The sequence below is a fragment of the Sciurus vulgaris genome (assembly GCF_902686455.1).
Source record: "Sciurus vulgaris genome assembly, chromosome: 4".
In the NCBI taxonomy this organism is placed as follows: domain Eukaryota; kingdom Metazoa; phylum Chordata; class Mammalia; order Rodentia; family Sciuridae; genus Sciurus; species Sciurus vulgaris.
Window position 1 is genome coordinate 55,346,236 of NC_136464.1, and position 71,128 is coordinate 55,417,363.

Below are 71,128 nucleotides of genomic sequence, written 5' to 3' on the forward strand. Positions count from 1 at the left end.
GCAAACGCTCTATCACTGAGGTGTATCTCCAGCCCCTTACATTTTTGAGACAGGGTCTAAGTTGCCAGAGCTGGCCTTGAACTTTGGGATCCTCCTGCTTCAGCCTCCTGAGTTTTTGGATTACAGGCCTGCAGTCACTGCTCCTGCCAAACTTTTCTCTTTATAAGAAGAATAAAATTATGGCATTTGCAGATAAATGGATGGAGTTGGAGAACATCATACTAAGTGAAATAAGCCAATCCCCCCCAAAACCAAAGGCCGAATGTTTTCCCTGATAAGTGGATGACGGTATATAATGGGGGTGGAGGGACAGGGGTGAGAGAAGAATGGAGGAACTTTAAATTATGTAGAAGGAAATGAGAGGGGGAGGGGCGGGGGTATGAAAGATGGTGGAATGAGACAGACATCATTACTGGATGTACGTGTATGATTACACAAATGGTGTGAATCTACATCGTGTACAACCATAGAAATGAAAAGTTGTACTCCATTTGTGTACAATGAATCAAAATGCAGTCCGTAAAAATTAAAAAAAAAAACCCTAAATTTTAAAAAGTTATCTATGTAAAAAATTAAAAAATAAATAATAATTTAAAAAGTTATCTGGGGTATTTGTTAGGGAAAGTGACAGAAAGCTAAGACAGGGCTGCAGTCTAATTCACACTAAAGTTGTGACAACTGATAGAGTGAAGTCACTGCAATTTGAAAGGACTCCATTCTATTTCTTAGCAGAAAGGGTTTTGTTGAAGGCCGAGTGAAATCTTAAGCAACCGTTGAGGCTCATCAACAGACACCCACATTTCTGTTCCACAGGGTGCTGCTTGTCTTTTCAGTTGACCTTGATTTATAAAGGGCCGTTTTTGGAAAATGGTTGTAAGTCACTTATTCCCTTCATTCCAAAAGGAACCTGGGACCCAGCCAGGGAAAGCTTTCATGGTCAGGTAATAGCAAAACCGGGGCCCCTGATGGCTGGCCTAATTTTCCTATTCCTATACCATAATACCTGGGTGTTGTACTCTCAGACCTTGTCCTTGCAGCTGGCTCCTCTGAGCCTGGTCACTACCAGCTCTGCCATCCTGGGATCATGAGCATTCACCATGCCCCCTGTTCTTACTCACGCTTCCCTGTGCCTGTCACCCTGTAGGAGTGGGCGGCAGGTGTTCCCGTCCTGCTTCGTGCTGGAAGTCATGTCTGACCTACTGCTTCATGTTTTCTTCTGTTGTTATGATTCAGTTGCTGCTGAGAGCAAATGTGAAAGAAACGCTGCAGAATCTGCTCATTGCATCTTTTCATTTTTAATTAAATAAGTCAAGTAAGCCATCAGGAGATGGGTTCACATTCCATTCCGCAAAGCAGACCCTGAGCGCCAGTGACCACCAGCTGTCTGAAGGGCAGCCCCAGCCTTTCCAGAAGATGGCAGGTTGTCTGTGGCCACAGCAAGGACATCTGGGACAATGACAGCAAAGGGGCTGGGAACTATGTGGGGTGGCCCCAGAGGTGGAACAAGATGTACTACACAAGCACATGAGCATGTAGGAACATGCCACCATACAGGGCCCAGATTTTGGCAAAAAAGACAAGAGTTTGTTGGATCCTGGAAGGAAGAGGGGAGTCAAGCAAAATGGGCCCAGAATATACAGATAAGATGGAGACTTCACAGGTGCCCAGTTTCAGCCCAAGAACTGGAAAGGCTACACAAGTCACTTATTCCCCCAATAAACGGGTCTACAACATGAGCTAGGCCATGAGGGTGGTGCCATGTCTATATTCTTAGAAAGACAAATAGGTGTTTGTCCTCCACGTGGTCATGGGATACCGGAGGACATACGGTCAAAAGGCCTTAGCTCTCAAGATGTTGAAGTTGCCAATTCTGCCTCGTGCTTTTGAGGTAAAGAGTAGCTTCCACTATTTCTGAAACCAGGCAGTAGAGAGAAGATGCGGTGGCATTCAGGAAACCCTGGGCCTTCTCCCTCCCGTCCAGCTGGACCGCATCTCAAGGACCTTCACAAACAAACCCACCCTCTCGGGGCTCCTGATTCCTGTGGATGCTCCTTTGTCCAGTTTGTGTGGATCAGTAAGAGCCCCTGGCTTCTTTAGGCATCTGTTCTCCACTGCCACACCCCCTCGAGAATGTGTCCAGCTTGTCTTCTGGGCCAGTCCTTCAAAATCCAGGCTCTCTCATGGGACAGTCCCCTAAAATAGGCTTGGAAGAGACTGTTGGGGTTTGGATCAGACTTCTGATGCTTCTATTTCCTTTCCTATCACTCAGGCCACGCCCACCCTCTGGGACAGGGATCCTGTCATCTCTTCTGGAGCTCCTTCCATTGTTGACAGACAGTAGAGAGTGGGAAAAGATGCCATTGTGGTGGGCTTCCTGGGTACCCTCTGCTCTTTGGGGTGTGGGCGGTAGCTGTTCCATTACACCTGTTGGACCACTTTCCGTCTCCCTGTTCTGGACTAAAGACCCCAAATGTATGACTCTAGCCATGTCCAGAGTGGAAAGCGAATAGTTAACCCCACAGTCTGGACCCCAAACCAGAAGTGTTACCATGGCATCACTAAGCCCCACGGGGATCAGTGTCCAGGCCACACCACCCACTAGAGTTGTATCAGATTCCTGGGGAAAGGCACTCAACACAGCAGAAATGGTCCTCATGTGGCATCTTCAAATCTCTAAGAGAAAAACCAAGGAACCTCCTTAATCAGTACATTGGGGCCACCATATGCTGGCATGCTGGTTTATTTCCCTTGTGCCTTCAGAACTGTCTTCAGGTATCCTTGTGTATACAGGGTGTGGGTGGTTTCTATTATTGCTGTTACTATTATTATTTGTCTGTCTGTCTTGATTTGGGTTTAGCTTTGAGTCCCTGCAAATAATATTTTCTGTTTCTTCTTTTCACATAATAAATAAATTAAGTCAACTTGCAGTGTACACATTGTCAATGTCCTGAGAATCCTAAAGGTCCGTTCTTGGTACTGTCTTCAGAAAGCTGAGATGGAGGCCTTAGCCTTGCTGCAGGAGGAAGGAAAAGTCTGCTGTCCAACCAGGAGGACCCCTAGGAAGAGTCCCCACATAAAGGTGTTCCTCCCCACCACCCATTCAAGGAACAGAATGGGGGCTGGGAAGAACGGCTGGCCCTCTTGGGCCTGCCAGAAACCTCCTGGCCCCACAGAGCCCGGTGATTAAGTTTCCAGAGCTGGTGTCCCTTTGGACTCCAAATAAGAGCCAGCTCCCTACCCAACTTGTTCGGGACCAAATCTAAAGCAGAGGGGAAAAAAAAAAATTAAAAACTAAATCAAAGGGTCACTCAAATGACAGAAGTCCATGGTGCCGGGGACTCAGCAGCTCAAAGAGGTGGATTATAATGAGTTCCACGAGATGGTCAGTGTCCTCACCTTCACACATTAGCTTCCTGCCAGGTCACTCTGCCCTTCCCCAAGGCAGCTCCAGCTGGACTCTGATGCTGTGCTTTTCTGGCGACTGGGCTGCGTTACTCACACCAGCTCGGCCCTTGGGTTTAATAGCGGCTGTGTCTAAGGAGAGGCCGTCCAGGAAGTCTGGAAGAGCAGGGCGGCCCTCGTGAACCGCTGCAGCTTCCGCAAGCTCCGAGGCTCTCCTGGCTTCTGCTCCTGGGTTTTGGAGTGGGAGTGGGGCAGGGTTTTTGCTTGGAAGGCACTAGCTTCTCCATTATGAGTCCTTGTCCCCCCAGGGAAACATGTTAGAACTTGGGATAAGATCTGGCTTCTTCTCTAGGAGGGAGTGAGGGCTGTCATTCCACACTGCCCTGGATACCAGCAAGGTACACGGGCAGCTTCTGAGATTTGTTCTATGTAGGGTTTACACAGAAAAGCCCATGAGGGCTGCCGTGTGGCCACCTAGTCTCCAGTCCCCCTGGGGGAAGGCACCCTCTGCCCAGAGATATGTGCTCCCTGATGGTTTTTCCAGCCACTCCCAAAAGGCCCTTAAGTCCAGACAGCTTCTCAGCAGCAAAAACAAAACCAAAAACAGCCACAAAATAAGAAAGACACCAAGCCATAAATAACTTAAAAAGCCCGAAGTAAAACACCCAGCCCATCCTGGGTTGAGCAAGACTCTTCTCAGAACCCTAAAGGAGGAATTCCTTTAGTACTAGCTGTAACCAAGGCAACCAGCTGGCTGACCTCCCTCCGCCCAGGGAGCAGGCAGGCTTCTCAGGGGAGGCGTGTGTCCTGATGGGACTTCTCCCCCCAGAGCACTCCCAACTCCTCGGCCCTGCTCCAGATGAGGTCTGGCTGGAGATGGCAGGAACTATCAGTTGTCTTTTGTCTCCAGGGACCAAAGTTGCTTCTGCCAGTCAAGCCCAAGGCAGCCTTCAAATATGGACATGCTCCCAGGGAGCCAGGCAAGAGCTGGGGCTTTGGGCTGCAGTCACATGAGGACCAGCCACGTCATCTCAAAACGTCTTGCCTGCCAGCCATAGGACTTGGACAGGTCAGAGGAGGTAGGCACGAGACTCCCAGGCAGGCAGGGGTGGCAGGCTTGGCAGTTCTTGGTCCATGGTTCAGTCCTCTTCCTGGTCAGGGAATGATCATTGCCCTAGAACATGTTTCCTTCCTGGGTCCCTCCAAGTAATCCTAAAAATGTCATTAAAGTGTTCTCTTTAGATACAACACAGAAGAATTCTGTGGGCATAAAGGAATGGGGAAACTTTCCTGTACACACACGTGTGAACTTGTTTTATGGTGGTTTTCTGTCTCTGCATGGTGCGCAGGTACGTGTGCGCCTCGTAGTCTGTGCAGGGCTGACATTCATGAGGAACCAGCACTGCTTACTGTTTATTAAAATATGGAATCATTTTGTACTGGCTGGTAAACTGCCATGGTCACTTGATGAGCTTCAAATGTCCAGCCCCTGGGCTCTTCTATTCCCTCCACAAGGACTCACCCAGATTCCAGGCTTCCCCACAATCCAGAAAGGAAAGGTTAACACTGAGTGTGTAACAGGAGGTCTGAGCAACTGGCCAGGCCCATGACCCTGGCACAAAGAGCTTCCAGGCCCTAATGTGTTTCTCCTGTATGTTTCTGTGTGTTGGGGGGAGAGGAGGGCGGGGGACCTGTCTATACCCTGGGTCTGCTAAGGAGATTGCAGGCCCTCGAGGGAAGGTACTGTCCTGTTCCCAGCAGGAGACCCCAGGGCCCTGGGGTTGAGCAAACTGGCTGGCTGGGGGCCTACTGCTACAGCAGAGGCTGCCTGCTTCCAGGGCAGCTTTCCACTGCCCTTTGCCAGGGATTCGTCTCCCCGCTGACCTGGGTGTGAGGAAGGCGGGCAGACCTTTCAAGAGGAGGGGTACATGGGGCACAAGTCTCCCTACGTGACCCAGAAGGTGCCCCGCTCCTCCAGCAGGCTGACTGAGCGGTTGGTGAGGGAGGCAGCATCCCGGGCCAGCTTGTACCCAAAGAGGTGCATGGCGGGGCCGCAGGCGGCCTGCACCACCTGGGCCAGCTTGAAGGGCATGCTGAACCGCCACTTCTCGAACTGCTCTGAGGAGTTCTTCCGTGTGGAGTAGATGCCGTTGCCATCAAGGGCCGCCTGGGTGTTCTTCTGGATCCAGTCCTCCACCTGAGGGGTCAGCGGGATGCCGGCGAAGCGGTACATCTCGCGGGCCTTCTGCAGCGGCTGTTGTGCCACGTCCTCGTAGCGCACCAGCATATAGCGTCCCCGCAGCCAGGCGGGCTGCCGCAGGCCCAGCTCCGCAGACAGGCGGATGCTCTCGCAGTTGCCCCGCAGCCGCTGTACCTCCTCCTCTTTCAGCCGGTCCTGTCCCTCGGAGAGCCACTTCTTCCAGGTCTCGTACTTGCCTGCAAAAGCCACCATGCGGGAGGCCAGAACTGCCCGCGGATCGCGCACCAGCTGGATGACGCGCAGGTCCAGCCGTGGGTCTTCTGCCAGCGGCTGCAGGAACTCCAGCTGCCGGATGCGGACCGCCTTGAGGGCCATGTGCTCCTTGCGGCGGCAGGCCTCTGCGGCCAGCGTCACGTTGAGGGGCCCGCAGCGGCGGTTCTTGCAGTGGTACTTCTCAAAGACCTTCTTGACAAAGGGCGTGCAGACGGGGTCTTCACAGAGCGAGCGGCTCGAGCCCCGGCGGAACATGAACTGCGTCAGGTGGTCCTCGGGCAGGGGGCTGATGAAGTGCTCCAAGACGTACAGGTCGCACAGGAAGAGCTGCTTCAGCACGTCGCGGTAGACCAGGGCCGAGCCTGCGGCGTTGGCACCTCCGGGCTCGAAGGACACGGTGCGCTCAATGTGCCACAGCGGCTCGAAGAGGTAGAAGATGTTGCCCTGCTGGTTGAAGAACTCGCCCACGAAGGAGGAGCCGGTGCGGGTGGTGGCCATGAGGAGCACGTGGCGACGGTGTCCAGCCCTGGCAGGCTGGGATGGCTCCGCCTCCTGCTCCCCAACTGCCTCGGCCGCTGACCCCACGCCCAGCTGCAGGCTGAGGTTGTGCAGGCGGCCCTGCAGCTGCGAGAAGGCTGAGTCGAGCTCACTCAGGGACATGAGGGACGCGTTCTCGGCCAAGACCAGGGCTGGGTCGGTGCTGTTGGCATCTGCCAGGGATTGAGGGATCTGCTTCAGCTTGTCCGAGACTCTGTTGAGATCACAGGGGGAACAGGATCAGTGCCTGATCTGGGGGAGGGCAAGTCCCCTGTGCTACTCTAGGCAGCCTTCCCACCTCCTAACCAATAAATAGCCTGTCTTAGCAGGCTCTCCCCAGAAGCAGATTTTGAGGCACAGATTTGAGTGTAAGAAGTTTATCTGGGACAGGGCCAGAGAAGAACTGAGGCAGGGGAGGAGGTGTCTGTGAAGGGTCTGCTGCTATGGAGCAGGATACCCCATGCAAATATGAGGTTCATTCTGACCAGGGAGCTCTGAGACATGTACTTCCTGGTACTTCTGGCTTGCCTGTGCAGATGGCCAGGTATAGTTTTTTAGTAGGACTGTAAACATGAACTGGAACCATCCATGATGAGCGACCCAGGAGGGGCACTGATGGTGTGTGCTACATGGCCCAGTCCTTACCCTATCCATCTGCTCTGCAGTTTTCATGCAGGGCTTGTGCCTGGAGGGGAACAGGTCCCAGAAAGCCTTGTGTGTCTAGCAGGCCCTCTGCACACAGTAATGCTCTACCAACTTGGGGCGGGCATGGGATTCCCAGAGGAGCCTGTTTAAGGGACCCTTCTCTGGAGTTGAACAGTACACAATCTGGCAGCCCTACCAGAGTATCCACACCAGGACCCTGCCTTCCCATGAGCTCAGCCTCACCCATAACACCAAGGTTTCACAGGGGCTGTGCTGCTAATGTGAGCCATCATCTAGGTCTGGGAATCAATTAGTAACAATACGTAGTCACAGCTGGCAAATACCAGACATGGACCATATGCCAGGCTGAGAGCCAAATGCTTACACGTTTCCTCATTTACTTTATTCCAACAAGGCAGGTCCCAGTCACATTTTACAGAAGGATTCCAAGACTCAGAAAAGTGAAATATCTCACTTATGCTCTCACCGCTGGGAAGTGCCTTCATGGGCATGCCAACCCAGCTGCCCGAGGCCAGAGCCCAGATCTCACTACTATGCCTGGGACTCTGCCTGGACCACAGGAGGGGCCTGGTGATCACATGTTGGAGGGATGCACTTGCAGGTTCCCAAAGAGCCCTCCCGTCACCTGTCCTTAGCTGTCCCACCTTGAGAAAGGAGACTTGCCCTTGATCATATCCCTCACCTTGATATGATTTTATTTTCCTTTTCAATGAAGACAAAAACCACCACCACAAAAGCCAGGAAAAGGGCATATTTGCTCCTCATCCTCAGGCTCTGCACGAAGTCCCGGCAGTCCTGGGGCAAAGTGTGTCCTTTCTCCATGGGGGCAGGCTGGCCGCAGGTACTCAGCTCAGGGGCAGCACTCAGGACCTGGCTGGCGGCCTTCAGGTGGGGAACACCCTAGTCCTGCGGAGAGACAGGTGGTCAGGACTCAAGGATGCTTCTCCATCAGACTTGAGGATTCTGGCAGACTCACTCTTGAACCCCAGACTCACTCTTTTTTTAAAAAAAATTCTTTTATTTTTTTCAGACCCACTCTTTAAACAGACTTAAGGAGTCTTAAGGAGTCTTTTACAGGTCATTGAAAATGCTAGTAAGTGGGATAGGAACATGGCTCCAGGGCCCTGGTTTCAATCACCAGTACCAAAAAAAAAAAAAAAAAAAAAAAAAAAAGAAAAGCTAAGAAGCCCGTTCATCCACCCCACCCCTCTCCCTTGATCTCACGGGTCAAAGGCATGTACAGCCACCTACAGCATATGATATTTAGATAAAGGACAGGCTGGCTATGCAATGGGGGTCCTATAAGATTATAATGGAGCCAAAATATCCCTATTGCTGAGTGACGTTGTAGCTGTGGTTGGCGATGTGGATGCATCACTCAGGTATGTGTGTTGATGCAAGCTGTGCTGTGCATGCCATTGTGTATGCTACATCACACTTGATAATGAATAGTCATGTGATCATATTCTACTATACAATACTTTTAAATCATTTTAGAGTGTACTCCAATTATTAAAAAAAAAAAAAGTTAATTTTCAGACAGTATGCTTCTGGGCACTGTGGCACATGCCTATAATCCCAATGACTCAGGAGGCTGAGGCAGAAGGATTGCAAGTTCAGTGTCAGCCTTGGCAGCTTATTGAGACTGTTTCAAAAAAGGTTGGGGGGGGGGGGCTGGGGATGTAACTTAGTAGCAATGTGTCCCTGGGCTCAATCCTTAGTGTGTGGAGGCGGGAAGCACAGTGTGCCGTGCTACATGGGCAGTAGCCTCACATCTCATTTTTACCAGATCTCTGGATTGCATCAAGAGGCAGCTGGGAATATAGCTCAGGGGCAGAGTGCCCGTCTGGCATGCACAGGCTCTGGGTTTGATTCTTAGTTCACATGCACGTGCACATGTACACACATGCAAACACATACAGGCCAAGTTCAGTGTTATGGTTTGGTCTGGAATGTCCCCTAAAGGCTCACATGTTGAGGGCTTGGTCCCCGATGCACCAGTATTCAGAGGTGGCACTTTAGGGGGTGATTGGATTACAGGGGCTCTGACCTCATCAACAGATTGATCCGTTGATCAGTTTGTAGCTGATGGCATTTTGGGAGTGATGGAAACTGGAGGAGGTGGGTCATGGGGGGGTTGCCCTAAACGGATAAGTCCTGTCCCCAGCCCCTTTCTTCTTCTCTCCTTCCCAGCCACCATGAGGTGAGTGGCTTTGCTCTCTCCACTTTCCACCATAGTGCTCTGCCCCACCACAGGCCCAGAAACAATGAAGCTGACCTTGGACTGAGACCTCTGAAATCAGGAGCCAAAATAGATCTTTCCTCCTTTAAGTTGTTCTTCTCAGGCATTTTGTCACAGCATTGAAAGGCTGACTTAACACACTGACGCTTGCCATCTGGTTTGTATAAGTACACCCTAGGATGTTCATACAACGAAATCACCTGGTAGCATATATCTCAGAACATATCCCCACCTTTAGGTGACACATGATTGCATATGGAAGAGATCATCACTCACAGTACAAATGTTTACAATGGCAAAGGATTAGAAATGCCTGAATAAAAATGGGGGGTATGCTTGCACTGGTTTATTATGTGGCCACAAAGAATAGTGATGTGGATTTGTAAATGTTGAGGTGATGAACCCACAAAATATATTTAAAGAACAAAGGAAGGTGCAGACACAGTGTTTATGTAGGAGATGTAGGTCAGGGTTATTCCAGCTGAGCACTGTTGATATTTGGGGCTAGATAACGCTTTGTCATGGTGGGTGGTCCTGAGCATTGTGGGATGCCTAATAGACCCTCGGCCTCCAACCGTCAGATGCCAGTAGCACAGCCCTGTTCAGTTGTGTCAATCAAAATGTCTCAAGGCATTGTCATATGTTCCCTGAGGTGAGGAGGTATAAACATTCCAAATGAGACCCTCTGATGCCTCAGGATTCTATTTGAGAAAATAAAATAGAAGTTGGAGTCTGGAGATGCTGGATGCAGGGATGGCTACACCAGGGGAGTGGCACCTTCCAGACAGAAAATCTGTTTGGGGAAAGCAGTGAGGCTCATGGGAACTGACCGTGTCTCCCATGTCCAGGTCTTCAAGCCTCTTGGTGCCCAGGGACCCCATTATAGCACACACGATAGGGCTTTCCTGCCCCGTCTCCCCTTCCCAGGTCGTGAGCTTCCGGAAGGCAGGACCAGTGGCAGGACCCACATGCTCTGGGCCCAAGTGTGTAGAACAATCGGTGGGCCACATTCCCCACCAGCCTGCCGAGCCTGTGCTGAGGCTGCCTGTCCCCTTGAGAAGGCCAGACTCAGGACCACGTGTGTGGGGAGCAGTGTGCTGACATCCCGACGCTCTGCTTCTCAGCTCTCGAGTGAGGGTTGCCTGCATGGGATGATGTGGGGAAGCAGAAGGAGCTGGCATCAAAAGTCCTGGGGCTGGGCTGGGGCTCAGTGGTAGAGCACTTGCCAGCATGAGTGAAGCCCTGAGTTCAACCCCCAGTACTGCAAACAACCGCACAGAAGTGCTGGGTTCTAGTCTTTCCTGACTCCACCATATTGTGCAACCTCGTATAAGTGTCTTAATGTCTCTGGGCCTCAGTCTCTTCCCCGGTAAAGGGCAGCCCCTACTGCATATGGTTTCTGTGATGAACACTCTGGTGCATAGTGAGTGTTCATTAAATAGGAGAGGGAAGGAAAGGTAGGGTGGGGTGGGAGGAAGGGCCTCGCTTTGGGTCTAGTATCTTTGGCAAGACTTAGGAGTCAGGTTGCCCTTCTCCTCCCCTCCCTTCCAGAGACTTTCTATTTTTAAGTTGTGGTAACAGCCTCTTCACCCCAGAACAATACTGGGTTCCTAAGATCTTTCACAGCATTGCCCTAAAAGGAAGTGGCAAGTCTGAAAATTCTGGCCTGCGGCATGAGGCAGGCTGGTGGTCCCATTGCCCTGCCCCTGGCAGGCTGCCCCTCTGTTTAGCTTTGGGAGTCCAAGGGGCAGAAGGTTGGGGAGGGAGGTTACAGGATGCAGGAGGTCTCCAGAGCTAGAAGGTGGGAGAGACACAGGTGCCAAGTGGTCACAGGTCATGGGGAAGGGGACAGGACCCAGATTAGGATCCCTTGGCAAAGGCCTAGGCAGAACTTGCCCGCAGGAGGCCCTCTGCAAGAAGTGGGCAGGGATATTCATGACATTGAAGGAAACTTTGTCCACCTCCCTCCCAGTCTCTTGGTGCAAGGGCTAGTCCTGCATCCCCTGCTTGGCTCACAGGAAGAACTGAAAAGTCTCTCCCTCTTCCTCCTGGCAGATGCCCCTCCTCGCCCCTCATACCCTACGGTTTTCATCTCCTCAGTGGCCCCAGCAAGGACATGACAGCTGAAGGGAGAGGTGGCATCCCCTGCCAGGGTACCAGTGGGCACCACGCTTGCACAGTACCAGGGCTAGTGGTGAAGAACACTGCAACAAATGCCAGCCCAGCTCTGCCTGGGTACAGCAGGCAGTGGGACAGTTCTCTGGGCCCAGCTGGACCCTGTGCTCTGCATGTAGGCAGCAAATACCAGAGACAGGAAGAGGAGCCCAAGTGCTGAGTTCTCTCATGGAAACCACCATCTGGTGGGTGTGCACCGTGTACCAGGTCCTGGAAGATGCCAGGGGTCCCTTGAGGGAGCAGTGTCCAGCCCGGCCCTCCAGGAGCCAGAAGTTGCCTGGGAAACATTCTCACTCACCACCTATAACTGACACCTTCTCACGTCCCCTCCTGTCCCTCACCTCTCAGCCCTCATGCATGGGCCCCTCTTCTCTGACTCTGTGCTCTCCCTAGGCAATGGCAGCCCCCACCTTACCCCAGGCGATCCCACTCATCTTCCCTCCTCCTCCGTCAGCGCGTTTCTATCTTTCCACTCAATCCTCACCCCCTTCCTCTCCCTCTCTTCCCACCTCATCACACAGCACCTGACCACAGCCATGTAGACACCTGCTCCTCTGCCTCACAGAAGTTTCTCGAATGTCCAGCCCCATACTGCATCACTCAGAGTAGAACACAAGCCCTCCAGGCCCCCAGATGGAGTCTGCCCACCTCTCCTCACTCCCAGCTCTCGGCTCGCCCTGCCCACCACAGGCCCTGCCTGCCACTCCCCACCTGGGACTCTGCATACCTGGATGCTGCACCGGAAGCTCTTCTAGACCTTCTCTGGCAGGATCCTAACCTTCAGGACTCACTCAGCTCCAATGTCCCTTCCTTCCAGTCCTTTCCCAGAGACTGGCATAATGTCAACCACCACCTGTCACTTTCCCTTTCCACATCCTTGTTTGTTTTCCTGGATGGAAATGTGGTTCTCGGTCGCCTCTTTCACCCACGGGAATGTCAGCCCACAGAGGACAGCATCACTGTCCACCCCACCTTTGTGTTCCCAGGGCCCGGAACTGTGCTCCACACAGAGGGGGTGCTCATGAATGAACGAACAACGGAAAGCCCTTCCCAAAGCACTCAGAGCAAGACGCTTAATCGCTCTGGTGTGGTGGAAAAGAAGAGGAAGATGGAATGGCAGTTGCTGCACAGGTGAGGGAACCCAGTGCCACAACCTGAGCATACGCCGGGGCCTGCGCTGGGCACCTGTGCTGGGAACATGCCGTGGGTGTATACGGGCGGGAGGTGACACTGAGGGCACACACACATCTCTCCGGTGCTCCTATCAACCCAGGGCCTTCGGTTGGAGGCTCAGGCAGCTGTGTGCTAGTGAGGAGGAGGAGGCTGAAGAAGAGCTAAGCAAAGGGAAGTGAGGGGAAGGAGTAGAAAGGAGGCTGGGAGCCAGGCCCAGGCCCAGCAAGCCGAGCCTTCCCTGCGCTCCCCTGGGGTCCTCCTGCTCAGGCCTCCCTCATGACTTGGCAAGGCGCCTTGCTGGAGGAGCTTTCTCCTTGGATGGCCTCCAGCCAGGCCCTTCCACTGCGGCCCCAAATGGACTGCAGCCCAGCCCTGCCTCCCTTGGGGAAGCTGGGGTCCCAGCAAGGAGGCTGGGAATGGAACTCTGATAAGAGACTGGGCCTTGCCAGACATTGCGTCAGGCGAAAGACTCCTCTCCCCTGGCTCACTGGCCGCTGGCTCACAGGGGCCAAGAGCGCAGCGAGCCTTTCCCTGTGGGAGGAGGAGCTGGTGCAAGAGGAGCAGGCAGGAGGGCAGCACGAGCCGGGAGGAGGCGGCTCTCAGGGCAGACTGGGAGCAGCGAAGCCCACCTGGGAAAGCGCTGGGCCCACCCACAGTGCCAGGAGGCTGCCCCTGCCGTGCCACCCAAAACCTGGGTGGGGGCTCCTGTGTGGTCTGGAATCCCTGGAGAGTGGAGAGGGGACCAAAGGCAGAGCGGGGAAGTCCCCAGGCCACTGGCACATTAGTGCAGACGGATGGAGCACAGGCCGTGGCTTGTGTACCTGGTGCCTGTCAGGCTAGGTTCTGTCTCACACAGGGACATCCAGAGATGGCTGGGGAAGACCACGGCTCCTTGGTTTGGATGGAGCTGTTGAGTGGCCCATGAATGGAATGAAAGGAAGATGTGAGTGAAGACTTAGTGGCATATGAGCACCCCGTGGGCTTTCGTTCCCTCTCTCAAGAATGAACCCATCCCCAAACTTCCTTGTATCCACCTCCAGCAGAGACAGACAGAGCAGAAGCAGCTTCAGCTAAGGCATGTGTCACCTGAGTGTCGGTGGACACTCACGTGCCGTGGGCCAGTGCCCTGTGCTGGAGGGCTGCCGCAGGCCCCCAGGGAGCCAGCCCTGCCAGAACGGCCCTCAACCCTATCGCGCCCTGGGAGGGTGTGGGAGCACACTCTTCCCCCACCCCCACCAGACAGTCGCTTCCACAGCTGCATGAAGTGCAGAGCCCCAGAGAACAGCTGCAGGCCCCCTCTCCATGAAGGCACATCTGGTGCCTCTCAAGCTAAGCCCCAGGCCCAGCTTCCTGTCCTTGTCCAGGCAGGGGTTGACGTGCAGGCTGGTATCTACCTGCATAGCAGGCAATCTGGGAAGGAGCCCAACGGCCCATACGAGCTGACTTGGGTGTGGACCAAGGTTCATGGCCACCGATGTGCACCCATCCCTGAAATTCCAACAAGTGTGAGAAGCAACTGGAATGTCTCACAGAGAGGGTGGGATGCCACGCAGGGGTTCAAAAGGCTGACGCAGAGCCTCAAAAATGTGACAGTAGGTGACAAATCTTTTCACTTCATACCCTTTCTTGTTGCTTGAATTTTTGACATCCCTGCACCTTTATCACTTTAACCATTTTAAAAACTTAATCTGGTGTTCCAGAAGAGGAACAGAAGATCATCCATCTCGGGATTGGTGGGTAAAATGCATGGGACACTGGGTGTGGGGATGCACCCCTGGGGTCCCAGGTACTCGGGAGGCTGAGCAGGAGAAGCACTTGTGAGGGGCAGAGAGTTTCAGTTTTGGAAGATGAAAGGCGTCTGGAGATGGACGGTGGTGACGGCGGCATGACATGTGAATACAGTTAGTGCCACCGAATCGTGCATATAAAGCGATAAAGTCTATGCTGTTTCCACCACCCCAAAAATAAACGAATAAACAATGATGCCGGTGGGCAGTGGGTAGGGGAACCGAGGAACCTGGGAGGGCCACTGGTTCTTGCCTTGGATGGCAGTCGTGTTCTCTACTGTGTTCGCAGCCCTTGGCACAGCGCCTGGCATATGGCAGGGCTTGATAAGCACCTGATGCAATGAATGCCGGGCACACTGTCTGGAAGGGACAGAGGTTGCCCTCGGTCCACAAAGTTAAGATTCTCTCCAGAGCTCGAGGCGCTCTTGGCTTCCTTGCTTTCACTTACTGTCTTTGAAACCCTGTGAACTGAAACCTGAGCATGTTTTTTCTCATCTGTGACAGGGGGACACTGACAGTGTCTGCTGTAGGCCCAGTGGCCATGGGGAATCTGGTCCCACGGAGGAACTGCAGCCCTGATTAGGTGGTGAGTGGTGGAAAGGTGGGGGCGGTCTCAGATCCCCAGAACACCACAATGAGGGGACAGTACAGCCTGAGCTGACCACCAGCTGGAAATGTCCCTCAGGCAGAGCCACCACCCAGTCACACACTGAATGGCATTTGACCCTGGGCATCTCAGCTAGGGATAAACCTACTGCTTTTGCAGCCCTCTGTGGCCCTGAGGTGGCAGGGTGGCTACGGAGAGATGCAGGAAAACCCCATCAAGACCTGTAAACAGCCCTCCCACAGCTGCCCTGAAGGCCAGAGCTGCTTGCACGTTCCACGTGGTTGCTTGTGGCCAGGAAGGGTGGAGCAGGAGTGGAAGGACAGGAGGCGAGGATGACGGGCCCTGGCAGAGCCGCCTTCTCTGCTGGACTGTTGGGAAGGCATGCCTGTGGGTGGTGGGTTCGAGGTCCTGACCCAGAGGCCTTAGAGCTGTTGTGCTGAGAGCAATCTGAAGGCCAGGGGATTTTGTTCCCAGGACAGATCACATGTCAGCAGCGGCTCAGGTCATCAGCCTCAGGCAAAGCAGCTTGGCTTTCCAATTTTAGTTGTACCAAGCTGAGTGCCCCTCACCTGAAATGCTTGAGATCAGAAGTGCTTGGGAATTTTTTTTTTTTTTTTTAACATTTGAATGTACATGATCAGATCGGAGACAGGATCCAAGTCTAAACACAATAGTTATTTCTGTTCCATATATACATAGCTTAAGGGTCATTTTATACAATATTTTTAATATGCATGTGAGACAAGCTTGGAGACTCCATGCCACTCAGCCTGTGATCCCAGCACAGGGGAGGGCAAGGAAGAAGAAACTTAGCGAGACCTTGTCTCCAAATCAAATAACAACAGCTGTGGATACAACTTAGTGGTAAAGTGCTCACAGCATGCATGAGACCCTGGGTTTGATACCTAGCTCTCCACCCCCTCAAAAAAAGAATAAAAAAAACCCAATAATTTTGTTCATGAGACAAAGTTTCAGAGTATGGGATTTTCCATTTATGTTATGTCAGTGCTCAAAAAGTTTCAGATTTGGGAACATTTCAGATTTTCAGATTACGTATGCTCGGCCTGTATTTTCCTTCCACTGTTCAAGTCTGAAGGGATGTTTTCTTTCTGAGAAGTTCAAGAGAAATCTGTCCTGTGCACCACCCCATCAATCACGAAGAAACATGGCTCTCTTCCTAAAATGGCAGAACTTTGGGACTGGGAAGGGCTTAGGACTTTTCTTATCCATGTTTCCTTACTTTTCACCTGTAGAAACTCAGGCTCAGAGAAGCTTGACCAAAATTTTGGTGCTGACAAAACCAGAACCATATTCTAGGTCTCCTGTCTCACAAGTTAATGATCAGTGACCAGTGCTATCACCCAGACACTCATGGTTTCACTCACTCAGGAACCCTTAGCATAAATGGCAAATATAAGGCACATCTACTCCGCAGTCCTGTGCCTGGAGCAGACATCACTAATCAATCATGGTCTTTTCAGCTGAGGCTGGATGGAACCTCATAAGCCTTTTCAATACAGGGCCAATTCATTAGAGTTGGCAAGGAAGACAAAACCCATTTGCCCTCCCAACCATAGAGGATCTCCTCTGGCTACAAAACCATCCTTTAGTTTGGCAATCTACTATATGACATCACGCTTAAACACCAGCTCAAATGCCAACTCTCCTTCTACTTACATAAACCCTCCATTCAAGCACATGTTCCTTGTATGTCCAGCTTGCAAGATTTTAACCCAGAAATCACTTTGTGGCACAAACACCACAGGTCACATTAATGGTGAGGTTCAGAGTAGTTAAATCATCAAAGTTTGCAAAAATTTTGCCTTCTGCAAAGAACGGCAGTGGATGCAAGGTTCTCCTTATCCCTTCTGCACCTCTGTCCCTCGTGTGGCTTGTTTCATGAACCAGTGAGGAGGTGGAGCTAGAGCGAGCCTAGGAAAACTGCAGAGAAAACTGCTGCCAATCCCCGCCACACCACAGCTGGCGCAGCTCTTGACGCGGCTAATTTTATATTATTACTCACATACCTTTATATGTTTTTATGAATAACAGCCAAAATGAAAAAAAACAAAAACAAAAAAAAGTCATGAGGCTTCCCCACCAAAGGTTTTTGGGTTTGGGGAAATTTTGGGCAAGACACCGGGGTGTGTTTTGAGTGTGAACATAATCTGCCATGGGTATTACAGCAGAAAAAGATGGGAAAGCAACTGCTAAAGAAAACATAGGAGTGCAGATTGGAACCATACACGCTGTCATTGTGTTCACGTATTTGACAAAGAACAAAATGTCCTAGAGTATTCTGTGTGGGTGCAGTTTTGGGGGAACTGACAGAGATATGGCCCTCATTGAGTACCCATGTGTTCCTCCACATTGCCCGGCCTCTCCTGCAGTCTCTGTGACTGGTTCTGGTCAGTGGGATGTGGGTGAAAGTGATGTAAGCCACTTCAAGGTTTGCTCCTTGAAATGATTCCACACATTCCTCAAGGGCTCTCTTCCCTGGCTGGCCACATGTTCCCAAAATTTAGTTCCAAATGGAAGCAGCTGGATCCCTGATGCTGCTTGGAGAGCCACCCAGTCTGTATTAGACGTGATTTAAGAGAATAATAAGCCTTTGCTGTGTTATGCCATTGAGAATTGGGGGTCTAATTGTTCTTCTGCAGCAGAGCCTGTCCTATCCTGACTAATACATAAACTTCTCCCATAATGCTGACAGGGGTATCCTTTTAAAGGCCATTTTGGCCTCAATTTTACAATTAAATATGCATACTCTTTGCTGTGGTCTGAATGTTTATGTTCCTCCAAAATCCTTAATTTGAAATCTAGCCCCAATGTGCTAGTATTTAGGGGTAGGGCCTTTGGAAAGTGACTGACATGAAGCGGGAGCCTTCATGAATGGGATTAAGGTCCTTGTAAAAGAAGCCTGTGGGAGCCTGTTTGCCCTTTCCACCAAATGAGCACGCAGCAAGAAGACACCATCTTTAAAATACAGAATGAACCCTCATCAGACCCTGAATCTTCTAGTGCCTTGATTCTGGACTTTCCAGACCCCATAACTATGTACGGTAAGTTTCTGTAATGTATAAATCTCCCAATCTTTGGTAGTTTGTTATAGCAGCCCCAACAGCCTATGATAGATTCTCTTTGACCTAGCAATTAATCTTGCAGGTGGGCTTGCATAGGTAACAATAAGGACACACACTGTTTCTAACAGCAAAAGCCTGACAGTGACCTTAATGCATGTTAATAGGGGGGAAAAACCCACTTGTTAGATAAATGTTAGGTACATTTGATAATGTGATACTCTGTAATGATTAAAAAGAAGAGGTGGTAGAGCACTTGACTAGTATGTGTAAGGCTCTGGGTTGAATTCTCAGCACCGCATATAAACAAAGGTCCATCACCAAACAACTAAAAAAATATATTAAATAGAAAGAAAGAAGTAGATCTGCAGAGGCCGATATGAAATGCTGTTCAAGATATAAGTGATAAAAGCAAGGAGCAGGGCCTTTGTGGCATGCCACCAGCTGTGCAAGGCAGGACTGGAGACACAAGCGCAGGCTCGGCTTAGATCCCTCCAGAGAGGGAAGCAAGAAGTTGACGAGAGAGGTTGAGGGGCCTGAGAACACGGCTGAGAACCTGAGAACTGGGACCCATTTTAACTCGTACTTTCTTCTACTGTTTGAATTTATTATCATGTTTATTTATTACCCTTTTCAAAATAAAAGGAAATGGTGCTAAAAATAAATTGGAATTAAAAGAGCATATGGGGGGGAGAAGAATAGAAGTGCATTGGATTAGACCAAGGGGAATGGGGGAGGGGGGTGGGAAAGACAGTGGAACGAATCAGACATGACTTTCCCGTGTTCATATAGGAACACACGGCCAGTGAAATTCCACATCGTGTCCAACCACAAGAATGGCAAGTGACACTCCATGTGTGTATGATGTGTCAAAACACACTCTACTGTCATGTATGACTACAAAGAACAAATTAAAAAATAAAGTATTAGAAAAGTTACAGAAAGAAATAATTAAAAAATACAGCTCCTTAGGTGATTTTAATCTAGAATCAGGAGACAGAGAGGCTCTATTTCAGAGCACCTACTTCACTACCCAGGGCATCTCAGAGATGGAGGAGCTTCTGCCTGATGGCACACTGGCTCCTCAGCACCCCCCACGGCAGGGGAGGGGCACCTGACTCTCGCTGAGCGGGCATGGGCGGCAGGAGGATGGTCTGTGGTCCTGGTTTTATTCAGGACACAAGTGCTTAAGGAGCTTCCAGGACTGTGTGTAAGTGCTCCATTTAAAACCAGTTCCCGGGCTGGGGAGATAGCTCAGCTGGTAGAGTGCTCGCACTACGGCCCTGAGTTCAATCCCCAGCACCGCAAAAAAAAAAAAAAAAAAAAAAAAAAAATAAAACCAGCTCCCCTAAGTGTTGCAAAATAACAGCAAAACAAAAAATCAGTTTGTCTGTCTATCTATCTATCTATCCATCCATCCACACACACCATGGACTCTCCTAGACCATGGACTCCTCCTTAGCAACAAAAAGGTCCATTGATATAACTACTGATACACATGACTTGGATGAGCTGATACACATGACTTGGATGAGTTTTTTTATAAATATTTTTTGGTTGTAGATAGACATAATATCTTATTTATCTATTTTTATGTGGTGCCGAGGATCGAACCCAGTGCCTCACATACACAAGGCAAGTACTCTACCACTGAGCAGCAACTACAGCCCCTTGGATGAGCTTTGAGGGAATTAGGTTGAGGGAAAAAAAAAAAAAGCCAATCCCAAAGGACTCCATACTACATGACTCCACTTACATAAAATTCTTGACATGGCAACACTATAAGGATGGAGAACAGATAAGTACTGCCAAGAGTTAAAGGGGCAGGCGCTGGAGAGGAGAGAGTTTATCTATAAAAGGGCAATACCAGGGATCCTTGAGGTGGTGACACTGTAGCTCCACCTTAACAAGGTCAATGTTCTCATTGGACTGAAGTTCTGTAAGAGTTACCACCAGGGGAAATTGGGTAATGAATTCTTTCTTCCCCCCAAGTACTAGGGATTGAACCCAGGGGCGCACTGCCACTGAGATACATCTCCAGCCCTTTTTATTTTGAGACAGGGTCTCATTAAATTGCTCAGGCCATCCTTGAACTTGCGATCCTCCTGCCTCAGCCTCCTGAGTTGCTGGGATTAGGAGCGTGCAGCACGGCACCTGGCTTTGCCGTATTATTTCTTAAAGCTGCAGATGAGGCTGGGGGTGAAGCTCAGTGGAAGCGTGCTTTCCTGGGCCCTGTGTCTGATCCCCAGCATCACAGGAAAAAAAAAAAAAAAAAAAAAAAAGTACAATTAAAGGGGAAAACCAAAACTGGCTTACACAACAGTAGGCAGGCTTTAAAGAGCTCTTTGCAAAATGGAGCTGGAGGTGGGGCAATGGATGGAACCGGAACAGCCTTCCTGGCACAGAAAATGAACGAGTCCAGTCTGGCTTTTTGGGACTGAGTCTCCTAGGGTCTGTTTGTGTGTAAAAAGCTTGGGGGCTTTTGGAGAAGAAAGTCGAATGAGAAAAGAACTTGACGAGGAAGCTCCATCCTTGTGGTAGGGGACAGAGAAAGAGGGGCTTCCATGCCTCCAAAATCAAGCCCAACTCCTCCCCCAGGGACAACCTGACCCACCCCATCTTTCCAACAGGACTCCTCTCCCTCTGGCGAAACAGGCTCCACCATTAGCAGAGGACACAGACACAGAAGAGAACAGTGCTGGGATCAGCACTTCACATTCTGTGAAGAATGCGGCGAGGGCTGGGGTGTAGCTCAGTGGCAGAGTGCTTGCCTGGGGTGTGTGAGGCCCTGGGTTTGATCCCAGCACTGCTAAACAGAAGAAGAAAATGAAGAACGTGGTGGGCAGAGGAAGCCCCTGAATGGGTCAGACGTGCCTGGCTTCCTCCAGCTCCCTAACTCATTCCTGGGTGACCCAGGGGTCTGCCTGGCTGCTCTGCACTCATTTGTGACATGGGGTTAGTCAGTGTGGGATTAGTTTCCTGCATTTATGACCTTATAGTTCTGAATGTCAGAAGTTCACAGTCAGCTTTGCACCCCGAAGATCTGCCTCCCTCCGCCTGGACGCTCCAGGGAGAGCAGCTTTCCAGCCTCCAGAGGCTGCCAGCTTTCCCTGGGCCCTGGCCGCTCCTCCATCTCCAAAGCCAGCCATGGCAGACAGGGCCTTTCTCATGCCACTTTCTTCTGACTCTCCTTTCTGTCGTCAAATCTCTGCCTCCTTCTTGAGAAGGGTCCTGGTGATTCTAGCAAGGGCGTCCCGGGAAAATCCGGAGGAGATGTCCATCTCAAAATCCTTAACTTCATAACATCTGCAAAATCCCTTGCACCACAGAGACACACTTGTGTGCGGGCATATACAGTGCTGGAGAGTCACAGGTGGACATCTTTGGGGGCCACGCTTGGCCTCCCATAGGCGCCCACCTCACTGAATGGGTCCTATAAGTTAAATGTTTAGCAGCATCTGATAGGAGGCCAGGATGCGGAATTCTGCTGGGCATGAGAATCATTTGACAGCTTTTAAAAAATATCAGTGACAATGAAAAATACAAAACATTGAAGAAAGAAATTGAGGAAGACCTTAGAAGATGGAAAGATCTCCCATGTTCTGGGATAGGCAGAATTAATATTGTCAAAATGGCCATACTACCAAAAGTGCTATACAGATTCAATGCAATTCCAATTAAAATCCCAATGACGTACCTTACAGAAATAGAGCAAACAATCATGAAATTCATCTGGAAGAATAAGAAACCCAGAATAGCTAAAGCAATCCTTAGCAGGAAGAGTGAAACAGGGGGTATCACAATACCAGAACTTCAACTATACTACAAAGCAATAGTAACAAAAACAGCTTGGTATTGGCACAAAAATAGACAGGTAGATCAATGGTACAGAATAGAGGACACGGACACAAACCCAAATAAATACAATTTTCTCATACTAGACAAAAAGGTGCCAAAAATATGCAATGGAGAAAAGATAGCCTCTTCAACAAATGGTGCTGGGAAAACTGGAAATCCATATGCAACAGAATGAAACTAAACCCCTATCTCTCACCCTGCACAAAAATCAACTCAGAATGGATCAAGGACCTTGAAATCAGACCAGAGACCCTGCATCTTACAGAAGAAAAAGTAGGTCCAAATCTTCACCTTGTTGGCTTAGGATCAGACTTCCTTAACAGGACTCCCATAGCATAAGAAATAAAAGCAAGAATCAATAACTGGGATAGATTCAAACTAAATAGCTTTCTCTCAGCAAAGGAAACTATCAGCAATGCAAAGAGAGAGCCTACAGAGTGGGAGAATATCTTTGCCACTCATACTTCAGATAGAGCACTAATTTCCAGAATATATAAAGAACTCAAAAAACTCTACACGAAGAATACAAATAACCCAATCAACAAATGGGCTAAGGATATGAACAGATACTTTACAGAAGAAGATCTACAAGCAATCAACAAACATATGAAAAAATGTTCACCATCTTTAGTAATAAGAGAAATGCAAATGAAAACTACACTAAGATTCCATCTCACCCCAATTAGAATGGCGATTATCAAGAATACAAGCAACGATAGGTGTTGGAGAGGATGTGGGGAAAAAGGTACACTCATACATTGCTGGTGGGGATGCAAATTAGTGCAGCCACTCTGGAAAGCTGTGTGGAGATTCCTTAGAAAACTTGGAATGGACCCTCCATTTGACCCAGCTATTCCACTCCTTGGCCTATACCCAAAGGACTTAAAATCAGCATACTACAGAGATACAGCCACATCAATGTTCATAGCTGCTCAATTCACAATAGCCAGACTGTGGAACCAACCTAGATGCCCTTCAATTGATGAATGGATAAAGAAACTGTGGTATATATATACAATGGAATATTACTCAGCTATAAAGAATAATGAAATTATGGCATTTGCAGGCAAATGGATGAAATTGGAGAATATCATGTTAAGTGAGATAAGCCAATCTCAAAAATCCAAAAGGCGAATGATCTCACTGATAAGCGGATGATGACACATAATGGGGGGGGGTGGGAGCGGGGCAAGATTGGAGGAAGGAGGGACTGTGTAGAGGGAAAAGAGAGGTGGGAGGGGTGGGGGGAAAGGAAAAAATAGCGGAATGAATCAAACATCATTACCCTATGTAATGTATGATTATGCAAATGGTATGCTGTTACTCCATGTAGAAACAGAAACAACATGTATCCCATTTGTTTACAATAAAAATAAATTAAAATATATATATATATATATCAGTGTCCGGAGTCACCCCTGAGGATTCTGAGGAGGTGTGGTGTGTGCATGGGAGTGTTTATAAGCTCCCTGACGGCGGCCAGGCAGCCAGGGCCGGGGCTGAAGTCCGTGTGAGCAGTTATCCTTATTCCCCACAGCTACTTAGCACCGACCTCAGGGCCTGGGAGCTGTTGAACAAGTGTTTGTTGAACTGGACTGAACTGAACCACTCCTGGGCTCCACGGGGCCCCTGAGCTGGGGTGGGAAGGTTGAGGGAAAGGGGTTTCTCACTGCTGCATCAGGCCCCGAAGAAAGGGGAAGAATGAGGCTCTGTGGACGGACAGAGACTGAGGCCTCCAAGCCAACCTCACACCCAGCAATGGCGGTCTGGGAGGCTGGAGTCCTTTCTCTCTCCAAAGTACAGTCCAGGGGGCCAGCCAGGGCAGAATCCAGTCATCAACGGGCCATTGTCACTGGAACAGAGGGGCTCTGTGCCCACTGAACACTCCCCTCCCTAGCAAAGCTGCTCCCAGCTGAGCTGGCTTCTGGAGGTCTGTGATGCTAGGAGGGGACTGTGGGGCCCCAAGGCTACGGTGGAGGATTAGGGGCGGGGGCTGAGAGTCCTCTGCTCATTTATACAGTCTCCAAAGTCAGCAGGCTGCGATGCCAGGAAATGTTCTGGTCAAAGTTGGGAAGCCAGAGACAGCCAGTAAAATCCCCGGACCCCAACCAGAGCCCATAGGGACCACCTTCCCCATGGGATGGTCACACTTTTTCTTCCTTTAAAAAAACCCAGAAAGGTGAAATCCACAGGTAAATGGAGGCTTTCATTGCCAGTGTTTTTGAGAGGGCCGGGAGGGTTTTATGTTCTCTGGGTATGGGATTTGCGAGGCAAGTAATTCAACCAGGGCGGCGCATGAATGTCTCTTTGCTTAGCAGAACTTTCTGTGTTCAGCATCTGACATGAATAGTGTGAGCTGGGTTTTAGGAGGGTGGTGTTAAAGATCTCAAAGACAGGGCCTGGCCAGCATCCTGGAAAAACCCCAGAGATCCACACTTCTTTTCTTTTTTAACTTTGGTACCAGGGATTGAACCTAGGGGCACTTTACATCTGAGTCACATCCCCAGCCCTTTTTTGTATTTTATTTAGAGACAGGGTCTCACTGAGTTGCTTAGCAACTTGCTTTTGCTGAGGCTGGCTTCGAACTTGTGATCCTCTTGCCTCAGCCTCCTGAGCTGCTCGATGGACAGGCAGGTGCCACTGCACCTGGCAGAGATGCACACTTCTTGTGGTAACCATCATCCATTCTCATCTCTTCAGTAAGCAAAGCCCCAGTGGGCTCTGCAAGAGAGCACACTGCCCTAAAAATATGCTAGGAGGGCTGATCTCAAAGGGGGGCTGCTGGCCAGCGGTGGTTGGAGAGGCCGATCCTCAGGTCACACCAGATCCACTGAGTCAGCATCTTAGGTCCGAAGCAGCAAACTGCTTCCACAGCCCTGCCCGTGGGCCTGATGCACACTTCTGACTGCAAGCCACTGTGCCAGAAGGGTCGTTTCCAAACTGAAGGTAGGGCAACCAATTTGGGAGGTCAGGCACACTTTTATTTATTTCTTTCTTTTTTAATAGAACTGTATTGTGTAGAATAGAAAATATCAGAGTGCCTCAGACATAATAAGGATAAATACAGGTTTCATAGGCTTTTATTTCAGTTGTGTGTATTTGTGTCTGAGGTTTGGGCAAAGAGCTTAGAAAGCCAGTGTTTAGAGCTGAATGTACTCATTGACACTAGCTCCCCTTTCCTGAGGGGACTGAATGGGGAGGCTGTCAAGATGGTGGCGGAGAGTTCCCTGCAGTCCCCTGGGGGGGGGGGGTTGGGCAGGTAGTCATTAACCCAGGGTGGGTGCTGCCCAAATTCCACTCAGCTCCTACAGGCTGGGCCCAAGCCCCACACGTCCCCAGAGCCGCCCGTGGTCCTGCGCACAGCCATAGTCAGTCTCTCCGGGCATGGCACCCCCACCTCCTTCCCTTCCCTGCAAGCCCTCGGCGCCCCCAGTTCTCAGGAGCTCACTGGGCAAGCTGGGTCCTCCCGCCACCCTCAACTTCCATCTAAAGGAGAAACAGGTTCGGAGAAGCCCAATGACCTGCCCAAGGTCACCCCGCTGGAGGCTCAGGGTCAGGCTAGGAAGGTCCCCGTGGCCACTGCTTCCCCAGCACCACCGATCTCCACCTCCATCGTGTTGGGGCTAGTGTGCACCCGCAGTCACTGCTCAGCACTGGATAAGGACGTGGGGAGCAGGAAGGGAAAAGGAAGGGAGGGAATATGTTCCAGGGCCAAGGACAAAACAGTATGTCATTGACCTTCCCCCTGACACTGGGCTCCCAGGTTCAGATCTGGGGGCGCAGCCGGGGGAGGGGTCCAGACATCACCTCGCTGTGCCTCGAATACTGACTTTGGTCCACCAAGCTGTGCTGGACAGGGGCCCCTTGGAGGGAGGCCATCTCCAATGGCTGGACAGGAGTGGCCGGACAGAAGTCACCTGGTATGGGAGGAACCTCTCCGGCATTCCCTATAGGATGCTCCCTCCCTGGTGCCTCAACCTGGGCTGCTCAGCACAGCAGCTCCTGGCCTCTGCCTTCTCATCTGCAAAAGGGTGTGACAGACAGCAGGATCTACCACACAGAAGCACCGGAGGCTGTGCCTGAGTCCCTCAAGCAACGTTTCACGTACAGCGGAGGCTGCGGCAACCCTCTGTGCAGGTCCTGTGCTCGGACAAGCTGTAAGGAATGAGAGGTCACCTCGCCAAGGAAGTGAGCTGATCTCTGATCCTGGACACCCTCTGGGAAGCCTGGAGGAGCAGGGTCAGAACCTGTGGCTGGAGCCTGAAGCCTGCTGAGGTTCCGAGCCCAGCTGAGCACTCTCTACTGAGTGACGCAGGCGCACACTGGCTTCTCTGGCTTCATTTCTCCTTGGTCAAACGGACAGCAGTGCTACCTCATGGGGTTGCCATGAAGACAGGACTAGGACAATGGCTGTTCCTGGGTGGCAGGTGCCTGACAGAGGCAGGGCTCCACTAGAGGCAGGGGTGGTGTTACTATGACCAAAGGCTCTACAGCCAGCTTCTCTCAACAAGTGGCCCCGAGCCAGCCAAGCTTACAAGACTCTGAATATACGGATTAAGAGACAGCCTGGACGAGTCTGATCACCCTTGCCACCCCCTGCACCCAAGCTGTGGCCTCCTGCCTTGCAAGACAAGAGCAGGCAAAGGAGAAGGGGCAGCTGGGAGCACAGGTGAGCGGGCAACCTGGAGGAAGCTGAGCTTGCCAGCTGAGTGGACAGGCTGTGGCTGGCTCCCAGGCGCCACGGGGATGGATGGAGGAGGTGGGGGCCCGTTTGTCTGTGTGGGTGGAGACAAAGGTGACTTCTGATGGTGGACAGTCACTTAGCAATGGACCATAGCAATTATCATAAGAGTCCTCAGGCAGAGTTGGACTGTGCAGGGGGTCCTGGCGCTATTTCCAGCCCGGTTATATTCCAGGTTGTGCCTTGGTTTACCTATTCACAGGGAGCCCAGAGGAGTCAGATATTAGTTGCTTTAAAACCAGACAGGGTGGTTCATGCCTGTAATCCCAGCCACCTGGGAGGCTGAAGCAAGAGGATCGCAAGTTCAGAGGCCGGCTCAGTAACTCAGCAAGACCTTTTCTCAAAATATAATAAAAAGGGCTGGGCGCTCATTCGGAGAGTGCTGGCTTAGTGAGGCCCTGGGTTCAATCTGCAGTCCTGGGGGAGAAAAACACCGCTGGGGTAGGGATTAGCTCAGTGGCAGGGCCATTGCCTAGCATGGCGCAATGGCACTGGGTTTGATCCTCAGATCCTCAGCACCGTGAAAACAAACGGGACAATTTAAGAGCAGCTCACACAGACAAAATCAATACTACTGGTTGCCTCTGTGAAGGGTCCTGGGTTCCTGAGGCACAAGAAAGAAACTTCACCGTGTATCTTCACGTACCTTTTCAGTTTTGTACCATGGACATGTATTACTTATAAAATTTAATAAAATTAATAATGAAAGAAAAGTAGGTACCAGTTTGCTACCCGTAGAAGTAGCAGCAAAGCTCGTATGAGGTTAGACTCTTGTTTTAGAAAAGCCTTTTTAATAGGTCTTTAAATTTAAGCAGCAACAGAGGCAAAATCTCACACCAGCGAGGAAAATGGGGCAAGAAGTAAAACTGCTCCTGAACTCTAGAGAGACCCTGAGTTGGCGGGCGCTGCTTGGTGGGCGGAAGGCTAGCCCTGCCTCCTTCAGAAAGAGACGGTCCCTCTGTCCTCTCTGCAGAAAGGCGACTTGAGCCTTGATTCCTCCTCCTTCCAGTGGAGGGAGCTCAGGCAGCCAGAAGGCCGCTCGGAGCCTCAGTGTCCCCCCTGGAAAATGGGGCTGATCGCGCCTCTCTGGGGAGGGTGGTGGGCAAGGAACCATCCTACACAGGCCTGAGGACTGGAGCTCTTCCCAGCTGCCTGTGGAGGGCGGCAGCAGCTGCCAGCAGCCTGGCATCCTGCACCCACAGACGGGCCGAGGAGGCTGGCACTCAGCCGGTTTGACTCAGCTCCTTCACAGGTCTGGCCCGCCAGCCCAGGACAAGGCAAGCTTTGCCTGTCCCCCGATGCTCCTTCCCCAAACGGAGAGTCAGCAGGGGTTTACAGAAACCTCTCGGCCCGAGGTGAGTGAGGGCCAAGGCACTCTCTGGCACCTCCGATGTGGATCCACAGCCTCGCTGCAGCTCTGGGCAGCGGCCCACACCCTGAGAGAACGCTGCCTGGCACTTCCTGTCTGCACTGCACACTGTACCCGGCATAGGTGGACTGCACCCCCTTGCTATGGTTCTCTGGTTGGCTTCACTTGGGGCTTGATGGCAGAGTGGCTAAAAGCACCTCTGGAGTCGGGTGGCCATCATGTGCATCCTGGCCATGTGCCCACGGACCAGTCACCGGCTCTCTCTCAGGCTTATCACAGGCACTTGCAAAATAGGACACACCTCGTGCAATCAGTTGGATGCAAATAAAGGACCCTCTGCCCAAGGATGCTTCAACCAAAGAGCTCCCAGATGCGCCACTGTCCTGTGGCAGGCAGAGCCGTTCGTTCACCCGAGTCCCCTCTAAGGCATGGCATGGTGCTGGACACCCAGCTCAACCAGACTCTGTTTTTCCAAAATCTGATCCCCACAGAAGAGCACTGTGCTCAAAGGAGAAGCAAGCTGACCCTAGCAGACCCTAGAGCTGTCCCCTCCCAGTCTAGTGAGAACTTCTAAAAGTGGAGACTTTCTGTGTCCATCACCATTTCCAGAAGCTTCTGCTTCAGCAGTGTGTGCTAGTGGGTCCGGGTGGGGGCCCCAGGCGGAGAGTGGGGAGGTGGGAGACAGCAGCTGGGAAGGAGAACCCAGGGCAGGAGGAAGGGGAGCTGACTGGCCTGGCCACCTGGCAGGGGGACTTTGGGCTCCGTCACCAGGAGAAGCACAGAGGGCAGACTGGCAGGTGGGCGGCAGACAAGTGAGACTCGGTGATGTCATGTTTTCCCCCGAATGACTCAATGGCTTGCCCTGGGGCAATGAATGGTGAGCTGTGTGCTGTGCCTCCAGATGACCCTGCATCCCCCACGTCACCCCGTCACCTCCTGTCCTCCCTGCCCCAGGACCCCAGGCCCCGGTATCCATGCTGTTTCTGGCTACAGCCCCAGCCCTGGCAAGGTCCCATGCTGCTTCTGCCACGTCTCTCGAATCTCCACTTTGAGGGAGGACCGAATGTCAGAAAGACCTGGGTTCACTGCTGCCTCTGAGTCCCTCTGGCTGAGTCGCCTTGAGCAGGTTACCCTGCCTCTCTGGGTTTCTGTTTCCTTATATATAAAATGGAGCCACTGCTAACGACCTGGCTGGTTTTTATGGGGCTTAGTAAGAATGTCTACAAAGCACTTGGCAGCCAGTGGGTACTTAGGAAATGGTCAGTATGACATTCAGGGGCCTCTGTGATCTGACCTCAGTTTACTTTTCTACCTGAACTTAAAAATCTATACTATTTTCAATCTCTAGCATAAAAAATAACATACATACACACATCCCCTCCAAGATTATGTAAAATGGTTTGTGTTTTTAATGCTGTATATAATGCGCTACTCCAAGCACTTGTATGGAAATGTGTTTTATACTCATACCACCATCATGTGTGGTGAGTACCATTGGTGAGAAAACTGAGGCACAGAGAAGTTAAGCAACTTGGCCATGATCACACAGCTAGTAAGCAGGGAGTACACAGCCTGGCACAGAGCCTGCATATGTAACCACAACTTGGGCCTCCTTCATCTTTCTCTCTCTCCTCTTCTTCATGCAGCCTACAAATTACAAGACAGTCCAATTGGATTCCTCACTATTCTTGCCTTTGTTTGTTTCTTTTCCTTTCTTTCCTTCCTTCCTTCTCTCTCTCTCTCTCCCTCTTTAACCATATTGGGGATTATACTTAGGGGCCTTTACCACTGAGCTACATCTCCAGTTCTTTTTATTTTTTTATTTTGAGGAAAGGATCTCACTAAGTTGCTGAGGCTGGCCTTGGACTTGTGGATCCTCCTGCCTCAGCCTCCTGAGTCACTGGGATTACAGGTGTGCACCACCGTGCCTGGCTCGACTTTCTTATCTTGTGTCTTTGGCCCACATCCTTTCATGAAGCCTTCCTCAAGGCCACAGGTTCATCCCGGTCTGTCATCACAGCTGGACTCAAGGTGTCACTGGTGACAGAGTCTCCTTGGCTTTCTGCAGGGGAGGACCTGTTAGCCCCAGCCTGCCTTGCACAATGTGGGGCAGGACCAGGTATGTAGCACCTGGGCAGGCGATCCCTAAGAACCCAGCCCCAGGCGGGGGCGGATGGGATGCTTCTGGGAGGATAAACTGAGGCCTGGAGCTGGGACCACAAGGCGGCTCCCCCCACCTCAGGGACAGAGCCTGCCGGCGGGCCTCCTTCTCCCTGCTCAAGGGAAATCACTCAGTCATGGCAGCCTGCGTTGCTTGTCAGGACTGGACCCTGGAGCAGCTACACCCATGTTTGGGGCCAGGGACTAAATGGCCCATTAGAGGTGTCCATGGGCAGGCGGCGCAGGCAGGGGCAGAACAGAGAGTGACTCTTCCTCAGGATCCCACCCAGCCCACAGGGTAATGGCCTTGTGAGACCATGTGCCTGGGGTCCCACTTTCCTGTCCCGGGTCCATGTCAGCTGCTCCTCCAGTCACCACCTCTGCAGGCAAGGACCACTACCTTACCATGTCCTAAAGGGGACCATCCCACCCGCCAGCCAGCAGCTCATCAGGTCCCCGTCCTGCATGGATAGCCCCCTCGCACACTAGGACCCGACAATCGCGGCACAGCTGAGGCTGCGCGAACTAGCACAGGGAACACAACGTGAACAAGGCAGACGCCCTCCTGCCTCACGCATGCTCACTCCCGGCAGAGACCACAGACCCACTGAGCCGCCACTCAGACAGCGGGTAACACCACCAGGGGACCAGGCAGCCACGAGGAGGGGCATCGCCCTGGCTCGGGTGAGAGGATACGTCCAGGCCCAGGGAAACAGGAGGATCCTTCTGGACAGCTAGAGAGGCCTCCAGGACAAGCTGTGTGTCACTGGGAAATGGGGACAGTGGGGAGCTTGGGACAACCGTGTCCCAGTGAGGGCCAGGGGCGCTGGGGTCAGACGGGGGCAGGTCAGGGCTGCGCTTCCACCGGCAGTGTCCTCAGCGGGCTGCAAGGGCCACCTCCGGGGGCTTCCCTGTCAGAGCCCCCGGCACGCCCTTGCCACAGGTGGAAGACGAGTGTCCCTTGGTGGGGCCATTTCTTGTCGCAGTGCAGCCACGCGGGACAGACACAGGTGCTGCGGGAGGGAAGAAGCCCAGGTGCCAGGCCTCTGGGCTCAGGCACGCTCACACTGGACATGGGCAGCTCCCTCAGCCTCTGGCTGTTTTCCTCCCTGTAAATGGCAACAACGAATGTCACCCTCGGGAGCTTCCTGTGGGAGCTCAGGCGGGGACGCCCAGACGGGGCGCTCAGGGGCGGCCTGGCTGTTGTCACTGTTTCCTGTGTGCCCTGCCCCCAGACACCTGCGCCAGGTGCAAACCCTACGGAGAAAGAGCATCTCTCAGACTGAAACCTGTCAGGGTCCCTAACCTTGGTGGCCGTGGGGTGGGCTGGGTTCTGACCTCAGTGCCTCTTCAGACGACACAACTGTCGCTCGACCCTGAGAGCCAAGGCTGGCTTCTCCTCACCGAGGAGCCGCTGGCGGTCCCCAGAGCAGAGCCAGGTGCCCATGCCCGCCCATGCGGTCCAGTTGTGAAATTCCTCGCTGCAATCAGCGCAGTCACATCCAGGGGTGACCTGCTTGTTTTTGAAAAGTATTCCTCAGATAGCACTGCTTTGGGCTCGACTGGGCACGTTAGCACTTTCCAGAGTCCCGCAGATGCGAGGCAGCTGGAGAGGAAGGGAGGACAGCCCAAGCGGGGAGAGGCAGCGGAGGACGGGAGCCAACTCTCAGGTAGCGGGCGTCTGGCCCAGGTGCCACTGGTGTGGTGTGTGTGTGAGCGTGGGCGTGCACAGGCAGGACGGAAGGCCACCGAGCTGTGGACACAGACAGGCACACCGTCTTCCGCTGTGGAGACTCTTACGAACCAAGAGCTTTCCTCGTCAGTCCAAGGGGAGAACAGAAAAAGGGAGAGGGGACCTGCCACCCGCTCTGTCAGGCCCCGCTGAACCCTGGGGTTCCATGAACCTAGTTTGAAAACCCCTGCAGCTGAAGGTGTTATTCTAACTCTCAGGGGGAATCAGCACACTGTGCCTAAATAATGAACTTCCTGTGGGGAAGAGGAGATTTCTTGCTAGTAAATTCTAATGAGAGTCTAGCATAGGGAATACCACACATCTTGGAGAACTGGGCTCCAAGCAGGTAAGGTATTGATCTCATTCACTGACAGGCTTGCGGGATCCCCACAATGCCCTGCGTGTGCGCACTCAAGACTGATTAGCAACACCAACATACACCTAGCTGTCACTGTGTGCACTTCTAGACTCCTCACATCAACTGCTGTTACAACTACCCCGTCTTACAGACTGGGAAACTGGAGGCCCGGAGAGTTTGAGGTGCTTGCCCAAGGTCACACAGCATTTTGTCCACGATGATATATGCACTGTTCTGTGAGTATGTGGTTGTGCCCTTCTCCCGCCAAGACTACAGGATGTGGGGCTCACCCCACAACCCCAGTCTCTGGCAGCCCGGCAGCAGCAGGACAGTACAAGACCCAAAGCCTTAGACAGTGCCCTCCCAGACCCCAGAGGTTTCAGGGTTTGCCGACCCACCTTGACAAGGCCCATACAATGGGAGGCCCCCTGGCCATTCACCGGCTATGAGTGTGGGCCCTGAGCTTCCAACCCACCAGGGAACTGCCCCACCCAGAGCTCCTGTTTCCCACTTCTCGCTGTGTGCTAAGTTTAGAGTCAGCCACCAAATAAACCGCAATTATGAAGTCAGGGAGAATCTGCTTCCTATCTCAAAGACACAAAAATGTACAACAGTGCTTGAGCTTCAGGAAGCCATCAGTGCCCAAGGCCACCACCCCTCCCTGAACTGATGGGACTTACAGTTAAAAACCTATGTCAAAATAAAAGTAAAAAATAAAAAGGGCTGGGGATGTAGCATGCCTAGGTTCAATTCCATTACCAGAAAAAAGAAAGAAAGAAATTTGACATTCTGCTAGCCTACCTACTTATTTGATACCAGAGATTGAACCCAGGGGCACTAAGTCACATTCCCAGCCCTTTTATTTAATTTTTATAATTTTGACACAGGGTATTGCTAAATTGTTGAGGCTGGTCTTAAACTTGCAATCCTCCCGCCTCAGCCTCTGAGCCCCTGGGATTACAGGCCCGTGTAGTGGACACATGGCTTTTGAGGGTTTCTTCACAGGTAGATGTAACCCAGACAACAGGGTAAATCCACCCTAAAGCAACATTTAAGACACAAAGCTTCCTCAGATGTCACAAAACTGGAGAAAGTTCCCAAGATCAAAGTCAAACTCACCAACCAACCTGCTTTCCCCCCGCAGGGGCTGGGGCTGGGACTTACCCAGAAGAAGCAGGGCTGAGCTAGAGCCCCAGGGAGGTCTTTTCTCCCCCGGTCTTCCTTGCTGCAGCCACGGCAGCCACCAGCACAAGGACTGGCAGCAGCGGTGTGTGTGAACTGACTTTTGAGGCTCCCCAAGTCCAGGGGGAGGGACTGCCCAGGGAGGGGGAAGGTGTAACCACAAGATGCCAAATAAGAACATCCTGGGCTGGGAGGGCGTGGTGTTTACTCGAGGGTGTGTGTGCAGCAGAGGCTGCACAGGGAAGCGGTATGTTGACGGTCCCCTCCTCGTCCTCCCAGTCCTCTGCAGAGTCCTCCCCAGCCCGTGATTTCCAGGACCCAGAGAAAACCCACAGTCCCCCCAACACAGAGATATCTTTGTGAGGAGGTGGGGGGCATAAAGGAGGAGGACTTGGGGGCTGAAGACATGAAGTTGCCTGTGCTCAGGGCTCCCACGGCCGCCCCTTCCCTCCACACTGGCAGGGGACCACAAGCAACCAGGCTAGGTTTGGGCCCATGGAGGCTGAGGGCTGAAAGAAACTGTCATGGCCTGCTAGGGGCCTCCCCTGGCGTGGAGTCTGCCTGCTCAGGGCAGAGCAAGCAGCATCCTGTGGCCTTTGGGCCTCCAAGAACAAAGGTGACAAATTCCATTTCTGTTTAAGGAAGAAGACCAGCGCTAGTTCTCCTGCTGTGTGGGCTTCATCAAAGCCGAGATGTCTCTGAGCATCCTTCTCAAGCTAAGATGCCCTTGAGCCCCCTGAAATACCCACTTCCCACAGACACAGCCCCTCCCTGGTTTCACCCACCACCTGACAAAAGTTTTAAGTCCCTTCCAGGGGTAGGACAACAGATGAATAGCTGTTGCCCCTCAGCTGGCGCAGCTTCGTCCCTGTACCTAGTGTCCCAAATTCCGTTCTGGACGGCGTGTCCCCTCTCTGTGGAGGAGGAGAGTGCTCCAGGACCTCTGCAGCTCAGCACTGCAAAGGTCTTGGAACCGGCCAGGTGGAAGGGGCAGGGGCCGGCTGGGTTGTGCTCATCCAGTTCCTTACTTCCTCTTAAGGTGTCGGTTTTTCTTAACTGTGGACACCTGCATCGAGAAGCTCTGGGGTGGCTGAGCTGGGGGGAGGCAGGGCAGTGAGGACCTTTGCCCCAGCAGGGATAACCCCTCTCAGACCTGGGGGAAGAACACCAGCCAGACTGAAAAACCCAGCTGGGGCCCTGAGGGCAGCACAGCGGCGGTCGCTCCTTCTGACCCCCGGTGCCCACCACCCCTCTCGAGCCTCGTTTCTGCATGTGTACAATGTGTCCAACAGATAAGTGCTGTCCCTCTGTGGGGCGACTGGGTGATTGCACGGCCAGGGACCAGGGGGTCCCTGTGGCTATCACATCCCCGTCTGCCTGGCCCTGCCCACCCATCTCTTCAGACACCGTGGAGGAGTCTAGCTCTCCAGAGTCATGCAGAAGTGGACAGTCAGCTGTGACACGGTCCCAAGTAGTGACAAGGGGAACCGCAGGTGAGGGCTGACTTCCCAGGTGACAGATGAATACCGGTGAGGGTCCAAGAGGGGAAAAGAAAGTCATAATCTATCTGAGGATGAATTCCTGGCATGCCTCTCTACCTGACGTAGGGTTATGAGTGACCACTGTGTCACCACTTCTCAGGTAAGCAGTGGACCATCTCTCATCGGAATTGCTACACCATCTCCCATGTTCACCCTCAAACTCCACTGTTTCCTGACTCCAGAGCCACACGAGAAGGTTCTAGAAATCTTTTCTTTTTTGTTTTGTTTTGGCAGTACTGGGGAATTGAACCCTGGGGTGCTCTACCACTGAGCTACGTCCCCAGGGCCTTTTAATTTTAGCTTTTTTACTTTGAAGCAGTCGTACTAAATTGCCCTGGCTGGCTTCAAACTTGTGATCCCTCCTGCTTCAGGCTCCTGAGTAGCTGGGATTCGGTGTTGTGCCACCACCCCTGGTTAGCACCAGCCTCTGATCCCAAGGTTATGGTAAACCCAGGCTGGGCATGAGGGGAAAAAAAGGGACACTTGTCAAGAGGCTCCAGACCATGTTAGTAAGTAGCACCAGTGTTGTTTCCTTGTTGCCATGGAGAATTAGTAGGGACCTGACAGACAGCCTGGCATGATGGAGACAGCATATTTGGGAGACAGACTCCCCAGGTTCAATTCCTGACCTTGTCTCTCATCAGTTTTGTGACTTTTATAAGAAGTGATTTAACTTCTCTGAGCCTCAGTTTCCTAATCTGTAAAAGGGAGATGAAGTACTAACCTTGCAGGGATGTAATGGCTTCACGAGATAATGACTACAGCTCCTGGCTCCCAGAAGGCACAAAGACTGGCAAAGGTGGGGAAGTGACTGGCTGTGTGCAGCATTCTGCTTCAATTTGGGGGTGGCCAAGGCCAGAGGCCAGAGCACTCCTTCTCTCACCTGGGGCCACGTCCTCAGCCCTTCCCACATGGTGTGCTATTTCAGTATTTGGAAGCTTAATTGCACCCTGCACCGAGTCAGAGATCTCCATGAGGGGGCAGCGTGGGGAGAGAGCCATTTTCCATGACATTCCTAGGTTGCCCCCACATCTTTGTGTGCTCCCAATCCCAGTTCCAGGAACAGGGGCTGCTTCTGCTCCTCTGGGAAACTCATGCCAAATGGCAGAGAAGAATCCACACCAACACTTAGTACAGGGACTGTGACCTCCCCTCCACCTGCTGCCACCACCACCCAAAGCCCTGGCTGGAAGATACAGCTCAGAGACCCTTCCTGAGACTCATCTCGCCAGACTAGCAGGAGCCAGGAAGAAAAGCAGGTGCCCCCCCAATTCCACAAGTCCCATGGTCTCTCTGCCCTGGTACTTGTCACTAGCCTGGCCCAAGTCTTTCTCCTACTTACACAGCCCTCTCCCCTAAAGTCAGGATGTTGGAGGGCTGCTGTAATCTACTCTTACTTTCTGCTGCCCATCTAAGTAATTTTCTGAGACCCCACTGAGTCAGCCAATCAGCAGACATCTCCCACTCCACCCCCAGCTACCGGGGATGCTGTCCTGGGAGAGGGAGATAAGACACTAAAAGTTCAATGCTAGCCCACAGGCACAGTGGAACACACAGCTGGGCTACTTCCTCAAACTTATGAGGCAGGGTTCCCTCAGGCCACCCAGGGACCCTACCTTTACAGGAAGACCAATTCTAACCTGGCTGAAGTCCAATGGGCTCAGCTCAGAGCGACTGCATAAGACATTAATTATTGGTGTTAACTCATCAAGCAACTACTTACTGAATACCCACTGTGCCCAGAACTGCACCAGGCCCAGAATGCCAAGCATCAGAAACCAAACACGACTTAAGGTGCAAAGAAAATAAATGTCTTCCTAACACCCCTGGAGTCTCCCTCCTCCCCGGGCACATACACAGCTGGAATCTCCTCACCCCGACCCCTTGGAAGTCCCTCTGAGGAAGTACATCCGCTAGGGGGAAGGGTCTCTGCTTCCTTCCAAGGCCCTGTCACCGTCAACACTCAGCTGTCCAGCGCAGCACCACCCGCATGCCTTCTCCACCCTGCTCAGACCCCAGCACACCGATGTGAGTTTATGAATCAGTCCCTCCAGTCTCCTGGCCTCGCCTCCGGAAGGGCTGCTCACACATCACCCAGACGCCGAGTTTCCGCACCAAACCCGCTTCCACCTAATCCTCTCCTGCCGAACCCGCAAAACCGACCGCAAGGTCTGCTTTCTCCTCCCCACTCCGCGGCCTCGGGATCTCAGTCACGACTTTCCAAAGTCCAGGCAGTCTGTCCCCTGCCCCTGGCACTTTGGGGGCTCCCTCTCACTGAGGGATTGCGGGGGCCGTAGACAAAGACCATGCATTCAATTGGGAGAGATGGGGACGAGCCTGGGTTCAAAGCCAAAGTCCGGAAGCCCGCAGGAGTGTGCACTTCAGTTTGCGGCATGTGCCTGGTCGGGGCGGCGTGTGCTAACATGCGTACGCGCCGTGCGTGGGGCTGCAGCGGCGAGGGGGCGCGTGTACCTGGCAGATGCAGATCTGGGTGCAGCGGGTTGAGGCGCCTGCGCGGGGGTTTCCCCGAGCCGGGAACCCCTCTCCCACCCTCCGTCTGCCCCTGCTTCCAAAGTTTGGCGCGAGCGGCGGGACGCGAAAGGCACCGCTGGGCGGCCTCCGCCGAGCCCGGCAGGCGGTTCCGGGACTCTGGGGCCCCACTTACCCCGCGGCCGAGCCTCCTCGGGCGAGGGCGGATCCGACTCTCCCGGGTCGGCGTCCAGCGCGGGCAGCATCCACTCGAAACTTCGCCCTCGTAGCTGGAGCTCCCGGCAGAAGCGGCTCCGCGGCCGGGGCTCAGCGCCCTCCCTCGGGCGGCAGGGAGGGAGGGAGGAGGAGGAGGCGCGGCCCGGCCGGTCCGCTCGCCCGGCAGGAAGCGGCGCCAGGCGGGCGCAGTCTAGCGCCGCAAGCCGGCGAGCGAGCGGTCCTGCCTGGTGCCTTCCCCGCTCGGCCCGACGTGGGCGAGCGGCCCGCGCCCCGCCGCGGGTTCCGGAACCGGGTCCTAGGAGCCCCGGCAGCCCTCCTCCTCCCTCTCCTCTCCCTCCTCCGCCCTCCTCTTCCCTCGGCTCTCCCTCCCGCTCCTCCCTCCGGCTCCTCTCTCACCCCACCCAGCTCCCACCCGGGCGCGCCCGGCAACTTGGGAACGGTTGGCGAAGTTGGCGATGATGGGGCTGCGCGCCCGCCGGGCCTCTGGGGCGGGAGGGAGGAGGGAGAGCAGGGGAGGAGCTGCGGGGGATGGGACCCGCCCCCGGGGGGGGCGCGCTCTCCGGGACCCTTCGGTGGGCCTTTGTTCCGGGCGCTGCCCCTCGACCCGCGCGTCCCCGGGGACTTGCTGGGGACCGCTCGGATCTCTACCTCTCCGGGAGAGGCTGGGAGCAGTTGCCTGCCCTGGGCTGGGTAGATGACGAGAGAGCCTGCATGGAGATCCTGTGGCTTCACCCTGCCATAGTCCCTGGTGCCATTACCTTCGCGTCCCAGGGAGACCCCTCGGCTGCGCGCATTCTCCGCCAGCTCCTCCCAGGGGAGGGTCTTCCCGTCCCCCTGGTGCAGCGGGAGCTGAACTATGGGATGGTCCGGCGGGTTTCCAAAGACCACGCACCCCCCTTCCTGGGGGGCAACAGGTCACCCACCCTCTCTTCTGTGCTTTCTTGCGCAAGCAGCCTGTCCAGGACTCCGCGAATTCGACCACATCCAGGAAGGGTCCTCGCTGGCTGACAGAGCCAGGGCTGCTTGGCATTATCTTCGGACCCTTCCTGACAGTTGGCGCCTCTGACTGGAGACTGGAAGGGAAGGGGGATCCGGGTCGCCTCCTGGCGTAGCGCAGTGACCAGCTGGGCAGTGTCTAGTTTGGGGTAGAAAGGCCAGTTTCTCCAGGAGCTCAATATGGGAACCCAAACCGAACTTCCCTGTTTCTCTCTGGCATCCTGGTGAAGGCCATGTCAGGAGGGTGTCTTTGATTGGAACTTGCCCTGGGTTTTCCTCCTGGGACTTCCTCGTAGGACCTAGCATCATGAGCTCTTTCAGGCCTAAGACAGCTGTCCCGACGTTTAGTGGGAGTGTGTAGGGTTTAAACACAAGGAACAAATTATTTCCTATAAAGGCGAAGTAGAAAAATTAAAAAAGGGAAAACCTGGACATGGGTACTTGGCTTCCCTCTTTTTCTCAACGTTCACAGAAAGGAGATAACAGACGTTTCTTAGGCAGCAGATACAAAACCAGTTAGAACTGACCACTGGCGGCCTACTCAGGACCCCTCCCAGATGACAACAGTCAGAGGGCTCCTGTTCATTACTTGGGTCTAGAACAGCTATGGCTTCTGCCAAAGCAGACTGGAGGGGCCTGGGCAGAGTGCTCCAGATTCTGATGTGAGACACTGGATGCTTTTTAGTAGAAAGTCCTCATTGGGTGCTTTGTTTCCACTACTTACAACTCTGGCCTGTTAAAGAGACCTGAGGTTTGGTGAAAATTCAGACTCCAGATCACCTTTTGGGTAACCTTTCTGAATCCCTCTCTCTGCATCTTCCACTGCCCTTCCCAATCTTCTCTGTAGGGGCTTCTGCCTGGGAATCAGCGCACATGCTCTCCAAGAGGTTTGGAGCTGACCATGGAAAGTAACAGCTCTGCTTTGAGGAAATCAAAAGTTGATTCTGAGTCAAACATGAGTGACCATTCCCTGGGAACTCAAACAAGTGACCTGGAAAAGACTTTTTTTTTTTTTTTTTTTGTAAAGAAGATTACTTAAGCTCATATAGTCCCCAAAGAAAGTAGGTGTGGTCATCAAATGGACTACAAAAAGGGGAAATCCATAAGACACATGTTGTTTTCAGTAAAACTGGGAAGTCTACAGGTTCATTCAAGTGCTGACTCATTTCCAGCTTTAAGGTTGGGAGAGGCCAGAAGTCTGTCAAGCAGAGCTTTATCCATTTATCCAGTGGTCACAGAAATGCTGGATCAGACACAGAGGTGGACAGAACTATAGGAAAGGTAACCAAAGATAGCCCAGTACGACCCTATTTACTCCACCTCTCCACAAGGTCTCTGATCACCAATCAGCCCTGTTCAAACAGCCAGGAAGCTCCCAAATACAAACTCCGTGTCTATGGAGAAATTCAGTTTGCAGATGCCCCTGTTGGTTGGCCAGACCACACATTCTGTGCACGCTGAGGCCAAATGTTGTTTTAGGACCCATGGAGTTAGGAGGGCTCATTCCTGAGATCTGTTAAGGACAAACCTGAATAACCTGACTATCTTTAGAACAGACATAGTTGTTAAAACCATAGAGAAAGAAATCCCTGGGTCATGTTACTGTTATTAGGCATCAGGATCTGGTCTGGATTTTCCTCTTTTTCCATCCTGTGCATCTGATGCAACATTTACATGCAATATCCAATAGAAATGTTATGACCAATGATAAAACAATCAAAAACATAGTCTGACCTGCAGAAGAAAAGGTAACAGATGAGGGAAATAGGTGTCCTAACCAATCATACAATCCTCCGCACGAGTCACATACTCTTTAGTCAGATTATAATGTCACCCCCTATATATGCAGTCATCTGGACTCTGTGATATGTTTTGTTTGATGTAGTGGGTATTTAAAATAATCCATTATCTTCCAATTCTAATTTTAGTCAATTGGACTCTGTAGCTATTACCTCAGATAGAACCACTAATTTTACTTCTAAGAAAAAATTGATCTTCAGAGTCCAAATTATTATAACTCTCATTGTCACTAATCATTTGATTTGTCCTGTTATTAGATTATTAAGCCAGATTCCAGTTTGGGGATGTAAATGAATAAACACATTACAGAAAAAGTCAATCACACAATATCATTTTTAATTCCCTTACAACAAAATTATCCCTTCCTCATGTACCCAAATGTTATTAGCAGTAGTGACAAGGACCAGAAGCCAGCCTTGTGAGTATCAGGGTAACTTTGTACCTGGGCCGCCCAGGCTCTGCTACCTCTTTTTAGATGGGGGCGGGGGGATGGGGAGTATTTCCATCTCATGAATCTGAGAAGTCACATTGAACTGCACCTGTTGGCCTGGTCTGGAGGGTTTTCCCGCTGGGATATAGGGAGTCTTGGATTTTATTGTGGAAGTTTGTGATGCACCTCAGGAGATGCAAAGATCAAGAGTTAGAATTGCGTCACCAGCAGTCATAGAGAATGGGACTCTGTGCTGCAGATGGGGACAGGGAAACTGAGCGGGACTGAGAAGTCCCTGATTGAGCACAGAGTGGAAACTGGGACCCAGAAGGTAACCAAGTCTTGGTCCTAGCCTCTGTCTACAGAAGACAGACGTGTCTAAACAAATGCCAGTGACACATGTACTACCTGGGGCAAGCCTGGGTCAGGGATTCCAGAACAGGACCGATTGCAGGCTTGCACAACTTCAGGGGGCACCAGGCACACAGAACACCATGCGACAGCTGACCCTTGGGCCTGTGGTGCCCTGTTTCCAGGGCTGAAGACCCCAGCCTGGGCTTGGAGGCGAGATCGAGGTCCGTAGGTGGGGAAGGAGGCAGAGGTGTGCAAGGACATAGCCTCCCCAGGCCTCCAGTAAGGGCATCTTGAGTGCCGGTGGGTAGAGGTAACTATCTGAGCCAGGACCTTGGAAGTGTTTATCCTAAAGTAGTCTCCAGGCTCAACTTCTTGACATAATTGCTTGGTCAAGAGAATTGATCTTAATTTTTCACTGTTTGAAAAAATGGAGAGAACTTTCCAGATCTTTGGAGACCACTGCAGCGTGCTTAGGATGTGGACACTCAAGCACCCCCTTAACCAAGCAATCCACTGGTCATGGGGCAAAGCCCCTGATGGGATGCAGTGAGAACACAACAGTGTGGATGTCCCCGCCCCAATCAGCCCATTTGCAACCCCTGAGTCTAGTCACGGGGATCAGCAGAGACATTTACGCAACTACTGGCCTGTAACTTTAAAATGCTAATGATAGGGAAGACAAAAGAAGGCCAAGCACTGGGGCCAGATGACAAGAGACTAAAGAGACGTGAGCCACTGTGTTAAGCAGATTTCAGTGACAGGCTTCTGAGATTAGGTGACAAAAGACAGAGACTGTTGTCTTGTTAGAATTCTCTCTCTGACTCCTCTCAATTTGCTTCCTCTCCATGAAGAAATTTGCCAAATTGTGAGCCACCCTATGAAGACACCGCATTTCAAGGAGCTAACAGGCCTCTGAGTCAACAGTCAGCTTGGACCTGAGGTCCCAAGTCCACCTGGCTGCTGAATCCTGCCCATAATCACAGCATAAGGGTCGAAGCAGAGGTGGGCCCCCTGAAGTCTGAGAAGACTGTGACCAGCGCCTCGATTGTTGCATTGAGAGAGACCCTGAGTTAAAGAACCTGCTGAGCGGGGTCCAGATTCCCATTCACAGAAACTGAGACGGTAAATATTGTTTTGAGCCACCTTAACTTCAGGGCAACTTGCTCTACAGCTATCTATAACTAATATTACCACTAAATATTACCACTAAATGCCTTGTGTCACCCTGAACCAGATGCTGGAACTAAAAAAAAAAAAAAAAAAAAAAAACACAATGAAACACATTATTTAGATAATTGGCAAAATATGAATAGGAACTGAATAAATCATGATATTGTAACAATGTCAAATTTCCTGAGCAATAACTGTGGCTGTGACTTTGTGAAATGAGGTTTTGTTCATCAGAGATACCAAAGATTTAGAGGGGTAGTTTCTGCCCACTTCCCCTGAAAGGGTTCAGAAATAAAAATAAAATAATAACGATGATGCATGTGTTGTATGTTATTTATAACATATACAATTGTAAACTTTCATTTTATGCATTAATTTATCTGTTGCATAAAAAAATCATCCCCAAACATAATGATGTAACAAAAATGTGCTATTTCTCGTGATTTTGTGGTGGGCCAGATGGCGCTGGGAGAGGCCTCCACTGCATGGCCTCAACCGTCACCACTCGGCTGGCAACTGGGCAGGGTGGGGCTGGGCTGCGAAATTCCAAGACTTTACTCATAGGAGGGGCACTTGGGTGCCTCTCAGCGTGACCTCTGCCTGCACATGAGTAGCTTGCTCACATGGCAGTTCGGAGAGACAGCTGGGGAAGACTTCTTACTTAGCATCTGGCTTCCAGGAGGGAGCCTGTGCGTGCCGCCTGTCCTCTTAAGGCAGCCTGGACCAGGAAGCCACTGAGCCGTCCCAGGAACCAGGAAAAATCCTCTTCCTGGGCTAGGAAAAACTAGAAACTATCGGGACAGTGATTCAGGGAAGAATTCCCTGGGACAAAGGAGAAGAAAGAAGAGCAGGAATATAAAGAGGCCAACTCAACCCAAGGTTAAGGGTCCAGAGCGCCACAGCCTAGAGTAAGCTCTTCTCTCTTCCCATTCCTCCCCCGTCTCAGCCTCCTTTGCCCCCTAAAAACTCACTTAAGACTATCAAGGATCAGAGAAGGAGGGAGAAAAACATCACTTATTTAGCAAAAAGTACTGGGTGTTATTTACCCATTTTAAGTCAAGTAGTCTTCACAGCAACCCTGCAAAGAAGCTGTGGGAACCTTTGAAAAGAAAAGGTAGCAAACGTCCCGAGAGGTTCAGTGACTTGAACAGACTCACACTGTCCACTCTGTTTTGTGTGTGTACAAAAATCTCTTCCAGGGCTGGGATGTAACTCAGGGGTAGAGCACTTGCCTGTCACGTGAGAAGCCATAGGTTCAATCCTTAGATGGGGGAGGAGTAAAGTAAATAAATAGCCACACAGTGTGGTGCACACCTGTCATCCCAGTGGCCCTGGAGGCTGAGGCAGGAGGATTGTGAGTTCAAAGCCAGCCTCTGCAAAGCAGTGAGGTCCTAAGCAACTTAGGAAGACCCTGTCTCTAAATAAAACATAAGAACAGGCTGTGGATGTGGGTCAGTGATTAAGTGTCCCTCAGTTCAATCCCTGGTACCTAAGTAAGTAAGTAAATAAATAATAAAATGATAAATAGGGCCAGGGATGTTGCTCAGTGGTGGAACCATAGAGCATCCTGCATTCAGTCACCAGCACTTCGATAAGTACATAAAAGCTCCTTAAATAAGACTTAGACTAAGGACTGAAGACTGCCTCAGCCTTTCTTCCTTTCTTTCTTTCAAGGGAATTGAATCCCAAATTCACACTATCACTGAGCTACATCCCCAGCCCTTTTTTAAATTTTATTTTAAGACAGGGTCTCCCTAAATTGCCCAGGCTGGCCTCAGATTTGCAATCCTCCTGCCTCAGCTTCCTGAGCAGCTAGGATTATAGGTGTGCACCATTATCCCAGCCTGTTTCTGCTAACACTCGGTGTCAGCGATGAAGAGGGGAGTGAGGCATGCTGGGAGATTCCAGGTAGAGGCAGCAGTTGCTGGGTAGCAGAGGAGGGGGCAGGATTGCAACCTGGTGTAAGGAGCCCGGGGACAGAAGGGTTTGAGGCAGAGCAGGGGCACAGCAGGTTTGCACTCTGGCAGCTCGCTGTGAGAAGGGCTAGGCCAGGTCCAGGGCAGGAGCTGGGTGCCTGGGCCAGGTAGTGGCCATGGGAAAGGAGAGAGGCAAGGTGAGTTCAGCTTCATCAGGACAGAGACTGGCAGAATGTGGGGAACAGGGAGGGGGGAACCCAGAGGGGAGGAGACAGCCAGCCCTGAGCTAGGTCCCTTCTGCTAATAAGCTTAATTCACTTCTCACAAACCCTAAGAGGAAGATAATGTCTGTCTTAGCCTGGATCTCCAAGAAAGCAATGCTTGAGGCCAAGGGCTTATGTTCAGTCCTTTGTTAGGAAGCAGATCTCAAGGAGCAGCAGTAGGGGGTGGGGGACCAGGGGAGTGAAGCAGGGGTGTGTCCCCAACAGCCACTGCTTTTGAATGAATGTTCTGTCCCACGAGAGTCTCCTTCAAGAAGTCACACAAAATGCACCCCAGGCTAGAGGGACCAAGGTGGGAAAGGGAAAGAACACACCCACCAGCTCCTGTCTCTCATGGGTCAATGCTTACCCAAGGGGCTTTAACCCAGACGTTGTGGTTAAATAGAGATGGACGCCAAGCAGAATCCAGTGGCATCTCATGCTTCGATTTCAGAGAGGATCCAGGACTAGGGGCCTGAGCATGCTGTGGGAACATCAGGCCAGGTGCCAGCAGGCTGCACCCTGGCGAAGCTGATCACGTTCCGTGCAGAACTGGTCACCACGGCTGCGTGAAGGAAGGAGAGGGTGAGAGCAGCCACGTCTAAGGGGGTCTGTGACTTCGGCTTCATCAATATCACCACTGCCACTGACCCCATCGTGTGCTAGCTAGTCTGCCTCTAAAGAGCATATTCTTAGTCACTAGGCTGTGGCTTGGGAGCAGGGGCCCTGCACCCCCACCCTTAGTGGGCCTAGGGATCCCCAGAGACTTTTGGGATATAGGGGAAATAGAGTCCACGGGACAGTCTTTGTTATTGAGCGGGGATCAAGGGTAGTACTATGGTTTGATCTTATATGTCCCCCAAATGCCCATGTTAAAGGATTGGTTCCCCAGTTCAGATGCTGTTGGGAGATAGTGGAACATTCAGGAGGAGGGGCATGGCTGGGGGAAGTTAGGTCATTGGGAAAATGTCCTGAAGGGGTGATAACCCATTCCTTCCTGTCGGTTCTCCCTCATTTCCCAGCAGCCTTGAACTGGAAATGCCTCTTCTTCCTTGCATTCCCGATATGAGGTTCTGCCTCACCACAGGCCCAAAGGGACCATGGACTGAAACAGCTGAAACTGTGAGTCAAAGGAAATCTTTTCTCCTTTCAAGTTGATTGTCTCTGGTATTTTGTCATACTGTTAGAAAGTGGACTAACAGGTAGGGAAAAAAGAAGAGAGAAGAAATAATCATTGTATGTTATGGTTTGGATGTGAGGTGCCCCCCAAAACTCATGTGTGAGACAATGCAAGACTTAGAGGAGAAATGATCAGGTTATGAGAGCCTTAATGCAATTGGTGGATTAATTCCCTGATGGGATTAATTGAGTGGAAACTGATGGCAGGTAGGGTGTGGCTGGAGGAGGTGGGTCATTGAGGCCGTGGCTTTGGGGTATATATTTGTATCTAGAGAGTGGAGACCTCTCTTTTTGCTTTCTGATCATCCCGAGGGCTGCTTCCCTCTGCCACACTCTTCTGCCATGACGTTCTGCCTCACCTTGAGCCCTGAGGAATGGAGCCTGCTATCTATGGACTGAGACCTCTGAAACTGTGAGTCCCCAAATAAACTTTTCCTCCTCTCATTATTCTTGTCAGAGCAGCGAAAAAGCTGACTAAAACATAATATTTTGGAAAATGTCTGCAGTGTATACTCTTTTATCCATTCATTCAACAAATATTTACCAAGTAGTCATTCCATGTGCTGGGTTCTGGAGAGACACTGGAGTGCCACATGTCCCTGTGCTGGGGAGCTTGCAGAGCGGGGCAGAGACAGACACGGTGAGTATTGCAGAGTCAGGCAACCAGGACCAGAGCTCACAGCACAGGAGGAAGGTCAGGCAACCCTGGGCTCAGATGCTAGCTCTCCCCACTGCTGGCTGTGACTTTTCTGTACTTCCATTTCCTCATCTATAATACGGGCAATAGTAAACTCACTGTGGAGGAGCTCGCCATAGTGCCTGGCAGGCCATGTGGCAGCGGTCACCACTACCATCATGTGAGAGGCACAGGAGAGGGGACACTTCTTATCCCCAGGGATGCCTCCAAAGGTTTGCAGGGTAAAGATGCCTAACAAGTTTCCCGAGTCCATTCCCAGCCCTTCTCAGCCATTCTATTTCCAGAGGGTGGACCCCAAAGACTGCATTCCTTGGGCCCCTGTGCTCTGGCATCCTGTGGGGCTCAGCCTATGGGAGGCACTGACAGGAGGTGGCAGGGCAGTAGTGAGAGGTGGGATGTTCACTCCTCTGTTCCCCCAACAGTCCCCCTCCCAGGTTCCAGCTCTCTGTAGAGCAGGCCAGCAGCACAGCCTCCTCTACTTGCCCCACAGGTCTCGGAACTTCCTGCTGTGGCAAGTCCCTGACTCCTTCCCAGTCCAGGTTGCCTCTGATCCTCCCAACATCTCTGTCCTCTGTGCTTTATAAGAGTCTTTTAAGCCAGGCACGGTGGCACACACCTGCAATCCCAGAGGCCCAGGAGGCTGAGGCAGGAGGATTGTGAGTTCAAAGCCAGCCTCAGCAAAAGTGAGGCGGTAAGCAACTCAGCAAGACCCTGTCTCTAAATAAAATACAAAAAAGGGTTGGGGAGGTGGCTCAGGGGTTAAGCACCCCTGGATTAAAAAAACAAAACGAAAACAAAATCTCTGAAGCGTGTCAGGACCTTGGTGGAATAAGGTTTGGGTAAGCACCCCTGGTGAAGAGGGAGGAGACATTTGGACAGAGGAAGCAGCATGTGCTAAGACTCAGAGGCGTTCATTCATTCATCCAGGACTGGCTACCCAATTTAAGTGTCGGCAAAAAATAAGAACGTGGGACACTCATTCACAAATTAGTAGGAACTTCAAGACAGCGGCAGCGGAATGTCAAACTAAGTACAGGCCTCTCCCAGGCCTGGGGCCCTGCACAGCTGCACCGGGCGGGGTGGGGGGGAGGGGGGGTTGCTCAGGGCCCTGCGAGGTCTGGAAGAGAGGCGAAGAAGGCGGAGCCTCAGCACAGCCAGGCAGATGGAGAGGCGGGGACGTGTGTTAATTTGGAAAGTACCCTTCCCTCCCAGTATCAGGAGCCTGAGGTCAAGGGCAAAGCTGACTGCTCTGGGCTCCAGCATCTCCTCTGCCCCTCTGGCTTCTGCACACACGCCGGGCAGTGCACTTGGAGGAGCCCCACGTCTCTCGAGTTCTGCAGCCTTTAGAATGCCTCCCTTGTGCAAGCCGGTCTGTCAGGTGGAGTCATACCTGCCAGGGGCTCGCCCTGGCACTGCCCACCCCCTCTGGGCTTCTGAGTCTCCCCATGCACCTCCCTGATTGGGTACCTCCATTCCAGCGGCTTGAAGGTGGAAACATTCGAGTACCCTGGAAAAGCCGTTGGTGTTGGAAAAATCCCAGCCCTGGCCCTCTTGTGACCTAGCTGTGAAGCCCTGCACAAATCACTTGCCCTCTCTGGGCATTGGTTTCCTTCTTCGCACAATGAGGAGTTGATTGGATGACCTCTGATGCAGATGAGGTGACTTTCCACATCCCCCCACGTCCCTCGCCCTGGCTCTGCCTTCTGGGCACACCCCTCCCAGTGTGCTGGCTCCCGCGGCCAGCGCTGGCATCCCTTTGTTGGAGGACAGCCTTGAGCTGCCAGCACTTGCCTGGCTTGTGCTATGAGGGAGCCCTGGATGTGCCTGGAATTTCCATCCTCTGGGGCAGCCCTTCATGTGGAGCCATAGAATCTCCAGCCCTGGACTGGGAATGGTTGAAGGGTGCCCCAGACTGCCCCCAGAGCAGACCTCCCATGCCTGCGCTACTTGGCCTGCCCCCACCCCTTCCTCTGCCGCCCCTGTTTCCCATGCCCATTTCCCGACTCCCTGCTGGCTTTTTGGGCTAATAATCCCAAACAATCACTTCCACATGATCTGCACTCAGGACCTGCTCCAGAGAATCCAACCCCAGACCATGCCATCCTGATATGCGAATCCTGTGTGGCTTCCCCTCTCTGACTTCCGTCTCCTCATCTGGACAACAAGGACATGGGATTAGTCTGACACTGAAGATCCCTTGCAGTTATGGATCAGCAGCCTGCAGCCCTTTATTCTCTAGCCTTGAGCACAGGGTCCAGCCACCCCAGCTTCCCTGCCCAATGAGCTGATCCTGGTGTTTTCCCACTTCCTGGTATCCTGGCCAGAAACTGGGTCAACAGGTCAGCCCTGCAGCCCTGGAGACCCCAAACTGCCCTACGCCTCTCTCTTGGATCAGCAGGGGCTTATGAACTGGTGGGATGCTGTCCGAAGATGTCATTAGGAGAATGGCCAGGGGTTTGGTTTCCACGGTGACGGGAATGCCACCAGGGGTTGGTGAGGAACCCAAGGGCCCACCTGACTGCAACGGTAGTCCTGGCAGCTGGATACCTGCCCTCATTCAAGCTGGTGGGACAGAGCTCACTCAGGGGGTGGCCACGTTAGTAACCCCCGCCCCACTGAAGCACTGTGAGTGGGTTTCGCCACCACGTCTGAAATAAGTCAGGCGCCACCACTCCCGCTAACCCCTGTGCTTGAACCTCCCACCCTGGAGACAGAAGGGAGGAAGGCCTGTGAGTGGCTGGGAAGCTCTTCTACAGCTCCTCCCACCAGGGACACCACCAGGACAGCCTGGGACGGGAGGACCTGGGTTCAAATCCCGAGCTCAGCCCTGTCGTCTGAGTGTCTGCTGGGAATTGCAGTATAGGGGCGGCCAGGATCCCAAATGACAGGGCTGCCAGGCTAACCAGTGATTGGGACGGATAAAAATAACCCGGGCCAGGGCAGGAGGTGAGGGGCAGTATCTCCTTTTAGAATGCTGGGGTGGCTAGAGATGTGACTTTGGCTAGTTACTGGTGGCAAGATCCCCTCTGCATGGAGCTCCGGCCAGACAGACTTCTGCAAAGTCACTCCCTCTGCCCGAGTCCCCGTCATCCAAAAGCCACTTACCCAGAGACAATCTGGACAAGACAGAGGATATAAAATTCTAAAGTCAGTTATTTTACTAAAATCCCCTCTTTGGGGCCTGATTTGGAAAAAAAAAAAAAAAAAAAAAAAAGATCTTGAGACAATATTTTGAAGCCTGCTTAATAAAGCATATTGTGTTGTGTTTTATTTTTCTTAAAGAATCTGCTTTTTAGATGGGCTAGAAGGGCCAATCAGTGTACATGGAAAGCTATCATTTGTGGAAAGAGTAGGCTGGGAGCCGGGTGCAGTGGTGTGTGCCTGTAATCCCAGTGATTTAGGAGACTGAGGCAGGAGGATTGCAAAATCGAGGCCAGCCTGGGCAACTTAGTGAGACCCTGTCTCAAAGTAAAAAGGGCTAGGGATGGAGGTCAGTGGTAGAGCAACTCTGGGTTCAATCCCAAGAACCAAAAGAAAGGAAGACAGGAAAGAAATAAAGAGAGGAAAGAAAGAAGGAAGGAAGGAAGGAAGGAAGGAAGGAAGGAAGGAAGGAAGGAAGGAAGGAAAGAAAGAGAAAGGAAGGAAGGAAGAAAGAAAGCAAGCTAGCTGGGGAGGAACATGTATAAAAAGAGGAAAGAAAGAAGGAAGGAAGGAAGGAAGGAAGGAAAGAAAGAAAGAAAGAAAGAAAGAAAGAAAGAAAGAAAGCCAGCTAGCTGGGGAGGAACATGTACCTACCTTTTTAAAAATTTTTTAGTTGTAGATGGACACAATACCTTTATTTTATTTATTTATTTATTTATTTATTTATTTTATTTATTTATTTATATGTGGTGCTGAGGATGGACCTCAGTGCTTCACACATGTCAGGCAAGTGCTCCACCACTGAGCCCCAGCCCCAGCGCCCCCTACCTATTGATACAGAAGGACAGATTATCCTGGAAGAATTTCCTGGAAACCAATAACATTAGTTGCCTCCAGGAAGAGCGACTGGGTGGCTAGGACCCAGGAAAATGGAAAACTCTTCTTTTGCTTACTGTAGGATGACTCAGAAGATTCCCACCACCACCCAATATGTGTAGGGGGTGTCCTGAGGCATCCCTTGGACCCAGCAGTTCCCTTGCCAGGAATGTGTCCCAAGAGGTAACTAGTAAAGTGCACCAAGATGTTTGCGAGAGGACTATGCACAGTGTTGATTGGGAATAGGAAAGTAAATTACATGTATCCATGGAAAACTATGTGGCTATCAAAAAGGACAAGGCTGGTCTCTGAATGTTGATCCAGAAAGACATTGGTGTCATTACTGAGGAGGAAAGATGATGTAAAACAGCCAGAGCTGCAGGTCCCTCCCTGTGAAACCGTGTGTGTGAGCCCTGTGGCTGATACCTGAGGAGGTTCTGAGTAACTTTTGGCCCCTGGGATGGCAGAATAATAGAGCTCTCTCCCTCTTGCCCACCTCTATTTTCTGATAATTTGAAAGTGACTTGCCAATTTTGTGACCCTTCACCCATAAACATGTATCTACTAGGAACAAAGTTGTCCTCCCACAGACTCACAGAATCATTGCCACCCAAGAGCATCAGTTCCACAGTATCACTAACTGTCAGCCTGGGCCACATTCACATTCCTTCAGCTCGTCCCTCAAAGCACCTGTTTTTCCCCAATCCAGGATCCTGTCAATCCGTTTCACGTCTACATCGGGTTTTATTTAATCTGAACTTGTCCCTCACCCTTGTCTGTTGTAGAAGTGACCTTGTTGGGCCTCAGAGTCCAGTTTTGTGCTTTCTCTTATTTACCATACTTGGTTTGTGGTGCCACCATTCCTGTGTCTTATTTTGACTAAAAGCAGAACCTGAGAACGGGACTTGGGTGCAGGAGTTTCTTGGGGTGTGCTCTCAGAAGGCAGGGATGGAGAGGGGGTGTGACAGGGAAGGAGGAAAGCTAATGGCAGAGTGTGACAGAGGCTGCAGAGTCTCCCACCAAAGCCGCCCAAGCATGGCCCCTCATGGGCGGGAAGCTGGGGCATTCCCCGCCCTGCTGGCTCCTATCCTCAGGGGTCAAGGACAGCCTTGGGATTAGCCCTCTCACCTTAACCAGGCTGCACCTACCTAAGGGCCCGTATTATGTCCAGCTTTGGAGAAAGTCCTGGGGCACAAAAGTGGAGAACTGTATACAGCAAGCTTTGCAGAGATGAGGCGCCCTCCACCACAGCCACGGCTGCCTTCAGATGTCCCAGAGCACGTGACAAGGTCCATAGAAGAAACTCAGAGTAGGTGCCTTGGTGCCCCAATCAAGTAAAAGCTCTTGACGTCCAGAGGATCGAGTCAGCGTTGCCTGCTAGACCAGGGCTTGGAGGGGTGCCAGGCACACTCCTGACCCCTGTCTCTGTGGGGCTCTGCCCCCCGGATGTGTTTGGGCCTCCAAGACGGGAGACTGAGTGACATACCCTCTCCTCCTGGCAAATGAGGTGCAGGTGAGCCCCACCCAGGTGCGTTCCAGGGAAGGGGGCTTCCGGTGGGTTGCCGGGCCCCAAGGCAGGCAGGATAGAGTTCTGAGCCAGGCTCGGAGTCACTGAAGGCCTGAGTTCAAGGGGAGGAAGCTGGGCCTTCTTGGTGGAGAATCAACAGAGAAGCAGGAGAGGCCTTGACGTGCCAGGTGGGGGAGCAGACCGCGGAGACCAAAGAGTTCTCCCAGGAGGAGGGTTGCGGGTGCAGGTCTGCAGAGCCTCCCAGGCCCTGAGAAATGGGCTGGTGGGAGCCCACCATCCTGCGCCTGCCTGCTGGGGTCACTTCCTGTTGCCGCCATAACTAACAATCAGAAACTTCATAGTTAAAAGCAACACAAATTGATTATCTGGCAGCTCTGGAAGCCAGAAACCCAGCATGGTTCTCCCTGGGCTAAAATCAAGTTGCCACGAGGCTGCGTGTCCTCTGGAGGCTCCGGGCGAGGAGCCGCTCCTGAAGGCCACCGCACTCGCCACTCACAGCGCCTTCCTCCTCTCCAGAGTCAGCAGTCTCATATCTGTACAGCCACAGCCGGAAACACCAGGAGGGCTGGTGTTCTCACCACCTCCCTGTCATGTCACTGGGCCGTCAGCTCTGGCCTGGCTCCTCCTGCCACCTCTTCTCATCCAGCAGTCACACTGCCCCCTTCTGTTCCGGCCTTCAGTGGCTTCCTCATTCTGCACACGAAGTCCAAACTCAATCCAGCAATCCCACTGCAGGTACGGATCCCACAACATCTGCACTTCCGGTTCAAGGCAGGCCCATCCACAACAGCCAGGATGCGGAATCAGCCCAGGTGTCCGTCAGACGAGTGGGGCATACATACACAATGGAACGCTGTTCAGCCATAAAAGAGAACGAAATCTTGTCACTTGTAGCAATGTGGATGATCCTGCAGGACGTCACGTTGAGTGGAAGAATCCAGGCTCAGAAGACAGATATCATGTGGTCTCACTCTCATGCGGAAGCTAAAGCAATCGATCTCAGCCAGGTGCGGTGGTGCACACCTGGAATCCCAGTGGTGCGGGAGGTTGGGGCCAGCCTGGGTGACTTAGTGAGCTTCTGTCTTAAAAGAAAAGAGCTGGGTAAGGTGGTGCAGGCCTGCCATCCCAGCAGCTCTGGAGGCTGGGGTAGGAGGGTCGCAAGTTCAAAGCCAGTCTCAGCAAATTAGTGAGGCCCTAAGCAACTCAGGGAGACCTTGTCTCTAAATAAAAGACAAAAAAGGGCTGGGGATGTGTCTCAGTGGGTTAGCACGCCTGGGTTCAATCCTGAGTAAGACACATACACACACACACACACACACACACTCATTAATCTCATAAAAGCAGCAAGTAGAGTAGTGAGTCCAGAGGCTAGGAAGTGTGGGGAAGGTGGTGTTGGGGCGGCCTGGGTAACAGGTACAACGTTAGTTAGATAGGAGCAAAGAGCTCTGGTGTTCTATAGTACAGCAGGGTGACTACAGTCAACACTTCACAGCTAGAAGAGAGGGTTTTGAGAGTTCTCACCACAATGAAGTGGTAAGCATTGGACGTGGTGGATATACTAAATACCTTGATTTGGTCATTACACATTGTATACATGTATCAAAATATCACACTGTGCCTGATCATTATGTACAATTATTATGCATCAGTTTTAAAGAATCCAGACTCTTCTGCTAGTTTCTCAGACCTATGGATCCCAATGCTGCTCCAGCCCTGTCCATTTCCTGGTCATTTCCTCTCTCTCATTTGTACCAGGGATTGAACCCAAGGGCGTTTAACCACTGAGCCACATTCCCCAGCCCTTTTTATTTTTCATGTTGAGACAGAGTCTCACTAAGTTGCTCAGAGCCTTACTAAGTTGCTAGACTGGCTTCGAACCTGTGATCCTTCTGCCTCAGCCTCCTGAGCTGCTGGGATTATAGGTGTGTGCCACGGCGCCTGGCTGAGAACTCATTTTAAAGTACACAATTCGGTAGCCTTTAGTACATTCACAATGTCTAGTTCTGAAACATTTCCATTACTCCAGAAGGAAACTCATACCCATTAAACAGCCCCTCCCAGTGGCCTGTCCCCCAGTCCTATAAATGGAATCAGATGGCTTGTGACCTTTTGTAACTGGCTTCTTTCACTTGGCATCATGCTGTCAAGAGTCACCCATGCCCTACTGCATGTCAGTACTTCATTCCTTTTTAGGGCTCCATAATTTCCCAACCAAACCAGGCTCCTTCAATTCCTAGAGGACACCAAGCTTCCCCAACGCAGACCTTCGCACAGGGGCCGTGCCCTCTGCTTCAAGTTCTTCTGCCACTACCACCTGCTAACCCCCCACACCTTCCTCAGGCTCTTTCTTTCTTTTTTTGAGGTGCTGGGCATTGAACCCAGGGCCTTGTGCTTGCCTTGCAAGCACTCTACCAACTGAGCTATATCCTCAGCCCCTCAGGGTCTTTCTTGACTCTCAACATAAGTGACACCTCCCCCACAGATGCCCTAGGAGTGCCCTGTACCCTGTCACAGCCTCTAGCCAAACGTTGATTCTTATTATGTTTATTGTGAAGTTTTTGATCCAGGCCTGTCTCTCTGCTGGATAAGAGGTCCCGTGTGGTTGGGGCTGGGTCCCTCTTGTTCATCACGTGCCCTCGGTGAGTAGGACAGCCCCTGGCACTTTGCATGTGCTCAAGCATCATACCAGTGGGCAAATGGTTTCATGAGGCACATCCTAGGGACTGCAAGATTTATATTTGTGAAGTTTTCCCAGAGCCAAGCACTGCTGTGGCCAGAGTTGACGTCCAACCACCTGGTGGGTTGCTGCTGCCTGATTCTGTGTCCTCAGTTCCTGGGTTGAGGAGTCAGGGCTGAGTTCTTCAGAGCCAGAGAAGACACAGCTAAGCCTGCTAAAGGGGGCACTTCAGGCATGGTCACTGGGCCACTGCACAGGTCACTCCTGCCAGGTCTGGCTCTTCCTCGCCCTCTGCCCTAGGGCCTAGGCCCCAGGTTACATAGACATGAGGCTTCAGAAGGACCAACCTGGAGAACAGGGTTACCTGAGAACACAGTAAATGTTGTATTTTTCTGTCCTCTTGTGGTCAGTCTCATGATAGCAAGTGACAATGTCCTCACCTCCCTGGTGCTATGTTTAATGTGGCCACTAGAGGGCACTTTATCAACACTTCCAATAGGTTCGCTCACCCAACTCCAGACATTTAAAAAGTACTATATTTTATGAACAATCTTTATAGAAATAACAATATTTGTACAAACATGTATGCTGGGGGGAAAAATAACATAAAAGTTCATTAATAAAGAAATGACTGAAATAATTTTGTAAAAGCATGTTATTGAATACTATATAGTTACTTAAAAATATGAAATGTATTTTTATGCTTTAACCTCCTGGAAAGACTACAACACATTGATGAAAGAAATATTAAAGATTAATATATGTAACAAAAAAGTACTATATCTTAAGGCTACTTTATTGAGATATAATTCATATACTATACACTTCATCCTTTTAAAAATGTATCATTCATTGTTTTGTTACCCAGCCATAAAGAGGAATGAAATGTTTTTAGTTTTTTTGTGTGTGTGTGTGTGGGGTTACTGGGCATTGAAGTCAGGGGTGTTTTACCACTGAGCTACATTACCAGCCCATTTTACTTTTTATTTTGAGAGAGGGTCTTGCTAAATTGACTAGGCTGGACTTGAACTTGGGATCTTCCTGTCTTAACCCCCAAGTCACTGGGATTACAAGCATGGGTTACCACACCTAGTTGATTTAGTATATTAATAGAGTTGGGCAACCATTATTGAAATCTAGTTTCAAGACATTTTCATTGTTTTCACAAGGTAATCCACCCCCCAACTATTAACTTCCTATCCTACTCCAGCCCACAAGCACTAATCTGACTTTTGCCTCTAACCTGCTTTTTTTCTATTCTGGACATTTCGTGTAAATAGATCATATGATATGTGGTTTATTGTGGCTGGCTTCTGCCATTTCCAACCATATTTTCAAGGCTCATCCATTTTGCAGCTTGTATCAGCATTTCTTTTCTTTTTATTGCAAAACTTTATTCCATATCACATTGTATCCACTTGTGAGTTGATTGGCATGTGAGCCCTTTCTTGTTCTTCTTCTTCCGTTTTTTTTTTTTTTTTTTTTTGCACCAGGGATTGAACCCAGGGGTGCTTAACCACTGAGCCACATCCTCAGCCCTTTTTATATTCTATTTTGAGACAGGGTCTCACTAAGTTGCTTAGGGCCTCACTAAGTTGCTGAGACTGGCTTTGAACAGGTGATCCTTCTACCTCAGTCTCCTGAGCCGCTAGGATTACAGGTCACAGCACCGGACCCTTTTCTACTTTTGACTGTTGGGAATAATGCTCCTATGAACATAGGTTTGTGTGTTGGATATATATATTCAATTCCCTTGGGTAGGTACACCTACAGGTGGGCTAGCTTACCCCTACATTTAATATTTTTGAGGAACTTTCAGACTTTTTTTTTCCCCATAGTGGCTATCTTAGTCAGCTTTTTTGCTGCTGTGACTAAAAGGACCCGACCAGAACAACTGTAGGGGAGGAAAAGTTTATTTGGGGGTTCACAGTTTCAGAGGTCAATTGGGGCTCATGGCAGCCGAGTATGGTGGAGGGAAACAGCTGACATAGTGATCAGACAGCAGATACTAGGGGACTGGGGAGATAGCTCAGTCGGTAGAGTGCTTGCCTTGCATGAACAAGGCCCTGGTTCGATCCCCAGCACCGCCAAAAAAAAAAAAAAGCAGATACTAAAATACATCCCAAAGCCACGCCCCAATTCCCACCTCCTCCAGCCACGCTCCACCACTTCAGTTACCACTCAGTTAACTCAGTTAATCCTTGTCGGGGGATTAATTCACTGATTAGGTTAAGACTCTCACAACCCAATCATTTCTCCCCTGAACCTTCCTGCACTGTCTCGCACGTGATCTTTTGGGGGACACCTCCTCTAAACCACAACAGTGGCTGCACCATTTACGTTGCTAGCCACAGCATGCAGTGGTTCCAATTGCTCCACATCCTTGCTGGTATGCATATTGTCTGCCATTTTTATTACAGCCATCCTACTGGGTGGGAAGAGGTAGACCAACGTGTCCTGTGAATTTTGAAGTGCTCCCTTCCTGTTTTCACATGAGATGTGTTAATCAGTTGTTCTCAGACTTTTGACTCTTGGGACACTGTTACAATCTTAGGAATTATTAAGGACCCAAATATTAATTAATTTACAAAAAAATAATAATAATTGCAAGGCTGAGGCAGGAGGACTGCAAAAAATTTGAGGCCAACCTGGGCCAGTTAGTGGGATCCTATCTCAACATTAAAAAATAAAAAGGGCCAGTAATCGCAGCTCAGTGGTAGAATGTCCCTGAGTTCGATTCCCAGAACCACAGAAATAAAAAAATAAAAACAAAGAAGACCATCCTAATTGAATGTTGGTCTTTATATCCACTTCTGCTTTCAGTCAGTTGTAATTTATTGGTTTTTATTTTTTCATTTTGTTTTGGCAACTTATTGTTTTGATTGAAGAACATCCAACCTGACACAAACATGCAGTTGGGAAACAGGAGGGTTTTAAGACTCTTTTCAGATATTTGTGACTTGATGGTATACCAAGTTTCTTAAAGATTGGTTTTTGTTTTTATTTTACTATTTTTTTAGTTGTTGATGGATCTTTATTTTTTTTAGTAAGTATTACTGAGAATCGAACCCAGGGCCTCACACAAGTTAGGCAAGCACTCTACCACTGAGCCACATCCTAGCCTTAAAGATTGGTTTCTTAAAGATTGGTTGCAACCAAGAATCCACAACCACATCAGTGAGCACTGACTGTATCTTCTGTCACACTACAATGCATGGCTCTGCCTCAACCTTTGAGTGGATCTTTTACCTGAGCCGGATTTTATAGCATCACGTTTCGGTCATTTGGAAAATCTGAGTTCATTAAATCATTAATCATTCATTAAATGGATATTCCAAAAGATGACATGTCACTAAACAGTGTCAACACTTGTATGTTTTAATTTCTCATGCACACCACTATCCATCTCCTTGGAAACGTCTTTAAACATTGGGAAGTTGCCAGACATACTGTAGTTGATATAAGTTTTCCCAAACTCTTAATTTTCCCTATGAAGTTCCAACTTTATCTTTGGCATTAAATGCTGTCAGTTGTTTTTCTTGAAGAAATGTGCTTGTTTCTCAACTTTTTGAGAAAATGTCTGTCTACAAAAGCCCCAAATCTCAATAAGCGTAGTTTGTCTGTTAGTCATTCTTTAAAAAAAAAAAAAAAAATATATATATATATATATAAATGTATATATATACATACATTTAGTTGTAGGTGGACACAATACCTTTATTTTTATGTGGTGCTGGGGATCAAACCCAGGGCCTCATGCGTGCCAGGTAAGCCCTCTGCCACTGAGCCCACAACCCCAGTCCGTTAGTCATTCTTTCAAGTAAAAACGGTGCTCCCCAGACAGAGGCCAGTTCAACTCTGACTCTAACCAGCAGCCAAAGTGCTTCATGTGCACTTCCCATTCTGTGTCAGTCAGCTTTGTGTCACTGTGACCAAAATACCTAACAAAAACAACTTAGAGGGGGAAAAGTTTACTTTGGTTCATGGTTTCAGAGGTTCAGTCCATGGTGGGAAGACTCCATTGCTCCAGGCCCAAGATGAGGCAGAAGAACATCATGGTGGACGGCATGGTGGAGGAAAGCGGCTCCATTCAGGTATCTAGGCAGCTAAGAGAGGGAAGGATAAGGGGCTGAGGGGACGAAGGACCCTCCCAGGGCACACCTCTCAGCTACACCTCACCTGCTTACAGTTACCACCCTGTTAGCACAAAAAGACCCGGTAGGACGCTAACCCCACATGTCACCTCAGCTCTTTATTCAGGGGGATGGAACGGTGCCCGTGGACCTTCTCTTGTTGGGGGCTGTGCCATGCAGACGGCGGCAGCGAGGAGGTTAATTGACATAAGCACACTCAGGTGATTTATCATCCACGCACACAATGCATGCATATGTGTGCTCCAGCACTCCTAATCGTGCCTGCTGGGACATCTAGCTTCTTGCCTAATCTTTGCATAAGAGGCGTGGCCCTACCCTCTGCCTCCTGGAGGGAATATAGGTAGACAGCAAAGAGCAGCAGCTAGCAGAAAGAAGCAGAGAAGCCATTAGCAGAAAGGAAGAAGAAGCAGCAAGCAGATAGAAGCAGCAAGTAGGGGCAGCGGCAGAAGGCAGATCGCAGAGCGGAGTACTGAGAACACATCTTTAGGTTGCAGATCACAGACCGCAGTTCGCGGGACACATCACTAAAGCACCTTAGGTAGACGCACCCTTAGTTCACAGGATGCAGGACGCACCTTTAAGAAGCAGCAGAACTAAGAAGATATGGATCTCTGAAAGTATAGTCTCTCTCTCTTAAGCAAAGCCTCTCTCTCTCTCCTCTCAAAGCAAGTAAGCCTCATTTCCTCTATCCTCTATAAACAAGCAAGCAAGGAAGCAGCCCAGAAATAGAAGTAGCTCAGTTACCAGTCCACCTCTGATAAATACCCACGCAAATTGTTGCTGCAGGCGGTGACAAATATCCATGGATTTGGTACTGCAAAGAGCCAGCGACACACTCTCCTGGCGGAAAATGAGCCACTGAACAAAGAAAGGAACTGTGTTTATGTAGGTTATTTTGAGGGATGGTCTAGTGAAAATATCAGTTTTACCTAGACAGTCAGGAATGTGGGCCGTGCCTAAAAAGGGTTTTGCTTTGGAGGGGATAACGCCTCCTAGAGACTTTTTTTTTTTTTTTTTTTTTTTGAGGATGATAAGACAGATCTTCTTTGCCTGCAACCAGCATCTGGAAAACATTCATTTTTACTCCTTTTTCTTTTTCTGAGGCCTCATTATTTTGGGAATTTCTTATTCTCCATGTCCATTACACCCATTCTGACCATTCTAAATAGGATGGACTGATTTGGTTATGGCTCTCACGATCCAATCATTTTACCTCCAAGCATTCCTGCATTAACAGGAGCACTTGGGGGACACCTTATATCCAAACTGTAACACATTCCATCACCCAGAACATCCAGAAACAGACTCAAAGGCCCAGATGTGATGAAAGTTCTTTTTTACTACTTCATCTAAGATGCTCTTAAATGATCCTTGTACATCTTGGCATTGTGAGTGTGTGTCTCTGTGGAACATGGTGCCACCAGCCCTGTGTGGGGGCACCAGCCCTGTGTGGGGCCTTGCTTCCTGCTGAGGCTCTAGCAGTTTCATCCAAAGTGGCTTTGGAGTCACTGAATGTCTTCACAGTGAAAAACCAATACTGTCTTCATACTATCAGGAAAGGCATTCGGGGACTGCAGGAGAACTTACCCACAACACGTACAATTTCAAAAGTCAGTGTAGTGTCACAACTAATATATAAAGGAAAAAAACACAAAGAAAGTCAAAAGTAATTTATCATCAACGTATGTGCCTCCTGATAGGTAAATGCCCGGGTCGATCCCACCAGCAGAATTGAAGTGGGCAGCTGCTCATGTCACAGTTACCTGCCACACACATGGATGATCTTAAGGAGTCTGTTTGGGGACTTGAGTCCCAGGAAAGCTGCTGGTTGTGCTGTGATTTTCTTTCTTTTTTTCTTTTTGTGGCTGGGGATCAGCTTCAGGGCCTGGCAGTTCCTCCACCACCCAGCTGCATCCCCAGCCCAATGTCTATAACTTCCTGAAATGGTTAAATCTCTTGGTGAAGTTTCCTAGCAAACAAAGTACAGCCTTCTACTTATTTGCATGCTCAGAGTATGTTTCAGAATCTGCACCAGAAAGAAAGAAACAAACAAATCCCAGCATCGTTGCCTAGGTATGAAAGGAGTTTGGCTTCTGGCTGACATGAATCTCTGAAAGGCCCCCAGAAATCAGGAGAGGACATCTTTTAGTCCCCAGGGAGCTCCAAGCATTCCATGGTGCTCCTCCAGGCCAGCCTCTGCCCAAATGCCAGCAGGGCCCCCACTTTGCTGTGACAACCAAAACTACCCAACGGAGTACCCAAAATGCCACAAGGGGCAGCTCCATCCGTTGGCTCTAACGCTAGGGAAGCGAGCCTCTCTTGCACACCACAGACCTGTTGGTGAGTGACTGAGGCAGGAACCCAGTGAGCACCCCACAAGAGTCAGGTCAGCCTCCTCTGGTGGCCCTGGCTTTGTCCACAACCCTGAGCTGGGAGGAGATTGGCCTGTATGCAGGCATTTGCAGGGAAGGCCAGACAAGCATGCTGAGTAGAACCTGCCTGACCTTCAAGAAGCTGCAGGATGTCAGGCCTGGAGGGACTTGGACTGCTGGCCACAGCAGGGGATGTGGTCTCAAAACTCCTGAACCTGCTCTCAGCCTGGGGATTGGGCCTCCCCCAGGATCAGCCTCATCTCTGCAGGGCCCCAGATGCATGGTGGCCTCTGTCCTTAAGGCCTCTGCACATGCTGTTCCTCCCTGTGGAGCCATCTCCCCTACCTGACCCCACTTCTCACTTGAGATACTGCCTCCTCCAGGAAGCCCTCCCTGACCCAGGAAGTCGGGAGACTGTAGACTCTGCAGGCCCTACTCACCCGACAGTATTTGCTCTTGCCATGTGGGTTTGTGGGTCTCTCTCCCCAGTAAAGCTGTGAGTCCACAGGGGGCAGGATGGCTTTAGGTCTCTTGAATCTCTAGGGCCCAAGGCGGCTGGCCACCACAGTGCACACTATGCATGGACTGATACGTAGGGGAATGAATGGAGCCCACGGCCGGGACTGAAGGGGGCTTCCTAGGGGAAAGGTCAGGGGAGATGAGCTGTGGGAGGGGCCGAGGCTAGCTCAGAGAATAGGCCACATGGGGGGTGCTGAAGAGGCGGGGTGTGAAACACAGGCTCTTCTCCAGGGGTCACAATCCCACGCAGGGCTCCTAACCAGTGTGAAGAAAGAGGAAGAGTGTAAAAAGTTCCCTTAAGGGCAGAGCACCCTGTTCATGAGCACCCAAAGGAAGTGGGTCTCTGGGTGGGAGACAGGGGGTCCAGGGGCCTGGGTCAGAGGATGAGCCACCTGTGGAGGGGGAATGGGTCACAGAGGCAGGGATGGTGTCAGGTTATGGTACAAAGAGAGGGAAGAGGGCTGAAGAGAGATCAAGGGAAGTAGGACAATGGCCTTGACTTACACCCTGAGGAATGCGCCTTCCAACGAGGGCAAACGAGAAACCCTCAGAAGTGAAGGGCAAGGCCCCTGAATGTCTAGCGTGCTGGATCTACAGCACCTTCGAGAGCAGCTGGAGCTCAGCACGACATTTCTGGGGGCAAGGATTTGGTCTGGTGGAATTTTTCGTCACGGAATCTCAGAGTTCCTGACTATAAAAATCCCTCCTGGATTGTGCTTGCCCACGCTCCAAGTTCCGCAAGGATGCCGTTCCTTGGCTTAAAGCACTTAAAGCAGAAATCTCAGTGTTGCGAACTCAAATGGGGGGTTGCGCTGGGGTTGCGGTTCAGTGGTAGCGCAGGTAAACTTGCCAGGCACGTGGGAGGTACGGGTTTCTTCCTCAGCACCACATAAAAGTAAGTAAATAAAATAAAGGTATGGTGTCCATCTACAACTAAAAAATAATTTAAAAACTCACTTGGGCTCTTGTGTGCACATTACAGAGCTTGACTGAGCACATGCCACCCTACAGGAAAGTGACCCAGAATCTTAATCTTAATTATTGACAACTAAACTGAAGAAAAAGTGTGTGTGTGTGTGTGTGTGTGTGTGTGTGTGTGTGTGTTTCTAGGACTCCAACCAGGGACTGAACAGGCTAAGCACACACTCTACCACTGAGCTACAGCTCTGGCCCCTGGAGTTATTTTTAAACATCAACATGAGATCTTCAAGACTGTATGGACAAGTCCACAGATTCAGAGGCACTGGGTCTGGAGGTCTGGAGTCAGCTTTAAGGCCTGGCTTCCTCAATATTTTGGGGATACCCTGGAGCCCTTCATCTGCCGCTGTACTGTAGGACTGTAGACCCCCTCTGTGATGCTTTCTTTTTCTTTTTCTTTCATTTTTTTTTTGCGGGGGGAGGGGTGTGAGGGTGGAGGGGGAGGGATTCCTGGGGATTGAACCCAGAGGGGTTTTACCACTGACCTTTTCATTATTTTAATTTTAGACAGGGTCTCACTAAGTTTCTTAGGGCCTTGCTGAGGCTGGCCTTGAACTTGTGATAGCATTTGTATAAAATTCCTGAGCGTCTTCACCCACCGATTTTAGCGCAGGGAAACGGAGGTTCAGTGAAGGGGTGACTTGCCAAAGAACCAGCAAAGGCCTGTTGGGATAAGGAGATGGGCAGGGGCAAAATTCAGGCCATTCTCAGGGCCTGAGACAGCTGTGGCACTGTTCCCTGCACTACACTGGGTCCCCATTTCACAGACAAGGAGACTGAGGCACATGCGAAGGAGAAGCTCTTCCAGGGGTCTGCGGGGCTTCAGCAACAGGGTCTGGATAACAACGGCTCGGGCAGGAGAGGCTCCTAAGAGAGAAGGCCCACTTGAGCTGGGACACCGAGAGGCTTCTTGAAGCAGGCGTCCGCAAGGGCCGGAGAAGAGAAGGTGTGTGTGTGTGTGTGTGTGTGTGTGTGTGTGTGTGTGTGTGTGTGTGTGTGTGTGTGTGTGTGTGAGACAAGCAATTTTTAAAAATCAGTTAACACTCTGGAAAGGTGCGAAGTGACAACTGGGTGTTGCTAAATTGGACTGTCACATCCATTCTCCACCTTTCTAGTGCCTCCCGAAGGACGCGGCTGCTCCGCGTGCAGGTCGCTCCTGAGGCTCAGTGGCCCAGGCGGGGCCTCCCCTGCCGCCCCCGGGACCGCAGCGATGCCCCCCCCCCGATCTGAAGTCACTCCGTGTGTGGTTTCCCATCCTCTTTCGCTTCTCTTTCTCGGGAAAACTGAAGTGCGGTCTGCTAGGGTTGCATAAATTTGCATTTCGAAAGCGGATGAGGACAGCGCGGGTGCCCCGGGGTCCGTGGGGCCCCCGAGGGTCTTGTGCAGCCTGGGAGTGGGGAGCAGGAGAGGGGCGTCGGTGGGGGAAGGACAGCCCTAGACGCTTCCGCGAGCACCACCCACCCCCGCCTCAGTCGACTTGTTAAGGTGCAGTCAGGGTGTCAAAGTCAAAGTCAGGCCAACGTGGCTATTTCTGCGGGAGGGAGGGGCGGTGCTGCTGGGCACGGGGTGGTGGGGGAGGGGGAGCGGGCCGTGGAGTGGAGGGACTGCTGGGGCGACTGGCAAAGTTTTGTAGTTTTTTTTTTTTTTTTTTTTTTTTTTTTTTTTTTTTATCTCGATGGTGTTCACCTTGCAGTAGTTAAACCATACATTTTTTTGTATCTTTTATTTTCTAATAAAAATGTTTAGAATAGTCAATCAATTAAATTGTAAAAGTGAAACTCTTCCAACTCTTATTTTTCTTTTCCCTCCCCCCTTTTTATTTGGTTCTTTTTGTGGTGCTGGGGATGGAACCCAGGGCCTCACACAGGCAAGGTGACTGCCGCCCCCCAGCCTAGTCTTCTCGATCCTGAGTAATTGCGACCCTAGAGAAAAGTGAGCCAAGATACTGTAATTTTCCAGATTTTAAATGTTGGCAACCAGCAAATTGTTTAAAGATATCAAACAGAACACCTTCAAGACTGTGCATGTCAAACGAGTCTTCAGGGATCAAATTCCTGGCTGATAGGATCTGCTTTAATAAAAAATATTTTTAAAATATTATTTTATCACTTTCTCATTATTTTGGAAATCCCCAGAGTGCCTTGAGGCACTTCAGTCACTTACAGCAAGGGGACCCTCCTGGGAGATATTCTCCAATAGGAGGCTTGGATGGGGGCTGTTGGGCAGCCAGGAAGCTAGGACTGTCTTGCTTTTCTTTCTTTGAGCATATTTCATTTGTCTTTTCTTCCTTCCTTCCTTCATTCCTTCGTTCGTTCGTTCCTTCCTCGTTCTGGGGTTCAAGACAGTGCCTCACTTGTGATAGGCAAGCATTCCACCACTGGACTACTCCCCGGCCCTTTTTTTCTTTCTATTTGTTTGTCTGTCTTTTAACAAATATAACTGAGGAACCACATGGTAGGGAATTTTTTTTTTTTTTTTTTTTTTGTACCAGAAATTGAACCCAGGGGTTTAACGACTGAGCCAAACTCCCATCCTTTTTAAAAAATATTTTATTTAGAGCAGAGTCTCACCGAGTTGCTTAGGGCCTTAATAAGTCACAGTAGCTGGCTTTGAACTCTTGATCCTCCTGCCTCAGGCTCCCGAGCCACAGGGGTTATAGGCGTGCACCGCTGCACCAGCATACAGAATGTTTTGACTCCGCTGGTGAATAGACCTGTTTCCTGCTTCCCTGGAGCTAACAGTCTAGTGACAGGAGGTTGACAGATAAGTGGGAAAATGAACGGGTAACTGCAAATTGTGGTCAGGGTACTGAAGGCCTAGCGTGAGTCCAGATGTTTGTACACGTGCACAAACGTTCATAAAATTATATATTATGCATATGTAGACTTTTTTCAAGCACAAGGATCATATATAATATGACTTGTTTTTCTCAATTAAAAATGAATCATAAGAACTGGGTGTGGCACATGCCTGTAATTCCAGTGGTTTGGGAGGCCGAGGCAGGAGGATTTCAAGTTCAAAGTCAGCCTCGGCAACTCAGCAAGGCCCTCAGCAACTCAGCGAGACCTTGTCTCTAAATAAAATATTAAAAGGGTTGAGGATATGGCTCAGTGGTTGAGTGCCCCTGGCTTCAATCCCTGGTACCAAAAAACAAGAATCATAGGAAATACCCCAACTGGCACATGCAGGTTACCATGCTGTGTTTGGTGGTTGCGTGGCTGTCTACTCTACAAATGTGGAGTTGCTGCATCAAAGACTCTCAGGGATTCTTGGAGCACCTGTGGTCCCAGGAGACACCCTTGGAGTGGCTGGGGAGTGAACTGAGGGCATGTTGGTGAACAAGGCTCTGCTCGGCTTTCAGCAGGGCAGCTCTGCTTGGATGTATGGTCCTCAGCACATAAGAATCATCTGGGCACCTTAATGAGCCATTGAGTCAGCATCTCTGGGGACTGTGAGTGAGTGTTTTTTTTTTTTTTTAAACTTCTTCCAGTTTCCTTAAAGGGTAGCTAGGGTTAAGAAATACTGAGCTATCCAGGTATGGTCTCATATTAAGGTTTTTTTTTTTTTTTTTTTTTTTTTTTGAGAATGAACCCAGGGGCGTTTGACCACTGGGCCACATCCCCAACCCTATTTTTGTATTTTATTTAGAGACAGGGTCTCACTGAGTTGCTTAGCGCCTCGCTGTTGCTGAGGCTGGCTTTGAACTTGCGATCCTCCTGCCTCAGCCTCCCAAGCCGCTGGGATTACAGGTGTGAGCCATGTTGCCAAGCCCCATGTTAAGATTTTGAAGTCCACCAACCTCGTAAGAGAAAGTGGAGCCCTCAAGAATCCTGGGAAAATGCTGCATGAGCCCTACCCCAGCTGAGGAGCAAAGCCAGCCTGGACTAGAACTTCTGCTGCCCCTCCAGGACTCTGCCATCAGCTCACTCCGTGTGTGTGATCTTCGCGCAGAATTTTCTGCTTTTGGATTTGGAGATCATGGAATAAAGATAGAAGTATTTTTTAAGATTAAGAGTTATATTACTGTCCCAGTTATTAAAGCAAGACAGCCCTAATAAATAACAATCCAAAGATGGAGATAATTCACAAAAGAAATCCAAACAACCTGTAGACATGTGTAGAGGATTGTCACCACAACTTAAATAAAGAAATTAAGGCAGTGAAGAGACCTACCTCATTGGCATAGATGAAATTTTGAGTGCTGCAAAAATGTGGGGAAATGGGTGCTTCCTTCAAATTCATTCCTGTACACTCTTCTAAAGAGAATTTGGTAGTAAGAGCAAAAACATCAGACGTGCATTGTTTGACCAACAATTTCACTCTAGGAAAAACTTGTGCCCAGATATATGTTCACTGCAGAGTTCCATGTCACAATTAAAATAATAGGAAACAGGGTCTATCCCCCAGTTTTGCCCCCCCAAAAATGGGGGAGGGGAAGAGCACAAAGGTCTAGATAGAAGGGATTTGACACTAAAAAATAAAAAAGATTCTGCTTCCTACAGTGGAACATTAAACCACCATCCAAAGGGGCAATGCTGTTATGTGTGAATGACATGGAGAAATGGATATTTTAAATGGAAAAAACGCAAGTTTTCAAAAGTGCATTTGAATATAGTCCCATTTTTTGCCTAAAAAATATACTAATTAGAGTATATAGTATAAATACTATATATACAGTTTGTATTTGTGTACTTATATGCATATGTATGTATAGATGTGTGTGTATATGTATAAGTGTACATGTGTACCTATGTTTATGTGTATGCAATGAAAATATGAAGTCATGCTGGTATTCCAGCATTCAGAGACATTACAGAGTTTCTTTCATTTTTTACTCTCATATATATCTACATTGTTAAAATATTTTTTCTACCAGCAAAGTATCAATTATAATCAGAAAAAAAGTGAGCGCCGAGCACGGTGGCACACACCTATAATCCCAGCAACTTGGGAGGCTGAATCAGGAGGATCACAAGTTCAAAGCCAACTTCAGCAACTTAGCAAGGCCCTAAGCAATTTAGTAAGACCCTGTCTCAAAATAAAAAATTAAATAAAATAAAAAGGACTGGGGGTGTGGCTCAGTGGTTGAGTGTCCCCGTTTCAATCCCTAGAGTAACGGTGGTCCACTTTATGCTTTGAATATAGCCCTCGCTGTTCTGCCACTGCAGCTTATTTTTAAAATGGACATGTTTCTTTCTCTTCCTCTGTCCCTGTTCCTCCCTAATCTCTCCCCCAGCCTAGTCTCAGGGGGTAAAGGATGACCCTTCTTCCCCATCTTAGGCAGAGTTATCTGCTCTTGGGGACAAACCCACCACAAAAATGAAGTAATCCAGACTTTGGGAATGGCACCAAAAGATCTCAGAGATGTTTACCTCCCCAAATAAGAAGTGGATCACAACTGGACAGAGAAGCGTGGAATGTGGCCTTCGAGTCACCTCTTTAAAAGCCCCCTGTTCCCCTTGCTGGGCAGAATTACAGCCTCTGGGTCAGCAGTCCCCTCTGCTTCTCCTTTGCTAGCAAAGCAATAAACCTTCTTTTTCATTTTTTCTCAAAACCAGGTCTTCATTATTGAATTGGCCTCAGGGACAGGAACCAAGCTTTCAGTAACCTTAGTACCCTCTCCAAAAAGAAAAAGTAAAAATATTTTTCAAATTTAAAGAAAAAATATCCCAAGCAACATTTATTTATTAAAGAAAACACAGAAAAGCAGAATAAAAAGTCCCAACCCCTCCTGTCTACCCTACACAAGCCCCTGCAGTAGCGCTTTGGCCCATTTGCTTCTCATTTTCCCCTGGGGCTCTTTTTAGATAGCCTTTGTCATTCAGTATCAATTATTTCCCATCCTGTTCTTCACCCAGCGTTTTAACGTTTTAACGTAAGCATTTCCTGTCATGAATGAGCCCTCACGAGTGTCACCCATTGGCTGTGTAATGTTCTCTGCCTGTCTCCGTTTCCTTAGTAACCTTCTTCTTGTCAGACCTGTGGCTCTCCTCCAGTCTTTTACCATTCTGAGCCGTGTGGCAGAAGGCCTCTCTGTACCTTGTGCCTTCTTGGCCTTCAGTCTTGGGACCCCTTCCCAGCAATCAAATGACGGAACTGGAAGGAAGCAACACATCCAGTGCCTTGGCTACTGGCCAGATGGCCCTTCACCACCCAGCTCTGCACGCCCCACACTCCAGCACCTGCCAAGAGGCGACTTTCCATTTCACTTTCTATTAATGCTGGTTTCTTTTCTTTTCTTGGAGACCTACCCAACCTTGGGGCCTTGCAGCAACTGATAATGCTGACCTTCGGAACAAGCTGTCACCACATACCTGATCTCTCTAACAGTTTTTGCCTGTTTCTCCAGAGCCCCATCACCAAAAGGGTCCTGTCCTAAGGGTGAAGTTGGTCATCATTTATTTTTACAGACACCCGGTTGGGGGTGGGATGGGGATGCCAAGCTTCCTAGATATGATCATGGGCCAAGAATGATAGGAGAACTGTATTCTTCTTCCTTATATTTTTCTGTTTTTGAAAAACTTTCCCAGTGAGTATCTGTTTAAGAATCATGAAAAAGTCAGGCACAGAGGCTTATACCCATAAACCCAGTGACTCAGGAGGCTGAGGCAGGAGGATTGCCAGCCTCAGCAACTTAGCAAGGCACTAAGCAATTTAGTAAGTCCATGTCTCAAAATTTAAAAATTAAAATAAAAAGGGCTAGGGATGTGTGGCTCAATGGTTAAGTGACACTTCCTTTCACTGTTTTTGGTACTGGAGATTAAACCCAGGGTCTGCTGTAGGTCTGCTCTACCACTGAGTCACGCCCCAGCCTCTGATTGTCATTAAAAAAAATTTTTTTAAATTAAAATATTTTTATTTTTACAGACACATTTTGATTCATTGTACACAAATGGGGTCCAACTTTTCCTTTCTATGGTTGTACACAATGTAGACTCACACCATTCATGTGATCCTACATATATATAGGGTAATACTGTCTGTTTCATTCTACTGTTTTTCCATCCCCACCCCCTCCCACCCCTTTTTCCTCTACACCATCCAAAGTTCCTTCATTCTTCTCTTCCCCGCATCACCCCCCATTGTTATATATTGTCATGCACTTATCAGAGAAAACATTCAGCCTTTGGTATTTTGGGCTTGGCCTATTTCACTTAGCATGATATTTTTCAACTTCATCCATTTACCAGCAAATGCCATAATTTTATTCTTCTTTATGACTGAGTAATATTCCATTGTGTATGTATACCACAGTTTCTTTATCCATTTGTCAATTGAAGGGCATCTAGGTTGGTTCCATAAACTAGCTATTGTGAATTGAGCAGCTATGAACATTGATGTGGCTGCATCACTGTAGTATGCTGATTTTAAGCCTTTGAGTATAAACCGAGGAGTGTGATAGCTAGGTCAAATGGTGGGTCCATCCCAAGTTTTGAATCTCCACACTGCTTTCCAGAGTGGCTGCACTAATTTGCAACTCCACCAGCAATGTATGAGTGTGCCTTTTTCCCCACATCCCTGCCAACACTTATTATTGCTTGTGTTCTTGGTAATAGCCATTCTAATTGGAGTTAGATGAAATCTTAGGGTGGTTTTAATTTGCATTTCTCTAATTACTAGGGATGATGAGCACTTTTTCATATATTTGTTGATCACCTGTGTATCTTCTGTGAAGTGTCTGCCCATTTCCTTAGCCCATTTATTGATTGGGTTCTTTCTATTTTGGGTGTTAAGTTTTTAAAATTCTTTATAAACTTTGGAGATTAGTGCTCTGTCTGAAGTGTCTGTGGAAAAGATTTTCTCCCACTCCATAGGCTCTCTTTTCACATTATTGATTGTTTCCTGTGCTGGGAAAAAACTTTTTAGTTTGAATCTATCCCATTTATTGATTCTTGCTTTTATTTCTTGTGCTATGGGGGTCTTGTTAAGGAAGTCTGGTCCTAAGTCAATGTGATGGAGATTCGGGCCTACTTTTTCTTCTATTTGGTGAAGGGTCTCAGGTCTAATTCCTAGATCCTTGATCCATTTTGAGTTGAGGTTTATACAGGGTGAGAGATAGGGATTTAGTTTCATTTTACTACATATGGATTCCCAGTTTCCCCAGCACCATTTGTTGAACAGGCTATCTTTTCTCCATTGTAAGTTTTTGGCACCTTTGTCTAGTATGAGGTTACTGTACTTATGTGGGTATGTCTCCGAGTCTTCTATCCTGTACCATTGATCTATTGATCTACCTGTCTATTTTGGTGCCAATACCATGCCGTTTTTATTACTATTGCTCTATAGTAGAGT

General features: G+C 50.2%; 1 protein-coding gene across 2 annotated transcripts; it reads right to left on the reverse strand.

The window, feature by feature from the left end:
* Positions 1-5,018: 5,018 nt before the first annotated feature.
* CHST3 (carbohydrate sulfotransferase 3) lies at positions 5,019-38,151 on the reverse strand. 2 transcript variants are annotated; one of them, XM_079137101.1, is made up of 3 exons: positions 37,749-38,151; positions 7,761-7,984; positions 5,019-6,626 (listed from the first exon to the last, which is right to left on the reverse strand). In XM_079137101.1, the coding sequence occupies exons 2-3, from the start codon at positions 7,898-7,900 to the stop codon at positions 5,348-5,350; spliced, it is 1,419 nt and encodes a 472-aa protein (XP_078993227.1). In that variant the 5' UTR covers positions 7,901-7,984; positions 37,749-38,151; the 3' UTR covers positions 5,019-5,347. The 2 variants fall into 2 exon arrangements, with proteins under 2 accessions (XP_078993227.1, XP_078993228.1); XM_079137102.1 differs by lacking the exon at positions 37,749-38,151 and adding an exon at positions 33,525-34,155.
* Between the last annotated feature and the right edge of the window lie 32,977 nt (positions 38,152-71,128).

Bases quoted from the DNA above. Each gene is read 5' to 3' on its own strand.
- CHST3 (XM_079137101.1), bottom strand. From the start codon at position 7,900: ATGGAGAAAGGACACACTTTGCCCCAGGACTGCCGGGACTTCGTGCAG. The intron at 6,627-7,760 runs GTGAGGGATATG...TGATCTCAACAG, and splicing joins GAAAATAAAATCATATCAAG to AGTCTCGGACAAGCTGAAGC.